At 43.3% G+C, this 64,591-nt stretch overlaps 1 protein-coding gene across 2 annotated transcripts; it reads left to right on the plus strand.

The window, feature by feature from the left end:
- The first annotated feature begins 625 nt into the window (after positions 1 to 625).
- On the plus strand, positions 626 to 26,220 carry RPF2 (ribosome production factor 2 homolog). Of its 2 annotated transcripts, XM_006261608.4 has the most exons (10): positions 626 to 749; positions 3,774 to 3,906; positions 7,464 to 7,501; positions 8,033 to 8,072; positions 18,899 to 18,980; positions 19,475 to 19,551; positions 20,767 to 20,866; positions 23,889 to 23,991; positions 25,056 to 25,200; positions 25,566 to 26,220. In XM_006261608.4, exons 1-10 carry the CDS (start codon positions 727 to 729, stop codon positions 25,746 to 25,748), a joined length of 924 nt encoding a protein of 307 aa, XP_006261670.1. In that variant the 5' UTR covers positions 626 to 726; the 3' UTR covers positions 25,749 to 26,220. The 2 variants fall into 2 exon arrangements, with proteins under 2 accessions (XP_006261670.1, XP_006261671.1); XM_006261609.4 differs by lacking the exons at positions 7,464 to 7,501; positions 8,033 to 8,072.
- The last annotated feature ends 38,371 nt before the right edge of the window (positions 26,221 to 64,591 follow it).

The following is a 64,591-nucleotide window of genomic DNA, read 5'->3' on the forward strand; positions in this document are numbered from 1 at the left end:
TGTGCTTAGGGTTATTCGGGACAGTCCCCCAGTAGCAGCAACCTGCAGTCTGGGGTGTCCCAAAAAGTAGTTTCCCCCGTAATCCTATCCTAATTTGGTCTTAATTTAGGGCTCTGTATTTGATGTAGGATATTATTTTACATATTAATTAATAAATATACATAGCTGATGGAATTATCTCTCTTAGAATGTGTAATTCACGAATAACAAGTTTTTAGTGTGTATAGATTAGGTTTGAGAAAGGGACTGGGAATAAGGAACCAACTTCAACCTCATTTCCGCTGGTTAGTTTTGCGCTGTAAGTCCCACCGGCTTCTTCCACTCTACTTTTGGCAGGATAATAAAGGATGCAAAGGGTTTATTACATTGTCATTATTATCCTTACCATCATTTTTATTAGTTTAATAATACAACGTTAACAATAATAACGATAGTAGTAGCAGTAGTAATGACGATCATGTACTGAAAAGCAACCTATTCACTAACTAGGAGCAGACCCGGCGCTTCCCCCTCCCCACTTTATGCCCAGCTCAGGGCAGCGCCCTCATGCGTTGTCACTGAGCACGCGCTGGCGGGCAAGCTACTAAATAGCGGGAGGAGGGAGCAGTGGCGCCATCGCCTCCGGTAGGCGGATGTGACGTTACAGAGTGAAAAGGGAATGCGGACTTCCGGTTGTGTGCGGTGCGTCCACGTGGGGTTGAGCCGCGCGTGCAAGGGGCTACCGAGATGGAGCCGCTGGACCGCGTCTTGTGAGTGCGGGACTGGAGTTGCGGGGTCCGGAGGGACGTGGGTGTGGGTGTGCGCTTCCTGCCTCCGAGAGCCCTGTCCCGCCTTGCTGCCGGCTGAGCTGCTGCTTTCTGCGTCTTGCTCTGTACCCCTGCCCTCGTTGCTGCTCTCCTTTCTGCTCCCGGCTGCGCGCTCCCTGCCAAATCTGTTGCTCCGGCTTCTGCTCCTTGCCCGAGCTGCTGCTGTGCTGCCTGCCGGCTGCACAGGCTGCTCTTGCCACTCGTGCACTCATACTTGTGCCGCCCCTGACCTGTTGGGTTGCTCGTCTCTAAATGTAGGGCAAGCTCAGATTCCCTCTGGAGGACGGTACCAAGCCTGTGGGCTATAGGCTGAAATGAAACCGCAGAGAGTGTTTACTGCCTGTGAGCATTCAAAGTGACATCAGTGGTGGTGGCTCCTTCTCACTCCCAGGTGTCCTCCTCCATCTCTGTCTGCCTTATCTATGTAAAAGGGTCATGGTTGTTTTTTGTTCACCCTACTTCAAGACCAGGTCTGATGGGCAGTTTCTAATGAAAGTTTTTTTCTATTTTTTTTTAATGGGTCATGAAGAAGCAGGGAAGTGCCCAGTGTAACTGTTGAGCATGCATCAGTGGTGGCCTCACTGGCTTTCTGAGAATATTATCCAGTTCTCAGGAGCTGCTCTGTGGCTATAGAGTTAGGCAACAAAAGTACTTTTTGGTTAATTTCAGCAACTTTGAATGTTATTTGCTACTTTGAAGTCTGATGATGGAGTAATTGTATTTTTCTTTTTGCTTTTTCACACTTGGATGGGCTACAACCATTTTACAGTTCTGGAAAACCCATAGGCATTCCTCAAACTACTGTCAAGGCATCAAGACCAGGTTCTGTAAAGAAACTTGAAAGGTCTTGTAGTTTCCTTAAACAAGGAAATTAGGCAATAGTGTAGTCTCAGAAAGCTGTCCAGGGCACCACAGCTGCAGGCTCAACAGTTATGCTGGGCACTTCTCTGCTACTTCATGATGTATTAAAAAAATACAAGAAACCTTTCATTAGAAACTGTACATCATGTGTTGTCTTAAAATTAAACATATTACATGCAATCTATTATATGATCTTACTCATTTATAATAAAGTAACCAAGTGAAGTTACAGGAAGGCATATACTACCATGCAAAGAATAAACATTCCATATTTTGCCAATTTTAATAATTGTAATCATAATTTAAATGTAATGAGACAATATATATCTTTTGCTCTTCATCATACCGAAAAAATACAGTATGAACAAATTACCAATGTATATACTTTTACAAGTTAAATAAGTTTTGTACCGAGTTGTCATGCAGTCGGCTCCAACCAACCAAAAATGTTAAAAAGAAAAAATCAGCAGTTATTCTCCAACAGCTGAAAGCTAAACTTGGCTGAATGCTTCCAAATAAACAACAACAAAAAAGGCTAAGACAAATGTCCACTAAATGAGGGTAATGGGACCAGCATTAAACTTTGGAATGAAAGCTTTAGGAAAGTTTTGTTGTTTTATGTATTTGTATAGAGCATGTGTTTGTAAAATAACAAATGCTTTATATTAGAGATGCACTGATATATCCATCTGGTATCAGATCGGTACCAGTATAAACAAATTTTGGCTGTATCGGAAACTGGCCTGTTGGGGCCAGTAATTTGGCTGATAAATGCCTGTACGTGTGTACAGCCACAGCACAGCATTCAGGCAGCAAGGAGCACAGCCTTGCAGTGTGGATAGCTGCCCCAAGCTGGTAAGTCTCTGGTGGAAGGGGAGCGGGGAGGGAAGGGATGTGGGGGGTGCAGATCAACCCCCCTACCCCTCCACATGGTGAGGGAGGGGTCAGGGATAGGGGCAGGTGCTGCCCAGCTGTGGTGGAGGGGGGCACAGAACGTATCTGCGGCTTGTTTGGGGGGGGTGGCTCCTGCAGCTGTGTGCACCCTGGGAAAGCATGGGGGGAAGGGGGTGCCCCCAGATCTGTGAAGGGTGAGGCCAGGGCTGCACCGGGCTCTTCTCACCAGGGTCTGGGCTCAGGTTGAGGCTACAGAGGGAGCTGCAGTCACCCCAAATTTCACCGTAGCTCCCTCCCAGGATGGCTGTCACTGCATTCCTGGAACAGCCCCGGCTCAACACCCTGCCTCTACCCACGTGCCAGGAAGAGTTGGGAGTGCGCAGTGGCACTGGGAGGGAGCTACAGTGAAATTTGGGGTGGCTGGAGCCCCAACTGTAGCCCCCACCCTGAGCCCAGCCCCCAGCGAGAAGAGCCAAGGTGCAGCCCCGTCTTTAGCCTACAGCTGCAGCCCATCTACCCTGCCCCATGCAGATTCAGGGGCATGTGCTGCCTGCCCCATCCCCCTGGTCCTCCCAGGGTTCGCGCAGCTGTGGGAGGCTGTGGGTCCATCCCACACCTGCTTTGGCTGGCCAGTGCCTACCCCTTCCCTCACTGCCACCCCCCCCGGTGCGTCTTCCCTCCCCCTCCACCACAATGGACTTACCAGCTGGAGGCAGCTCTTCATGCTGTATCGACCAGTACCCATCTGATTTCTGATATGCCTCTTTAAAAATTGGATATCGATGTCGGCCCCAAAAATCTCTATCAGTGCACCCTTACTTTATACGTGTGGGTTGTTATCAAGACATATTCTAGGCATGATGTTGAATTTTTTCTTTTAACAGCTTATAAGAACATTTAATATGATACATGTCTGTTGCATAAGGAGAAGCCATATGCACTTTTGCAGAGATGAGAAAAGAATGCTGTCCCATAAACTAATTGACACAAGTTAAGAAAAGTGTGGACAAGACTTTACCATGTGGATTTTTTTTTTTTTAAATAAAGAAAACAGTTTTGTTTGGAATAGACTTTTGAGATTAGTTTAAAGAATCAGAATGTGATTACAGTATTCTCTCTCTCTTTCCTTTTTTACCATTTAATGACTGCAGGTGGTTGTCACCCATTTCATACATGGGCTAATATATTTTAATTATTATTTTCTCATCACAGAAAGCCTAAAACTAAAAGGGCAAAACGATTTCTTGAGAAGAGAGAGCCAAAGCTTACTGAAAATACGAAAAATGCCATGCTCATAAAAGGCGGAAATGCAAACTTAACTGTGACTGGAGTGCTTAAAGACATTGTAAGTATGTCTGTTGGATGTATGTTTACAGTGTATAGCTAGAATTTATTCCAGGGCACCAAGAATATTTTTCTGTGCTTTTATTTATTTTTTAACAGTAACTCGTGTGTTACCTGTTGCACGATTGGTGTGGTTGAATGTAAAACTTTTTAAATCATGGGTCAAAACCCAAATAACTAGAGCTTTTTTTTTCCTTTTTATTTTTTTGGTCTGTCTTCTCATTCTTTCATATTCCCATTCCACCTCCTTCTTTAGCATGACAGTTAGTATTGTCAGGCTGCCCAGATCAGAGGAATAAGGTATCTTTGGCCACTACTGCAGAATTTATATTGCATTGCAAAGATTTTTATATAAAAGCTATTTGGTATGGAGCTTTCAGCTTCAAATGGACTAATATTATGCTTTTCAAGCCCATATCTACCTGTACTCCAGCCTGTCAGTTATGCATCCCCCAGTTCTCCCATTGATTCTCCTTTCCCATTTTTTGGAAGGTGGGTCATGCTTCCAGAGCATCCACCTCCCTTTCCTGTTTCCCTTTGCTTGGCATTGCAGGGCTGGAGAGAAGGAAGGAGCAGAGAGGAAGCAACCCATTTCAAACAGGGTGGAAAGGTAGAAGCGGGATTATCCTGACAGTCACTGGGCTCTTTTTGCCCCTTGCATCCTGCTTGTGAGAGTTATGTTGGCTACACCTTTTCCCCAGTGGGAAAACTTCTTGCAGCTCCAGAAGAGAAAAGAGATCCCTTTCTGCAGCACCTCCTGTGCAAGAGTAGGCAAATGGAGGGAGTTTGTTCCTAGAGTCCCTCAGTCTCCACCACCACAAAAGGGAGCAGGATTGGTATTTATGTAAGGTCTGGTACTTATTAGAGTGCTGGTTGCCACAGGGGCCAAGATCACATTGCTTGTCAACTGCAGCCATGTATGTGGGTCCATGATGGAGGGAAAGTAGAATTGACCATTGCTGTGGAAAATAGCATGTCATGAGAATGAATGGTTAACTTGCAAGTGTTTTGCAGTAGTTAGACAATGCCTTGTAATCTTCTTCTAAAAGCCAGCAACCAAACAGGTTAAAATATATATAATTGGTCTTAATTAATGCGTGTCACAGATATGCGTTTTTAAATGAAACCTTTTAAATAATTATTTTTTTGATAAAGTCTGCCTTGGTGATAACACATTTAATCTGCCAGAGTTAATACTATCAAACACCAAAAGTACTGTAAATACATATAAGGACTAGAGTAGGCTTGCAACCCTCCAGTAATATAAAGAAGTATTGGCCTCTTACTTTAGAATCATTTGGGCTTACAATAAATATTTTATGTATTTGCTTTTGTCTACGTGTTTACTGTTATTTTGGAGTTTTAATAATACTCTCCATTTCCATGATGCCTTTCATTTTGGGGCCTCCCAAGTTCTTTTATTTTCCTACCTATTTGTAGGAATAGTGGGCTCAGGTTTTATTTTGCTTTAACAGACAGAAAACAGGTGTAGAGAGAGATGATACCGTTTGTCAGAGTTTACTGTCATTGTTCATATTGCAGTGGGATTTAGGAGTCAGTTTACTGATCAGGGTTCCATTGTGTTTGCAGCTGTTTTGTATAGTTCGAATCCAGTTTAATCCCACACTCTAACTCCCAAGAAAGATTTCCATCCCCTGTCCCTACCTCCCATTAAGAGCCTGGTGCAGTTAGCCTTAAAATTTAAAGTGGTGAATCTCTTAATGCTGGAATGAGAAGTAGCGGTGTTCTGTTTCTTGGTTCTGGTGTTTCACTTATTTATGTCTATACATAGATTCCTAGAAGTTGGGGCCGGAAGGGACCTCAATAGATCATCGAGTCCGACCCCCTGCATAGACAGGAAAGAGTGCTGGGTTCAAATGACCCCAGCCAGATGCCTATCTAACCTCCTCTTAAAGACCCCCAGGGTAGGTGAGAGCACTACCTCCTTTGGGAGCCCATTCCAGATTTTGGCCACTTTAACTGAAAAAGTTCTTCCTAATGTCCAGTCTAAATCTGTTCTCTGTTAGCTTATGGCCATTATTTCTTGTGACCCCCAGGGGCGCCTTGGTGAGTAGAGCCTCACCAATTCCCTTCTGTGCCCCCATGATGAATTTATAGGCAGCCCCAAGGTCGCCTCTCAACCTTCCCTTGCAGAGTCTTAAGAGGTCCAGGTGCCCTAGTCTCTCCGTGTAGGGCTTGGCCGCAAGCCCTTAACCACACGAGTGGCCCTTCTCTGGACCCTCCAGGTTATCCACATCCCTCTTGAAGTGTGGCGCCCAAAGCTGCACGCAGTATTCCAACTGTGGTCTGACCAGTGCCCGATAGAGGTGAAGTATCACCTCTTTGGCTCTGTTTGTCATGCATCTGCTGATGCATGATAAAGTGTAGTTTGCTTTGCTGATGACTTCATCACACTGATGACTCATGTTCATCTTGGAGTCCACTAGGACTCAGATCCCTTTCTACTTCCATGCTACCGAGCAGGTCATTTCCTAGGCAGTAGGTATGCTGGACATCTTTCCTCCCTAGGTGCAGCACTTTGCATTTCTCCTTGTTAAATTGCATTCTATTGTTTTCTGCCCTTTTGTCCAACCTGTCCAGGTCTGCCTGTAGTTGTTCCCTGCCCTCTGGTGTGTCCACTTCTCCCCACAGTTTTGTATCATCTGCAGACTTGGACAGAGTACACTTCACTCCCTCGTCCAAGTCAATGATGAAGACGTTGAAGAGTATCGGTCCAAGGACCGAGTCCTCCGGGACCCCACTACCCATGCCCTTCCAGATCGATACCGACCCGTCCACCACCACTCTCTGGGTACAACCCTCTAGCAAATTTGCCACCCACCGGACTGTGTAATCATCCAAGTCACAGCCTCTTAGTTTGTTTACCAGTATGGGGTGGGATACTGTATTGAAAAGGCCTTCCTGAAGTGTAAGTAAACGGTGTCTGCCCCTACTCCTGTGTCCAGGTGTTTTGTAACCTGGTCATAAAAAGAGACTAGATTAGTCAGGCATGATCTACCTGCTGTGAACCTATGCTGGTTTCCCCTCAGCATAATTTTTCCTGCTGGGCTGTCACATATATGAGCCTTAATAATCTTTTCAAAGACTTTGCCAAGGCTGGAGGTGAGACTGACTGGCCTATAGTTGCCTGGATCCTCCTTCCTCCCCTTCTTGAAAATAGGGACCACATTGGCCCTTTTCCAGTCCTCCAGGACCTAGCCCATGTGCCACAAGTGCTCAAATATTCTTGCCAGTGGCTGTGCAATGACATCAGCCAGTTCCTTCAGTACCCTCAGATGGAGCTTATCTCTACCTCCCTTAGAGACACCAATCTTGGTTTCCAGTATCTTGTCTTTTTGTGGGCCTCACTACTCATCTGATTTCTTTCTGGGCTACGTTCTTTGTGAGCACTGTTGTGTTTCATTTGGAAGCTATTCGCTTCTCTTTTGATGCCATTTTCTTGTAGAATTTAAGGGAAAAAATGGTTATTATATTCCTGCATTAAAAGGATGTCTTGTAAAGTTCTGTCTTGCAAATTTTTTGTTTTTAATTTTACAGTATGCCCTGAAAAAGCCCTTTGCTGTCCTATATAAAAAGTAAGTAATGTTTTTAAATTGCTTGATACATTTCCACAAAATAGTGCAGAATTCAACTTGATGCAGATCCGTAACAAATTGAAAATTCAACATTATTAAAGATAAGTTGCAAAACATCTTGGTAGGAAATACAGTTTATAATAAAAAGTATATATAATTAAATATAATTTGAAAAAATGTTGTAACTGTTTACACAAGATAAGGAGCTTGGTGCAACAGCTCATGAAAATTTAAGTATATTGAACATAGCATGGCTGAAAAAGCAAAGGCATATCTTTCTGGAGAACTGCCTACATGGTGGTTTGAGATTCAGGTGCTGAGATCAAGAGGAAATGACAAAGAACTTTTGACTTGGGAAAAACTAAAGAAAAACTAACAGAATGGCTGGTTTTGCATCTAAAATGGAACTGTACTTCTAAAGCTAAAGTCATCCCAGCAGAGAACAGGAACCCAGGTATTATCATGGTGGCTAGTGTGAAATCACAAGGGAGGAAGAAAACCTTTTTTTCTTCTCCCCCTTCTTTTTTTCAGAAAAAATATTACCAGACCTTTTGAGGATCAAACGTCATTGGTGAGTATAAATCATTTTATTCAGCTCGCTCTGGAACAAGGCAGGTTACACACAGAATATCATAATTCACAAGACTACTATCCCTTACAGCTCTTCCAGGTTCAATGAAGATGTACCCCAGATACTAGGTTTTAGAGGAATTATTGTGTAATTTTGAAAATGTTCAGTATCTAATTCTATGTCCTAATATACTGCTGTAGGGGTTTTATTAACAGGATACCATTTTCTAGTAACAAGCTTGTTGGCTTAAAGGGAGAACTTTTTCGTTTTTTTGAGGTAGTAAAAATTTAGGGTGCTCTTAAAGTCAGTGCATTCATATACATGTTATGAAACTAACAAAACACTTGGAATTATTTAGTGTTTTATAAGTGATGGAGAATGGTGTGAAGGTGTGGACAACGCTTTTACATGATTCTCTTGTAAATCTAACCTGGTAGTCATTATTTGTTTGTACAAATACAAATTTTTGCAACATGGAATTAACTGGAAATATACCTGGGTTGCTTTACTATGAGCAGAGGAAAAAAAGTTAGGTAGAGTACCTAAGCCTAATGCACTGCTAAAAAATGTAAATCAAAGATTCAGAATCATGAGTTCTGTTCCAGAATTCAGAAATTTCCACTAAAGTGAACTATTTCATAAAAAAAAAAAAAGAAAAACCACACTTGTGACTAGAAGCATGGTTATCCAGAGGTCTTCTTAAATCCATTTAGCATTATGTACCATTGACAGGATAAGTTTGTTTATGGACAGGAAAGCAAAAATAGAGTCTAATCCCAGGATTACATCTTGTATTTAAGTGCTAGAACATATCTGTCTCTATCAGGAAACAACATAGGGGTTTATTGCAAAGGCATCTGGTCACAGCTAGCCCTGCACAAGAGAAAGGAAGCTGTAATATACAATCATGTTTTAAGAACTGAGATGAGTTAACCACTGACCTAAAAAGTAATTGGCTATTGTCTAAGTACCAACCGCACAATATGTTTCCCTTTATTTTGTGCAAATAGAATAGTTGTCAACCAGTTAGCTGTATAGTTGGCAATTTTTTAAAACAGACTGTTTCTCTAAGCATAAAACAACTGTTGGCAGAACTGAGGGAAACAAGTGAAGGTTCAAAAACATCTGCTGGGCACCCAAAAAGTTACAAACAGAGAAAAAAATTATGGTAGGCAAAAAGTCCATCTTGATTTAAGAGATGAGAAAATGATGATGAAATGTTTCGGAGAAAATCACCATGTTGAGAATAGAAATAATGGGACCTTAATAGCAGTATATATTTTTCAGCTTGTAATTTACATTCAGACAAGAAACATAAAAAGAATCAATGAAATAACAATGGCCTGAAAAGACAATACAATAAGATCCTTTCCCTAGCATGTTAAAAATTATGTGTCGTGCCTGGAACACCATCACCGGTGCTACCGCCACAAGATTCTTAGCATAAAGTAGAAAGATTATTGCACAAATACCAGTGTCCTCACCCACGCTAATGCCACCGGAGCGGAAGCATTGATTGTACAACACCACGGGGCCAAGTGGTAGCTGCCCCATGGCACAGGTGCAGTGCAGCTTGGCAGGGCACTGTGTGCTGTCTGGGAGCTGGAGCCGTGTGCTGCTGGGCTTTGGATGACTGCTGGAGCTGCCCCAGCTCCCAAGCAAATCAAATAGGGAGCTGGGGAATCGAGTCGGGGCTGAATATCCCCTCAGTTCCAGGTTTGATTCCCCAGGTCCCCGATCTTTCCCCCAGTTTTCTGATCACTTCCCCAGCTCTTCTCTGGGGGTGCAGGCCTCCAGATGATGCAGGGTGACAGCAGGCTGCTGCTGCTGCCGGGTGGTGGTGGTTCTGGGCTGTTTCCCCAGCCGGCAGCAGCAGCCTGCTGAAACCCCATGCACAGATCCAAGCTACCCCCCCTGAAGAGCTGGGGGAATGATTGGAGCTGGGGAATCAAACCGGGAGCTCCGGCTGACGGGTGGAGCCGCCTAGCTCCCAGACAGCACACGGCACCCGGCCAAGCTGCGCTGCACCCATACATCATGGGGCAGCTGCTGTGCAGGTGGCGGGGAGTGATTCCTGCTGCCCCCCCCCCCCCCCAACTGCCCTGCACTGTGTGTGGGAGACTCTGCTATGAGTGCCCAGAGGCCCCAATCGTCACTCCAGCAGCTGGTGAGTGCAGGGCTTTTTTTTTTTTTTTTAGTGCTGGGCGGGGGATGGGGCTGGGCAGTGCAGCCGTGGGGGGTCTTCTCCGGTAGCTCCTCTGGCTGTGCCTGCCTCTGCCCTGGCAGGAGGAACTGTGGGGGCTCTCCCCTGCAACCACTTGCCCAGCCAGTGCGGGCAGGGGGGAGGAGGGGTGCAATGCAGGCACGGCTCACTCTGGGCGGCAACAGGGCATAGCCCCCACTTCTCAGTGCTGCCTTGCCCACATCCCATGCCCTGCTCCCTGAGTAATGGACACCCCCCTCACCCCGCCCCCCTCAGCTGGGCAGTTTAGCCCAGCCCCAATCCCTCCCTCCCCCACGCCTCTTACCTCTCCCAATCCCAACAGATTTACCAGCTGGAGGCAGCTGTCAGCTGCCTGTTTAGTATATGGCCGAATCTCTGAATTCACCAAATCTTTTTCCAAATCTTTTTCTGAATCAATTCGGATGCTTCAAATCAATTTGGAGCTTTTAGTTGGCCTCCTGATTCATTTCGGATCTGGACATTTAGTCCCTGAATGGGGCCGAATCTCCTCTGAATCGAATCAGCTATTGAAGCTTCGTGCAGCCCTATCAGATAGATATGAGCTGCCCTGGCTTAAGAAGTAAGGAGTAAGAATGGGCACAGAAACAGTAATTGCAGAGCAGCTGATGCAAGCAAAGCTGTCCCCACTGAACTTCAGGCATGTAAATAGTTCCTCCTCTTTTCATAAAGACCTACCCTCACCCCCTTCTACTCCTGGTTAATTTTCTTTGTAACCCTGTCCCAGGCTAGTTTTTCCCAATTTGTGGTGTCAATGCCACAGTTCTTAATGTTTACTTTAAGAGTATCCTTGAAGTGTTTCCTCTTGCCCGGTAAGGTGCTTTGTCCTTGGCTGAATTGAGAGTACAGCAGTTGTTTTGGTATACATACTTCAGACATGCACACACAAGGCCCTGTCTACCGCAAATGATGTTGTATAATCAATGCTCCCACTCCGGCGATGTTAGCGTGGGTGAGGACACTGGTATTTGTGCAATAATCTTTCCACTTTATACCAAGAATCTTCTAGAGGTAGCACCAGTGATGGCATTCCAGGTCGTTTGGAAGCTGGTCACCGTATGCTTGTGCAAAGATTCAAGGAGACGCATATTAATTTCTGAAGAGCTGCATATGGCTCCGGAGCCGCAGGTTGGCCACCCCTGCCCTAGAGTAATTACAGCCACAGAGGTCATGTCCAGATGACCACGGCCATACGGTATGTAGCGCTGCGGTCTCATCTGTGTTGCTACTTACCATGCAGGCAGGTGCTCCCTGCACTGCTACCGGGGGGGGGCAGGTGTTGATCCTGGGGCATCCCAGGGTCAAAAAACCCATGCAGAAAAGCACAGCATGCACCACCCAAAACCAGATCCTGGCCGGCCAGAGCCACACTCCAGCTGCTGGCCAGGCTCCTCGCTATGAAAGTGCTGTGGCTGCAGCTTCTCTGCCCCTCAGAACCCCAGGTAAAGCTGCTGGGGCCAGCACATTTGCTAGTCCCAGCTTCCTCTACGCCACCTGGGGTAACCTGCCGTGTGCCAGAGTGCATGTGGCACAAGAATTTCCTAGGTGCAAGTAGCAGCGGCACAAGATGTGCTGCTGCTGCTTGTTCCTGGGGAAACAAATGGCTGTGCTCACCTGGATGTAGTCAGAGGTCATTACTGTGGAGTAACTAAAGCTCAGTAAAGCTCCTGCCCTGCCTATGTGGGACACAAGATGGGGAATTGGGGACTTCCTGAGTTTCAATCACGCTTATAACTTTTATAACCCCTAACTGCAGGGAACTGCTGTTTTAGAGCCTGAGACGGGCTCGCTGAAATATAAATATTTGTACAAGGAACGGGAGTTCAGCATATTGTTGTACTCTAAGGGTGTGGATGCATGACATAATTACTAGGGCTGTGTGAAGCTTCGATTCCTGATTCGATTTGGCCCAATTCGGTGGCCGAATCTCTGAATCCAAATCGAATCAGGAGACCCTTTAATCTCTCCGAATCTAATTGAAACCCTCTGAATCAGTTCAGAGAGATTTGGAAAGATTTGGCAATTTGGACATAGACACAGCTTTAAATGTTTTTTCTACATACCTCTAGGTAGCAGGTGGCTTGTGAATTCTGTGATGGCTGGGGTGGATGGAGTGTCCCACAGAAGCACGGGGGGCTCCCCAGCATGCTCGGCACCAGACCCAGAAGTGAACCAGAAGCACTTCTGATCCACTTCCAAGTCTGCTGGAGAGCATGAGGGGGAGGCCGCCCTGTACTCCCTTGGCTCAGTGACTGGTGCCTCCTGGGTCTGGGGGGCACCCGGAGTCCCCCTCGTGGCTGATTGCCAAGCCAGGAGAACACAGGGGGACCTCCTGCGCACTCCCCAGCGGACTTGGAAGTGGACTGGAAGTACTTTTGGTCCACTTCTGGGTTTGCCACTGAGCATGTGGGGGGGGGCCCCCCCCGCACTGCTTTGGGACTCTGTATCCACCTCAGCATTGCAGCGTCCGCAAGCCATGCTGGTACCTCAAAGCATGTAGAAAAAACATTTAAAGATGTGTCCATGTCCGAATCAGTATCAAATCTTCAGATTTGGATTCGGCTGAATTGAATCGGGCACAGTGATCTGAATCAACTAATTAAATCACTGTCCCTAATTCAGGCCAAATCCAAATCGAATAGGGCCCATTTTGCACACCCCTAATAATTACTACACAAGTAACTACCCCAGTTTTCACTCTGTAGCAAGAGCAGACTTATGATGACCATCTCTAGCAAGATGACTGCCTGCAGTAGGTGCTGGTTCAGTGTCTGGGCACTGGGGCACAGAGTAGCCTAGTGTCAAGCAAGTATCTTAGGATAAGATTTGGTTAGGACAGTGACATGAATAGTTACTGCTCACCTTCTGAAGGGTAACTGTGTTGGAGTGGAGTAACTTGCACTTCCTTACACAGGTGTGTTATGTGTACACTCTGCTTTTATTACAGAGCAAGGTTACTTTATTATGAAACAGTTGTGTTCATACCTTTGGTGTCATTGTTATTCTTATCGCTGGGAAGGGCTTAATACGGTTATGAAACAACTTGTTTTTTAGCAAGGTAGGACTAGAAAGGAATTTCTAGGTCATGGCATGCTGCCCCTGCAATCGTAGGCCACCACATTGTAAAATCCCTTTTTATATTTACCAGGCTCTCTTAAAACCAGTGTTTTTGCTTCTACTGCTCCTATTGGGAAGTTGTTCCAGAGCCTCTCTTCTGATGGCCTAAACTGATTTGTGCTGAGTCTGTACTGGGATGGGCAAAGTCCACCCCCTGGGCCAGATTGGGCCCATGGTGGACTTCACTTCCCAGCAGCCCCTGTCCACGCTGCTTTGGCTGGTCTCCATGGAGACCCCAGGAGCAGCAGGGCTGTGATGGCCCTGTGCTCCCACGGTCTGTATGGAGACCTGTGGTGAGCATGGGTCCCATGGGCAGCGGCATGCAGGCAGTATACCAGCTCAAGGTCCTGGCCCTGGAGCAGCTTCCCGCCCCACTGCACACCCTGCTGGTATGGGCTGGGGCTGCTGGGAAATGGAGTCTGACCACCAACTGGACCTGTCATTTTACCCACCCCTGGTCTTGTACCTATTTGGGTTTATGTCAACAGTGAACTTTAGACTTGAATAGCTCTCCTCTATGTCTCTATCTCCCTGGTGTTTATCTGTTACTGATAACATTTATAAAGCTGTCATTATTCCCTGTGAGCCCTTGTTCCTTTGCACTTAGCAGACTAAGCTTATTTAGTCTCCTGATCCCTCCATTCCCCAGATCATCCTAACAATCCTTTTCTGCACCAGTTCTAACTTGAATTCATCTTTTCTGAACCTGAATGCATGTTTCTGATCCCAGTAGTCCAATGATGTTGCGCCAGTGGCATGTATAATGTATTGCTTTCCATCTGTATTGGAATTGCATCTCCTGATATGGCATAGGGTCACAGGTGTCTCTCTTTTCATGGCTGTCAGATATGGCTTGTCTGATTTGATAGTCATTCTGTAATTGATTTTGTACATCTAAGTGTTTCCCTCCCTGTTTCCAACTATGAGCCTTAGCTTATAGCAAAAACTTGTGATCATGCCTGTCGTGTTACATTTCATGCTATTTCTGTTTCTCTAATCTCCAAAGACATCCAGGTCATCACTGGTGCCTTAAACCAGGGGTGTCAGACGTATGGGCTGGATTTAGTCTATAGAGATGACATCTGGACTGTGGGGCTCCTAGAATTTTAGGGTAGGTCAAGTAGGGCATGGAGCCTTGTTGGGGGCATGTGTCAGTGGTAGGGAACAAGGAATGGCTGCATTGGCCCCCAAAGCTGCCGATACTTGATTCACTGCTGCCAGTGTGTCTGGATCCCACTTGCAGGGAGCCCTGTGATCTGGATCTGTCACGTGGGGGAAGGGGTCAGTTCATCACCCCACCTTTAAGCTAGTGTCATTAGTAAATTTCACTAACCCTCCCCTACTTCTTACCTAGAAGTCATTAATGAAAGTTATTTAATAAAATCAGTCCCAAGACACCAACTGCAGAGACTTCCTTAGCCTGACAAAGGGTTTTTAAACCTGAAAGCTTGCAAAAAAATTTTTCCAACTATTTAAGTTGGTGTAATAAAAGATATCAGATTTACCTAAAGAACCTTGTCTGCTTGTGTCCTTGGACCAACACAGCTACAACCTACACCCCAGTCCCAAGACTGTTATTTGAGGAACTCCATTAGTAGCCTCCCTCCAGCCTGATACTTCACCTTTCAGAGGCTATGAACAGATGTGCTGTATGAAGCACTCCAAAGTGCCTTTGCAATACTCTAAGCAGTGAGAGAATAGTAGATCAAAGAAGGTGGGACTGAAGGCGACTTCTGGAGATCATCTAGTGCAGCGGTTTTCAAACTTCCAAAAGTCACAGAACTCTTCCATATCACTTCTGCTGCAAAACTTCTACTTCTGTCCTGAAGATTGACGTGGAGCCAAGTGACCTGACTTGGTGCTTGGGTTGTGCACTGCCATTACCCCTGTTGTCTTTGTGGAACCCCTGATGACCTGTCATGGAACCCCAGTGCTCCATGGGACACAGTTTGAAAACTGCCCATCTAGTGCATCTTGTTATCAATCTCCAAACCATCCCATACAAGCCCTTATCTAACCTATTCCTAAAACTACACAATTAACCCTGCAGCACAACTGTTTACTTCTATATGTTGGCTAACATACAACTGAATTAATTGCAGCACATCTCAGTTATTTTTCTGTCTTGAAGGGTAAAGTAGGGGATACAGAGGAAAGATGGTGAGCTCTAAGACTTTGCTGTTTAACAGGAGTTCTGGGAAAACAAACTGACCTCCCCACCCTACCCCGCCACCATGAAATGTGCCTAGCCATTCCTTAGCAGTGGTGATCAAAAACATTCAGCGAAAAATTTGCAATCCTGGCCCACCTGCATCCCCCCTTCCCTGTACATTTGAGGTGTGCGGGCCACGCCCCGATCCCACCTTTGTCGCCATGTGCGGCAGCGATTCCGATCTCATTCCCGTTGCCATGTGCGAGCCGGGGGCGATAGAACCGAGTTCAAGAAGAGTGGTTGCTCCTCAAGGGAGTGATCCTCAATGCACAAACTAAGTCTATTCCATCTCGGAGGAAAGGCAGCAAGAGGGCACAGCAGCCCCCCTGGCTCTCCAGGGACCTAGCAGACCTCCTGAGGCTAAAAAGAAAGGCCTACAAAGGATGGAGGATGGGAGTCACCTCCAAGGAGGATTATTCTGCACTGGTCCGGTCCTGTAGGGAGATTACTAGGAAAGCCAAGGCTGCAATGGAACTCCAGCTAGCTTTGAGCATCAAGGACGATAAAAAGTCCTTTTTCAGATATGTGGGGAGCCGGAGGAAAAGCAGGGGCAACGTTGGACCCCTGCTGAACCAGATGGGGCAACTGACAACTGACGCCCAGGAAAAAGCCAACCTATTAAATAGGTACTTTGCGTCGGTCTTTCATCAGCCCCATGGGACGCCCATGCCCGCTACTGGGCCGGGAAGTCCGGGTGAGGGTGATCCCCTGCCCTCCATTAATGCTGACTTCGTGAAGGAACATCTTGAGAAGCTGGATACCTTCAAGTCAGCCGGCCCTGACGATCTTCACCCCAGGGTACTCAAGGAGCTGGCAAGCATCATAGCCCAGCCTCTAGCGCGGATCTTTGAAAACTCTTGGCGCTCTGGTGTAGTGCCCGAAGACTGGAAGAAGGCCAACGTGGTGCCTATCTTCAAGAAAGGGAGGAAAGTGGATCCGGCTAACTATAGGCCCATCAGCCTGACTTCTATCCCGGGGAAGATCTTAGAAAAGTTTATTAAGGAGGCCATCCTTAATGGACTGGCTGACGCCAACATCTTAAGGGATAGCCAGCACGGGTTTGTTGTGGGTAGGTCTTGCTTGACCAATCTCATTTCCTTCTACGACCAGGTGACCTATCACCTGGGCAAGGGAGATGAGATTGATGTCATATATCTTGACTTCAAAAAAGCCTTCGATCTGGTGTCCCATGATCGCCTCTTGGAGAAACTGGCCAATTGTCGCCTTGGGTCCTCCACGATCCACTGGCTGGAAAATTGGCTCCGGGGTCGGACCCAGAGGGTAGTAATTGATGGAAGTCACTCATCGTGGTGTCCTGTGACCAGTGGGGTCACCCAAGGCTCTGTCCTTGGACCCATACTGTTCAACATCTTCATTAATGATGTGGACACTGGAGTCAGAAGCAGACTGGCCAAGTTCGCAGATGACACCAAACTTTGGGGCAAAGCATCCACACCAGAAGACAGGCGGATGATCCAGGCTGACCTGGACAGGCTCAGCAAGTGGGCGGACGAGAATCTGATGGTGTTCAACGCCGATAAATGCAATGTTCTCCACCTTGGGGGAAAAAAACCCGCAGCATCCTTATAGGCTCGGCAGTGCTATGTTAGCTAGCACTATGGAAGAAAGAGACTTGGGGGTCATCAGTGACCACAAGATGAACATGAGCCTGCAATGCGATGCTGCGGCTAGTAAAGCGACCAAAACGCTGGCTTGCATCCATAGATGCTTCTCAAGCAAATCCCGGGACGTCATTCTCCCCCTGTACTCGGCCTTAGTGAGGCCGCAGCTGGAGTACTGCGTCCAGTTTTGGGCTCCACAATTCAAAAAGGATGTGGAGAAGCTTGAGAGAGTCCAGAGAAGAGCCACGCGCATGATCAGAGGTCAGGGAAGCAGACCCTACGATGACAGGCTGAGAGCCCTGGGGCTCTTTAGCCTGGAAAAGCACAGGCTCAGGGGTGATCTGATGGCCACCTACAAGTTTATCAGGGGTGACCACCAGTATCTGGGGGAACGTTTGTTCACCAGAGCGCCCCAAGGGATGACGACTAGGTCGAACGGTCACAAACTACTACAAGATCATTTCAGGCTGGACATAAGGAAGAATTTCTTTACTGTCCGAGCCCCCAAGGTCTGGAACAGCCTGCCACTGGAGGTTGTTCAAGCGCCTTCATTGAACACCTTCAAGATGAAACTGGATGCTTATCTTGCTGGGATCCTATGACCCCAGCTGACTTCCTGCCCTTTGGGCGGGGGGCTGGACTCGATGATCTTCCGAGGTCCCTTCCAGCCCTAATGTCTATGGAAAAAAAAAAAAATGCACCCTGCAAAGAAGCTGTAATCTGGCGGGAAATCCCCGTTGCACCAGAGTTCTCTCTTGCAGCAGAGAACTCTACCGTGCAAAGAAAGCGACAAATAGCAGGAAAATAATTTAGCGGTGCCGAGGCGCGCACACAAACAAAAAATCACACCTTTGGGTTGTGACATGAGGCAGTTTAAAAAATCAGGACATTTCAAGGATATATGTTGTAGGAGCCTTGGGTGGGGAGGATGTTAATTTGCCATCTACTACTGGAATCTTCTGGTGTTGTACATTCACACACCTCTCAGCAACCACAAGGGCTAGAAAGGCCTCATTAGAACTTTGAGATTCTCTAGGAATATTTTTTACAACTTAAAAGTTTAAGCAACACCATATATGCCAAATTGTGAGGGTTTGTAATGGCAAAGTTACTGAATTTTGGTCAGATTCAGGATTTGTACTGGCAAAGGAATGTAATGCAGAGTAACACAGGTGCAATAAAAGTCATATTAGAGGAAGTACAGAGAAGAGATAATGATGGTGGCTGGCTGCTGCCCACCCAAAGGTTAAAAACTCACAGCTTGGCCAGGAATAGAAGTAATGATTCAAGGTATCTACCAGAATCTAACATTCAGGAGTGTGGAAGCTACTGAGGGTAGTTGAAAGACAAACAGCTAGGATTAATGGGATCAATTAAGGAACAGGGTGTCCAAGCAAAATGTCAGGAATGTTGCTTGGTGTGGAGATCCATAAAACTTCTAAGGGACTAGGTGAATGTTAGGGGAAAAGTAGACGATACACAGTCTTTTCATGGCTGGAAACACTTAAAATTCTTTTAAATACAGGCACTTTTTTATAAGCTGTAGCTCTTAAATGGACATGCTTGTGGCACTAACATTCACTAGATCATTGATGTACTTACTAACTGAATTTTATGGGTTTTTGTTTTATAGGAATTTTTTTCCAAGAAGTCAGATTGTTCTTTGTTTATGTTTGGTTCGCATAACAAGAAGAGGCCTAACAACTTAATAATAGGTATGAAAAAAATTGTCATTCCTTCCCTCTCCACTTTCCCTAAACAGAATGAAAGAAACAGGGCTTGAAAATAAATGGCTAAAGCAGTGGTACTCAACCTCTGATCTGCAGGCCAGATCTGGCTTGCTGGGCTTCCCCAATCCAGAAGTTTGGCAACAAGGGAGCAGTGACAGCTGCTCCCCTGTTGATTAAATGTCCAGACCCATGGACTGGATGATATGGCCCTACAGGCTAGATTGCATTGATATGCAGTCAGTCTGCAGCTGCATCCAGTGCACAGGATTGGGCTAGCATTTAGCTGGATCTGGAGCATAGATTCAGGCTGATGCAGTAGATCACGTATAGACTGCCTCCCCCGCCCCCCCCCCCTCCCCCAACTGAATCTGGCATGTGGATTGACCCCATGCCACCGCTCTGGTCTCTTATCTGGCCCATGGGCCCAAATAAGTTAAGCACCACTGGGCTAAAGCAACTTCTTTTTTTCTTTTTCACAGGTTGCATGTTTGATTATCACGTCCTAGATATGATTGAGCTAGGCATTGAGAAGTTTGTCTCTTTAAAAGAGATTAAGGTAAGATGTTTACTGCAGGTACTCTAGTGACATCTGTTGGTGAGCTTTTTTGTTGCATCTCACACATGTATACAAAAGATCATTTTAACATACTGACTCGGACTGCCAGGATTAATGTGTGCAGGTTCATCTTGGTATCTTATTTTTGTCCTCTGTATGTGTATATGATTACCATTTGGTTCCTTTGAAAAATTTTTGCTATAGGTTTGGGTTGCTTCCAACATTTAGGTGAAAATAAGATCTTTGTAAAAATGTATTTAAATCAGATTATCTCAATCAAATTCTACCAGTGGACAGTCCTTAAAGTTATTAGGGACACTAGTAAGGCTGGAACTTATCTCTTCACAGCCAGTGATTTTTATAATATATGTGCAATACTTCAAAGGCTTTTCTGGACCTTCAGTTATGCACAAACCCTGATTTTCACAGAGCACGGGTAATTGACTGCTTTACTCCTTACTTCATACATGCATTAGAACAACATTAATCTCTAGCTAAAAGAATTGTAGCACCTCTTCTTGAAGCTCATAGACTTGCATATGGAGCGCAGACACTCCACCTGCATCAAAACTGGTTTGAAAATATCCATTCTGTATTTGCATGCATATAATTCGGAAACTACAGAAATTGGCAGCTGCTTATTTACAGCTTCAGAACAGGTGATAATGGAATAGTCCTTTTAGGTAGCAAAAAACATTTTAAAGGTGAACTCTCTCCCTTGCAGTGTGATTAATTTTTTTTTTAAATATATTTTCATAATTATTTATGCAGCAGGGAAGTTGTAGTCCACTAGCAGTGAGTCGGTATCAAGCCCATTATTTGGTAATGGGTTGAATGCTCTGTTAAGTCTCTTCCACATCTTTCTCAGTGCAAGAAATGCAGTGTGCTTGCTTGTGCTTTGTGTACTAGTAATCCCAAGCCAACAAGCTTCCTCCAGCACTTCCAATACAGTGTTTCTTTCACTATCTAACTCATCTTACAATCAGGGACTTTTGCCTTATTTGGCCTTAGACACTACTCACCTATTCAAAGGACCCACAAAATTCCATATACAAGTACTGCGTATAAATTTGAAATGATACTTATCCCTATACGTGTTTATCAGAAGCCAAAACAGCATAGAATGGAATGTGCTCTGGTCACTTAAGCAAATAACGTGCTGTATAACCTTGTTTGAATATTTGTTTATTTTTGTATAAACAATATGTCCAATAGAACAGCAAGTGTCCTGAAGGAACAAAACCCATGTTAATATTTGCTGGTGATATGTTTGACTTAAGTGAGGAGTACAGAAGATTAAAAAGCCTTCTCATTGGTGAGTATTTTAAATAATAGGGTTTCAGCAGTTGTACTGCATTAAGCAGTGACAACGTTATGTAATAACTGGTATTTTGCTAGTATTGCTCAACATGTACAAAAAAGCACAGAAATATCTAGCGTTAATTGTACCTGTTCACTTTAAATGGTATACATATGTGTAAACAGGTACACATAGATTTTTCTCCAAGGCTAGAAAGCATTGGAAAAGTTAATTCTGATGAGTATCCCTTTAAGTGTATTTGCCTGGTGTTGGTGTTTGTATACAGATGGATGCAAGAGGCAGACAGAAGTCTAAACTGTAAGGTATTGCGTCTCATGCTGTAGACAGGTGCCAGGTAAATGTACAGTTGGTCTTTTGCATTATATTGTTACCCATCTGGATAACTTCAGTTTTCCCATTTAATTTGTCTTGTCTGGAGCCACATGTACTTTAAGAATATAAGAGATGCAATACTGGGTCAGACCCCAGGTCCATTTAGCCCAGTACTTTGCATCTCTCAGTGGCACAGATCAGGCGCTAATGGGGAAAGCATTTAGGCAGGGCCTGTCCTCCCTGATCTGTCCCCTGCCCCATGTCCCTTACAGCTTCCAGCATTTAGAGGCCTTGAGAGCCTTCATTTGAAGGTTGCAGCCTTACTGATATAGCACTTTAAATATACATCCAATTTTTTTTTCTGCTGAATGTATGCCAAGTACACACCAGATGTCTTGGTGTTCTGTTGAATTCCACGAGGCATCTAGAGGCCAAACAATAGGTGGAGGAAAGGTTCAGCCACATAACAGTACACTGATAACATCGGATAATTTACATTTTATAATTTGGCCTCCCCCAAAACTCCTATGATGTGATAGGGAGTAGCTCTTTCTTTCTGTTCCTGAGAAATAAAATGTTTTCAATCCCTGACTGTTGCCACAAAACCTAGAAAGATGTCACTGCTGTTTAAAGACCCTGTTGTTACAGTGCTGCTGAGATCCCCAAGGGAAAACGAGTTATCTGATGATCCCTTGTTAACAAAGCTGTGTGACATTACTGACGTTCATGGTAAACAACCCAGTTTTTGTTGGTTTGTTCCTTGAAAAGGATTTGTGCATTTTTGGGCTGTCATGTGAAGGTGGTCTTGTGTTATACAAGTCATAAGCAGAGGGAATTAATGTGCATGTTTTGTGTAACTGACCCTTTGAAATCCACTTAACAGTTTGGGGACACTTTATTTGGGTGTATATAAATGGCAACTGTACTTTTCCCTTCTAAACAACCCCTACAGGGAAAAAAATACCTTTTTATTTTATTTTCCCTCCTGTTCCCATAAAAAGTATCTTAATATTGTTTGTGTCATTGGGCTTTCACTGGCCAGTTTTATGATGGTATTAGGAGCCCAGTGATTTTTTCCTTCCTCCCTGCCCTCTACTTCCACCACCGCACATCCCTCTTGAGATGCAGCCACTGAATCCCCTGTTCTAATAGCTTCCTGAGCACATGGCTTAAAATGTTTTCCTGCTCATTGAAACATCTGTCGGCTCACTTGTTCCTTAATATCCCCTATTTACATATTAAAAATTGCCCAATTATTGAGTCCAGACACATTTTAAGAAATTGGGATTTCATGGCAGCCTGGCTGCCAAGAAATCTGAACATCTCTGAGGTAGAACTTTGTATTTCTTCTCCATCCTACCATTTCTGTGCATGTTATCAGTGCTGATACTCCTGAAAATGATAATTGAGGAAGTGACTGAAAAGGAAATCTTTAGAAAGTAACCTGAACAGGAAACTTGAAGGGAAGTGAGCCCCGTGTTTTGCAGTCTGTTAGCATTTCCCCTGTTTTGAGTATTGATCATCCATGTTTTTTATTAACACACCTTGTTCTCTAGGGACAGGGTCACATTCTTCTTCCACCCTCCACAGATGATGGGCACATTTGATGTTCTTGTTGTATGTTAACTTCCCTCACACTGTTTTTCACAGTCCTGCTATGAAAACTGTGCTAGAGGCCACTAACCCTTGGTTAACTAGTATCTAAAGTTCCTGCTTGAAAACTAAGCTGCTTTTTCATGTAACTGATCATACTTAATTTGTCTGTTTGAATAGTGTACATTTAGTGAAAAATACTTGATGCAGTAATGGCAGGTTTCTTTCACTTAATAGTGCTGTATTCAACAGGGTAATGAAATAGAAAGTTGTATAATAAGTAAGTCTTGTATAATAGTACAATAAGTACAGTAAGAATATTATAAACGGGGTCAGTAAAAATCAATCAGTAACACTAAAAGGTATTCCTTCTTTGTTTTCTGTATTTTTACCTCATATTGATCTCTGCCATTTTCCTAACTGCTGGCTTTGGTGCCAGAGTTTTTTGAATCGGTCAATTTGTCTGACAAACTCTTAACCTATCCAGATATTCTTTTCTGTACTACAGAATGCATACATAACCACGAGCTTGTTTGAACAGTTATGAGATGCATTTCATTTTTCTGAGTTTGTAGTTGAAACTTTAAAAGAGTGGGTTATTTCAGACAACTAAAGATGCTACTTCAAAAGACATACCCGTTTGCTATTGAAACAGTGTCCATATATTTATCTCCTTTTGGTTGTTAAAAAAAAAAAAGAAAACAATTAACTAGGTTCAGGAGTTTTCATTGCTAGCAGAGTACTGTCTGGGAAGCTGATACTTGTTTTTCTGTACTCTGCTCATTCCCAATGTTACACCTCTGAGCAGTAGCAGTGAGCTTTTCAGATGCGGGATATGCTCAACTTGACATGTATTTTGGCTTCAAGTAAAAACTCATGGATGTGGATGATAGAGACACTTGTTACATTCAGTGATTCTAAAAAAAAACAAATCTGCATAGAGTTTTGCTTTGGAATATTTAGAAAACACTTACCAGTCAGTCTGAGTTCCATCTGCTATAATGGAGATCTCTTATCAAATTAGCATCCTCTTATTGTGGTCCTATGGTTTTGGTCTTGTTTGTCTCAAGAAGAAACCTGGCGCATTCAGTATGTTTAAATATTCTTTCAGACTTCTTCAAGGGTCCTACTGTGCCCTATGTTCGCCTGGCTGGATTAGAACATGTTCTGCATTTCACAGCAATGGATGGGAAAATTTACATGCGAAGCTATAAGTAAGCTTCCTTTTGCTTTTGTACACTTAGATTGTCTAACGTGAACCTTGATTTCATTCTACACTACAGTGACCTTGTGCTGTTTAGGCTCAGATTTTAGCTTGTGTTGTAGACACACCTCATCAGATACTGACTCTGTATACACATCTAGCTTGTTAAATTTTCTCTCATAAAATGATTTATTAAAATCATACTTCATATCAGCGTTCCCTCTAAGCTGCATGGTGTGCGTGGCCATGGCCACGCACACCATGCAGCTTAGAGGGAGTGTTGTTTCATAGCTTCTCATTCTCAAAAGTTTTCAATTTCACAGGTTATGCCTGAGGCGCTTTTCTGTAATTTGTCAGAAAAAATATCTAATCCAATATCACAGACCTAATCTAAATTTAAATTTAGATTAATGCATATGAGGTCAAATTACTTTTGAAACAAACTGAATTTGCAGTATTGATGCCTGGGTAGTTGTTTGGAACAGGCTCAGGCTGAATAGATGTTGAATGCTCTCATGTTATGATCAAACAGATTTGAAAAGTCATGTTTAACTACACTTAGTCTTCTGACAGACATGAAAAGAACAAAACAAAACAACAACCGTGCTTTAAACTAGAAGAGTTAGCGCATTAGATCAACCAGGCTCTGCAGCTTCTGTATAGATTGAGCGCTTCAGCAAGGCTTTTTTGGCGCTTTTATCTAATAGCTGATTGAATTCAATTTGGCTTCTTATGATTCAATCAGCTATTAGATAAAAGCGCCAAAAAGCCCCGCTGAAGTACCAGACATTGGGCAAGCTGGGTCAAACTAATGCAGCGCCTCTCCTGGACACACATTGGGCTCAGTGCAGGGGCATGCAGAGTTCAAAGTAAAGCACTTTTTTGTTTGTTTGTTTGTTTTTCTGCATTTGTAAGCAGCCATAGTGCCATGTATTTTTCTGAGCAAAGAATCGAGCAGTAGCACCTGTTCATAAAGGCTGAATTCTCTTCTGCAGGTCAGAAAATAGTTGGAAATTATTACAAACTAAATGAGGGGACAATATTCATATTTTTATTCTTTTTTCTCTTCTCTAGAGTATTACTGAAGAAATCAGGCTGTAAAATACCAAGGATTGAATTAGAAGACATGGGACCTTCATTAGATTTGGTGATGAGGAGGACACATTTGGCTTCAGATGACCTTTATAAGTTATCTTTAAAACAGCCTAAGGCACTCAAGGTACTTAAAACTGGTCTTGTATACAAAAGACATTATACTTCAACTTGCACAATCTTTAAGCCAGAACAAATTTTAAAGTTAGCCATAAAAAAGATGCAGGGCTGAAAGCATTACCGCATTATACATTCTCTGCAGAATCATAGCTTTTTTGGATCAACACCCCAAAGCCCATTCCATGACATTGATGGGAGGGAGTGGGATAAAGATGTAGTGGGGTAAGAGTCAGAAATCCTTAATTTAATTTGTACATTTTCACTTCAGGTGCCTTTGCCTTGAATGCTTGGGAATTCTGTGATAGTGATGTCATCTGTCTGTAATCATTTGGTGACTAAATGGTCTTTATTAACATTCATTTTCTCTTACAGCCAAAGAAGAAGAAAAATATCTCCCGTGATGTCTTTGGTACAACCTATGGTCGAATCCATATGAAGAAACAGGATCTTGGTAAATTACAGACCAGGAAAATGAAAGGGTTAAGGAAGAGGCCAGCAGAACGGATGACTGGAGATGGTGAAAGGATTAGTCCAAAGAAAACAAAATCAGTTTGATAGAATGGAATAATTCTGGGGACTTTTGCGACCATCAGTTCTCACTGTATTTCTCACAAAGTATATGGCAGAGACGGACCTTTCTGCTGCTATTTTTTTTAAAAGCCATGTAAATATTTTTTTAATGCAACTTCATATACAAATGGATGTGTGGTCTCAGGCTTTAATATAAGACCAGCGTATTAAAAAGGAAGTAATCTGACATGATTTATCAGGTTTCAGAAAACTGAATAAATGTATCTGGTGACATCATCAGAAGAGAGAATTCAGTTATCTAGTAACAGGCAGCATTGTGGGGTTCTTATCCCTGGGACACAGGTTGAATTAGGCTCATCACATAAACTCTATTCTGGAATTAAGCGTAAATAATTTTCTCATTGACTTACACTTTCATCTTATGTTGTTTATTTAGACTCCCAGATAACTTGGAGTACCTCTCTCTCTCTAACTTAATAAACAAAGTTGTCTTCAATGTGTGTTTCATAAAAGAGAAACAATGTCAGTATTAATATCTACTTGTGAGCTGTCTCCTTGTTCTCTCCTCAAATGCCACTTATTTGAGGTGTTTATGCTACATTCATCACCATAGTATCGAAACACATGATGCTCACCTTGAGTATAAATGAGACCTTCGGGATTTTAGTTTCTGGTACGCAGTCCTTTGTTTCATTTCCACAAAGCCTGGAAGTGTCAAAACCAACTTAATTTCTGGTTTTTAATCTTAGTATTTATACCATTTTCCTTACCATACTTAATTGCCAGAATGAGATTACTAATGCAGCAAAAGTTTGACTTCTTTTTTTCCCTTGTTCTTCTCATGGCTTTGAGAGCCTTGTTCTATTAATACTCTTACAAAACAAAATCAAAGTTGTTTTCCACTTAAGCTGGCACCAAAGCCTTATGCAGCAAGCTAGTGAAAAATGCTCAAGGCTCAATGAGGTAGAAGTTAGAATATAGCAAGTGAAAATTCTTGTTAAGTATAGCCAGAATTATATATTGTTTCATAAAGTAGCTTGTGTCTTCCTATATTTTGGTGTGTGAAAAATAACAACTAGCTATCTTTTTCGTTCTCTTAACCTCTGTTATTTGGGAGAATAGGGGCAAGACCATTACTACACGTTTGCATAATTATAATGAAAACGTGCATTATAGGCACTAATATACTTAGTCTTATTAGTGTGAGCATTCCTGTTTTGAACCCAGTGGAAAGCTGTGTTTGCATCCATTTACATTATTTGGTGTTCACACTATTGCTGAGCTAACTAGCACATAGTTCAATCTGAATACCATATCAGAAGGCTTTTACCACAATCTGCAAATCGCATGCACTTTGTTGTCTTGTGTGCATCTCACTAGAAAAATTAGACCCAATTTTCCAATGGCTTGTTTTTCTAGTAGTTATAGTGCAGGCCAGATACAGAGGCTGTCTAATCTTGGGCTAGAAGATGGATAAAAATGTCTGCATCCTTGCTGCCCAGAAATATTTACTCTTTCCTCCTTAAGTGGAAGAATGTCCCTAGTTGTCCTAGCATAGTTTCTTCTGCTGTCCTGTCTTAAGTCTTGAGTAATTCTGTAACATTGAGTAAAAGATCTGAAGTATCTTAAGACTGTAGTGAAGGCAAACATGATTATATTGTACATATAGCCTTAAAGGTCGTAACTTTAATTTGTGTTGTTTTGTTTACTTTGAGCCACTCTAGTCTCTGGATAGTTATCTGTAATCTACATACATGTGCTTGAAAAATTACTAATAGTCTGAGTTACTGCTCTATTTCATTTTCTTCCCCTCAAATTAAAATACTGCTTATTCCTACCCTCTCAACTCGAGGCTGTGTCAGGTGCTATCTTGAAGGGAATTACAAAACAGGACATATTGTGTTTTCTTGCATGCCACACTTCCCTAAAAACATGGTTGTTTGTAGGAAGGCAAAATGAAGAAAAACGTTTTCAGCGTTATGGCTGCATAGAACATGGACATAGCCTAATCTTCATCTTACACTGCCTTTCCTGCTCAAGGCAAAAGCTAAAGTTTTTAACCTTTTCAGAGCTGAATTGTCAGTTGGTCTTAGCTGTTCAACCAAAACCTGAAGCTGCTGCTGCTGAATATTGGACTGCATAGACAGATCTAGGATTTTGCGGGGCTGTGAAATAGCAGAGACACCTGGAGGAGCTAACAGCAAATTTCAGAAGAAAGAACAGCTTGATTAGTGGAACATCAAGACCATTAAAAGACAAGGGTTATTAACATCCATGGAGTGTAGAGAGATTTTCAAGAATTACATAAGTTATAAGGCAGCATGAAATAATTGATTCTACAGAACTGCCTGAATAGAAATGTCACTGCTGCTGTGGGGCAGTTGATTTTAAACTTGGATGGAGCAGGAATCAACGGGAAGGTGTAACCACACCATTGCACCCTAGCCCCTGCCTTCCCCTCCCCCTTCCTCCATGCACCAGCTGGAAGAAAGAGAAGGAAAAGCAGCAGCAAAGATCTTATAGCATGTCCATGCTTCTATTCTGGGCAGAAAATCCATGTCAGACATTTCCCAGTTTTGGAAAGCTAATTGTTGGGAGAAAGATGTATGTAGTGTGCAGGTAACTATGATACTTTCTCTTATAATGCTGCTAAACCCTAAATAATCTTGAGCTTTTTCTAAAAACAAATTTGTATTGAAATAACTGAATATATTTAACAATTTTTGTTTTAATACAACTGGATTAACGAAGATGGGAATCCAAACATGTTATTATTTTGGTGCAAGCCCCAAGACAATACCAGCAGTTGCCAGGGGGGAGGGATCCTGAGCAGATCAAAAGTGACTACAGGGTTTGTTTTGTATTTACAGATCTTTCCCTTGAAAGCAGCAGAGCCTCCCTAGCTTTGTTTTCCTGGTAGCTGATATGAACCACCTTGGTTTCCCTTTAGGAAAATAAAACAGTATTAATAATTGAGCTGTAACTTTTTCCACCCTTCCTTGGAGGTTAAAACCACTCATGCTTAGCACTGATTTAAATGCAATGTTGATAGATATTGATTTCAAATGCATAGCATGTACCTCTGACAGTGAGCTACTGCACTTGCAGCTTCTGACTTTCCATGAGGTACATGGGGATAACTAGGCGAAATATTAAGCATTCCAGCTATATGCCTTTATCTTCAGCAGTTCCTTAAGGTGTGGGGAAATGTGGTGAATACTGCAGCTCCGGTCTCTTGTGTAAGGAACAGAACGTACTGTTCTTAAAACAGGGCTGTGAAAATTGGGCACTGTCTTGCCTTAGCTGCCTCTGCTCCCAAAACTAATCTTGCATCTTAGAACACGTAAAATGTGACTGCTGGGTCAGTGCCACATGGAGGGAGCCGATAACTAGCTTCGTCTCCCTGTGCTCTTAATTGGAAAAAGCAACTAGGTACAAGGTAGCTTGTATGTTCATTTCTCTCCTCTCGTCTCTTAATCTTATCTCTTCACGGCACACTGTGGTACTTACAGGTTGTGAAGGCAGAAGAGTTGTGTCTTGGGAAGAGAATTCGTGCTGGAACAGCATATTCTGAGAGAGGAGCAAGATGCATCTAAATAACAAAACAAAGTGCAAAGGAAGGTGTAGTTGGGTGCACATGCTAGTTTTAATCTAACTAGCAGGGATAACAGTTGCAGTGAGGATGTGGATTAACAACAGGACCATAAACCTTTGGGGACCCTGAGTAGGTGTCCTGGTCGCTTGATTATATTGCCACATCTTTATTGTTACTGTTACCTATGATAACCAGATAAAATCCAGCTTGGGTATGTGCACTCCTGATACCATCTTACACTATCTTTACTTTGTTAACACCCAGAATGGCATGATGAGGCAGATGTTAAGTGACCTGACCATGCATTCTGGTTTTCTATGCTTCTCTCAGTTTTGGGGGCCAGTGCTGGGCAATATTACTGATTACAGGATTCCCAGTTTTAGTTCTACTCTAGTATGAGCGTCAAACTCTTCAGGTTCTCTGTGTGTGACTTTGGACATGGTTTACGCAACAATAGCCAATCTGTAATATACATATTTGCAAGGGTCAAATAGTTTTCCATCAGGTAAGATTTAGCTCCTGGATCTCGGTTAATGCTGATGTATCCCTGAATCCCAAAGACATTTTTGAAGGTGGCATGCCTGTATCAAAGGCCAGTTCTATTAAGAATAGTAAGAAAGGAGGGCAGTCCAGTCCCCAGATACAGGAGCCACAGCTGTGTCAATATAGACACTGCAGAGTTCCTTTGTGCAGACAGCATGGAAAAAGTAGATGAGGTGAGAGCCTGAGGAAGCCAAGGCTGGGTTGTATCAGGAAAAGCAGCATGTGGATCTTTGTGGTGCCCTGCAGGGAGGAGCCTGGAAGAAGCCTGGGGTGTTTGTGGGGCATCATGCAGGTTTTCTTATGTTTGTTTTACTGATATGGCATATGCAGCATCTTGCAAAGTCAGTGTCATTTATATCACTTTTATCTCTGTATGAATGATGCTCTGGCTGTATAAATATTTGTGATTTTGGACATGGTTTAGTCAAAGGAACTGAGGGGATGCATGTTTAAGGAAAAGGGAGTGGACTAACCTGCTAAGTATCTCTTGCCATTGTCTTACTAGGGCAAGAACAATTGCCACTCCCAAACACAGGCAGAAATGGCTATTCTTGGGAAGAGCACCTTAGGTATTATTCGCTTGTAGTGGGGAAAAAAAATCCCACAAGGGCTACAGAATCTCAGAGCAATGGATCATTAGGTAGAGCATTGATTCTCAACCTTTTTGATACTCGGCCCTATTTGCAAAGATTGATGGCTTGTCCTGACCTACACCCCCCCCCCCCCCCGAACCCCACAGCAGTCTCAGCACCTGGCTGCCTTCTGCCAGTGCCGGCAGGCACCTGCCTCCCTCCCTACCACCCCACACACCCCCATTCCCCCCACCCTGATGGTCCCAAAGCCCTGGCCCTCCAACCCCCACTCCCCATGCACTTGCCTTCATCCGGCTGCTGGGGTTGCTCCCACAACCTTGCCTAGCTGTATGTGTGGGTATGCAGTGGTGGGCTAGGTGGTAGCCAGATGAAAGGGTAAGAGTAGTTACTTGTCTTTTGTATAATTCTCTTCTATACAATAAATCCTTTTGCTGTGTTGTCTCCTTACCGATTGCCTGTGGTAGAGCATGATCTCAGGGTGAATGATATTCCAACCTCACCCATTCTATGAAAGGAGGACCTAAAATAGTTTCCCTTGTGTTTTGAAAGTATCTGGAGCTGGCAGACATTCCCCAATTGTAGCTGTGAATTCTGGTATAAGGGCAGTGGAACTGAGGCTTATGCAGGGTGATAAGTTATCCCAGGGCAAGCCTTGGTGTGTTCCTTGGGACAAGCAGCAGGACAGTGTGGAGAAATGGGGAGCTCCAGGGGCACCCAGCAAATGGGTTTTTGACTATGTTGCTTCCCTTTTCCACTTGGCCAATGATTTCAGCCTTTTTGTGTTTCCTTTTGTGCTTCCCTTTGTTCATCAGTCAGTGACATTAGTTCCTTCTTTCAGACTGTTGATCAAGTTTCAATTTTGCCAGACCACCTAAAAAGAACTGGACTGTGTAAAGTAGCTAAACTGGGGACACTATGGAACTACAAAACAAAAGATCAGATTTAAAACGTATTGCTATCTCCCTCTCCTCTGCCCTTCAAATGCTCTTTGACTTCTTAGGTTGTAAACTCCTCGGGTCAGGGACCATGTATAATGCTATACAACACGTACGTGTGTGTGTGTGTGTAGTAGTACAGAATTATACATGGTCTATTTTATACTGTTGAATTCTGTAACACTGTACTTGTACACCATGTAGTAGAGTGGGCCTATGATTGTGATTGGATCTTCTGTGTTGTATAGTAATGTTATTTCAGGTGCTGAGTGTTTTATTAAGGCATTATTTCTCTTACCTGTCTTGAAAACTACCACCTGAAGTAAATCATAGTTTACTGCTTCAGGACTTTTATTTATTTTTTTTTATAGCAGAGAGTTATCCAGGGTGCTTCATGCTAACTGGTTATTGCTGCATCGATGACTCTTAGCCATAGATGGGCAAGTTATAACTAGTTAAAAGACTTGATTCTTTTCCTATATCTGACTGAAGGAGAGGAACTTGCTTCTATTCTTGTTGCGTGGAGCAGGTCTGCTTTCAAAAGCTGATAGGTAAGATTTTCTCCTCTAAATGTGAGATGCTAATAGCTTTCACTAAACTGAAGCTCTTTCAATCATTTTCTTTCAATTCTGTGGAAAGATGGGGAATGCAGCAGTGAGACAAAAGAGAGCATTAGGATGTAAGCAAATATAGTTATACTGCAATCAAATGATACTAGTATAAACTGTTCTGATATAACTTGTCTGCATGTCCATCAGAGCCCCACTGCTAGTCCCAGATTTAGCTGGGAGCCTGGGGTGAGTTTGACATCCATACTCTAGAAAGTTAATTTACAGCAATTTAGTTCATTTATACCATTGTAGGAGCATGTAGACATGACTGTTAGGGTGGTGCGAAACAGGCCTTATTCAATTCAGATTCTGATTCAGCCTGAATTGGGGACAGTGATTCGATCCGTTGATTCAGATCTCCCTGATTCAATTCAGACAAATCCGAATCAAAAGATTCGATGCTGATTTGATGAATCGGTGCCAATTCGGACACAGGCACAGCTTTAAAAGCTTTTTTTCTACGTAGTTTGAGGTAGCAGGCACAGCTCATGATCGCTGTGGTGCTGGGGCACATAGAGTGTCCCACAGGAGCACAGGGGACTCTCCAGCGTGCTTGGCAGTGAACCCAGAAGTGGAACGGAGCTACTTCCGGTCCACTTCCCAGTCCACTGGGGAGCGCACTGTGGGGGCTCCCTGGGCCCTCTGGCTTGGCAGTCAGCCGTGGGGAGACTCTGGGTGCCCCGCCCAGATCCAGCAGACACCAGCCACTGAGCTGGGGTGGTGCGGGGGAGGGGGCCCTGTGTGCTCCCCAGTGGATCAAAAGCACTTCTGGGTCTGCTGCCAAGTGTGCTGGGGAGCACCCTGCGCTTCTGTGGGATGCTGCATCTGCCCCAGCACTCCAGCATTCAGAGCCCCTGCTACCTAGAAGTATGTAGAAAAAACATTTAAAGCTGTATCTACCTCCGAATTGATTTGGAGGGTCCTGAATCGATTTGGAGAGATTAAAGGGTCCTCTGATTCAATTCGGATTCAAAGATTCGGCCACCGACTTGGGCTGAATCTCCACCGAATCAAATCAGGAACCGAAGCTTTGCACAGCCCTAATGACTGTTATGTCAGAACCCCTGCTATGGATTCCTGAGCCAGGTGAACCAGTCGTCCTCAGGTACAGTGTTGAAGTGGATCGTGGCTCTGCCCCGACTCTGGACCACACTGTCACCACCGCAGAATCCTGCCTCCCGCCCAGCCGTGCACCCTGCCAGTGCTGATGGGGCTGGTCTCCATGGAAACCCTGGCCCTGTGCTGTCACGGCCCCACCGCTCTTGGGGTCTCCATTGAAACCGGCCATAGTGAGGCAGGCATGGGGCTGCTGCTGGGAAATGGAGTCTGGCCCCCAGCTGGATCCACCATTTTGTCCAACCCTGGTCTAAGCTACATACCAAGTAGAACAACATATGTTGGGTTATCTGTGATGATGCACTTCACCATGTGCACCCCCATTTTCAAAATCCTAGATCCACCCATGGAGATCTATGTCTGAGGGCCAAAGTAGATTCTTAGGTCTGTTCTCATGAAAAGTTATGTACAAATAGCCTTTAAAATTAACATTATTCCCATTTTACAGATGAGATGGGGAAGACAAAGATAAAGTAATTTGCCCAAACTGTAGAGGGAGCAGAGCATCAGCGCTAAAAGTAATGTGCAGGCAGTATTGTAAATAGAAGTGTGCTCTTGAGGCACCATTTCAAGTGCCAGTTTAGAGGGGGCACCAGAATGGCAGCTCCCCAGGGAGCCCTGGCAGTAACAGCTGGGTATAGGGACACCACACCACTGTATGTAGCAGCTGCCAGAGGGCAGGCAGACAGTGATGAGGCAGCAGCAGCTAGGGTCTTTGAGTGCCTGGGGCAGGTAAGACTGAACCAGCCTGACTGCCTCTGCTGTCTGGCAGAGCTTTGCCCAGGGCACAAAACTTGTTAGTTATGCCTCTGTATGCAGGAGTTCTTGTCCCCAAATCTGTGTGAGATCTAACTAAACTAAAGAGACTTTAATTCTATCAAACTGTACCTCCTTGTGGCCAGAGTATATACAGTACAGGGGAGCTGGGTCAGCTGATAGCACGTGGCATAGAGAGCATTTGCAGTAACACAGCTGCCCACAGTAGTGATTTCCTATGTAATAGTGTACATAGATGCTCAAACGGCAACTCTACTTGGTAAGATCAACCTATTGGGAATAATTAACTTGTGTGATATTTAGGAAGACTCAGTGAGAATGTTTGTGCGCCAGTGATCAGTTTTGAGTTGGCTTAGCAGCAAGCTTTGAAAGCTGAAGTCCTGTAAGGGAGGGAGAGAGGGATTATTTGAGTTTGGAGACCTAGAAATACAGAGTGAACCCATGGTCAGAAATGTAACTGACCCTAAAGGTCAGCTTCCTTTCCCTCTCTTTTTTACATTGAAGTTTTACTGTTTTAAAAAAATGGCTTCCTTAGAGCATTCTAGCAATATTCATACATTTCACCCTTTGAAATGTTTTAAATTTGCCTGGGTACCATAGAAATGCTTGAGTTTTAGATACATAGGGATCAAGCTATTTGGTATTGGTACAGCTTTTATAATTATTTCAGCTTCCAGTTGGTGCAACTCTAAGTGATACTATTTTTGCCTTTTATATTTTAGTTGGATCAATCTTCACTATTAAGCTTTTTTTAATAGACTTTTTTTCTGCTGTCATAGAGCTACAAAAGGGAACGCATACCAAAATTATGAATAAGGCTTTATGAGCTGAATTGAATGTTCTTGTTTAATTAACTTGAAAAAAATATTAAGCTGTACTTGTTATAGACTATGATCAGAAATACAGACGGCAGTTAGAATTTGGGTAGTGGTATATTATGTTTGGAAAGTTTATATAGCATAGCTTCAAATGATTCTCAGATCTTCTGAAGAAGGATTGAAACGTTTCATTCAGTATGAATATTTTTTTATTTTATTTTAGAAATGTATTTTTTCATGGAGGTAATGGCTGGTAATGGTCACTGCTTCTTCCCTATTTTCTTCTTTCTTGTGAAAAGAAAGCTTTTATATGGCTTAAATGATACTACAGTTGAGTTGTAAGTTCATATAAACAAGCCTACAACACGAAAGGTCAAGTAGTATTAAATAAATGGTAGGGAAAAGTGAAAAGTGATATGTTCTCTTCACATATGGGCTGCATATGCAATAGAAACATTATATTATGATGACTGTTGCTGCTAAAGATGACCTCATGGCTAAAAGAAATACAGCTCTGCTAAAAAGGAATATTGATAGGTTGGGGTGGGGATGGGGGAGGGGGGTTGTAAGGCTTAGGGAAGTAGCGTGATTACATGCTGGTAAAGAAGGAGAATAGCTTTTGGCAAAAAATTGTTCCAGAATTTGGTTACAACCATGTGCACCAGTCTTCTAATGGTTCTAATTACAGAAAAGTGGTGGTGTTCTATGAAAAAGCCGAACAGTGTGAACTTTTCAAACTCATTGATTAAAAACTTGTTTCCGTAAGTCTAATTCTATCAGCAAAACCGTCAGTGTGCTGAAAAAGGACATGCAAACTGTAAAGATCTGACTTAGGGAGGGTGTTTTCTAGTGGTTAGCGTCAGGCACTGATATTGAGAAGATCCAGGTTTCATTTTGGACTCTGCCATTGTGAACTGGAACACACCTGGCTTTGCTGACACCTTTTTTTTCCATCCGCAAAATGTAGATGATCTCTGAGGTTTTAAGGAATAAAGATGATATATAGGTAAGTGAAAGGTGCCAACTACTTGGTTCTATCTAATCTGGGGGTGTCCAAAATATGGCCTGTGGGACACATGCAGCCTGCAGAGCCATTTTATCCAGCCCATGGGGCTCCTAAAGGGGCTGCAAATTTGGGAGCTATGGAGCCTGCTGGGGAAGCACGTGGCAGCAGCAAGGGGGTGAGAGATGGCTGCATTGACCCCCCCCCCCCCCCCCCGCGCTTTGCTTACCCTACCACTAAGTCTGGATCCAGCCCATAAGGCTCCTTGCAGTCTGGATCCAATCTGCAAGGAACCCTGCAGGAAGCCAATATGCCACTGTCATCAGTGTGTATGCCTTGACACCGCTGATGAAACCAAGGAGGAATTCTACGCCAACCTTAACCAAGTTCTTTCTGACATTCTGGAGGGAGACAGACTTATTCTTCTCAGTGATTTCAGTGCCAGAGTCGGAAGGGACTTGAACATCTGGAATGAAACCATCAGCAAGGAGGGAGTAGGAATGGCCAACTCTAGTGGCATCCTCCCCTTGACCAAATGTGTGGGGTGCCCTCCAGGCCGCCATCATCAGTGCCTATAAAGAAACACTTGGATTCTCTACCAGGAAACATCAAGACTGGTTTGATAAGAATGATCAACTCTTGAATCTCCCAGTCAATTACAAGCTTCAAGGCCTTTTGCGCTTGGCAAAACGACACCAACTTCAAGCAAAAGACATTGAATCTCCAACAAGCCAAGGCAAAAGTCCAGAGGCTAATGCGTAGTATTAAGAACAAATGGTGGGAAGACAAGGCTAAGGAGATTCAATATCTGGCTGACATCCATGATTTGCGTAGCTTCAGTGCCACCAAAGCCATTTACAGTCCAAACACTCGGGGACCAATGCCCTTAAGACCTAAGGTTGGAGGAGACCTGATCAAAGAAAGGGGAGTCATCAATACCATTGGAAGGAGCATTTTGAAAACCTTCTCAATCAAGACTGTTGTTGATGAATGTTCTCAGCTCCATCCTGCAACACCCAGTCAGAGATGATCTCGGAACCCCTCCAACCATTGACAAGGTGAAGAAAGCCATCAAGCAGATGAAGAACAACAAGGCATCTGGAGTGGATGGAATCCCCACTGAAATCTTAAAACAGGAAGGAGAGGAGCTTGCATCACAGCTTCATGCCCTTACCTTAAGGATCTGGAATGATGAAGAAATCCCAGATGATCTCGGGGATTGTGACAGTCTTCAAGAAAGAAGACAAATCCAGCTGTGGAAACTACAGAGGGATTGCCTTGCTGTAAACCACAGGAAAGATCATTGTGAGAATCCTTCTGAATTCTCTCCTTCTGCTCGCTAAAGTGCTTCTCCCTGAATCTGTGTGGGTTTAGGGCATCAAGAGACACAACTGTCATGATCTTCACAGCTCACCAGCTACAGGAGAAATGCCAGGAACAACATAAGCCTCTCTACATGGCCTTCTTTGACCTCACAAAAGCTTTTGACTCTGTCCACTGAGAAGCATTTTGCAGAATTTTTCTGAAGTACAGATGCCCACTGAAACTTGTCACCATTCTCTACCTGCTCCATGATGGTATATGAGCAGTGGTTCTCAGTAATGGATCTATCACCGATCCCTTTGAGGTTAAAACAGGAGTTAAGCAAGGCTGCATCATCACTCCCTCCTTGCCACAATGTTACATCTGACCACCAACAAGCTACCAGCTGTAGTGGAGCTAAACTACTGAATGCTGTTTAACCTTAGCTGACTCTACACCAAAACCATGACCACCCTGACCACCATCAATCACCTCCAGTACGATGATGATTCTGTAGTGTGCACTCACTTGGAAGCAGACCTTCAGGCAATCGTCAACTTCTTTACTGAGACATACAAGAAAATGGGATAATGCTTAACATTCAGAAGACTAAGGCCCTCCACCAACAAACTCCTAATGAACAGTCCCCAGCTCTGGTAATTCAGATCCATGATGAGACTCTGGAGCATGTTGAGTATTTCCTGTACCTCAGAACCCATCTCTCGCAGAAGGCTGACTGACGAAGAAATCCCACATTGCCTTAAATGTGCAAGTGCAGCCTTTGGACGCCTGAAGAAATGGGTATTTGAAGATTGTGACATCAGATCTGAAACCAAACTCACGGTTTATCAAGCAGTTATGATCCCTACTTTGCTGTACGGAGCTGAGTCATGGACAATGAACAAGAGATATCTAAAGTTGTTGGCGAGGTACCATCAATGCTGCTTGAGGAAGATCCTCTGAAGCCAGTGAGAAGAGAGAGATGCCAACGTAAACGTCCTCCTGCGAGCAAACACCATGAATATTGAGGCAATGATCATCTGGCATCAACTTCATTGGGCTGGCCATATCATCCAGATGTCTGACTCCAGACTCCTAAAGCAAATTTTATTCTTCTGGCTCAGCCAAGATATATGCTCAAGAGGAGGGCAGAGAAAGCACTTCAGGGACGTCCTCAAGGCCAACTAAAAAAAATATAGCATTGATGTCAACTTGTGGGAGACTATCACCCAGGACTGCCCCACATGAAGGAAGAGTCTGGTGCAGGGATCTCAGTACTTTGAAACCTCATGACAACAACAGGAGAAGGAAAAGCGGAAGTGGCAGAAAGCATGTCACAGACCATATGAAAAATCCAGTACCACCCACCCCGCATGGAAACACATGTCCGAACTGCAGTAGAGTCTGTCAATCCTGGATAGGTCTCATCAGCCATCTTCAGACACACAGATGAGGCGATCATGGAAAACAATCATCCTCGACTGTGAGAGATTGCCGAAGAAGGATTCCATCTGTAAGGTTCTTTAATGGGCTGGGGCACCTAAATGTGAACCTATTCCACCATGCTTAAGCCCCTGACAAATAGTTAACATAAAAGTTTGGGTGGGGGCCTCCTTGCTACTCTTTGTGACTCAGTCTTAAGACTAAGGTGATGGCATGTTACACAAGCAGGCTTGTTCATGTTTTATCAGGACTTGGGCAAGGTGGTATAGGGTCACATTTAGGCACCTAATAGGTGGAATAGGATCTACTATCTCTATGGTTTCCATCCCATGATCATCATCTCTATCTTAGCACACTAATTCAAATTGCTGGCTAAGCTTCCAAAGGAAAACAAAAGAATTCTTACTATTATTTGTAGTGTCACAGCATCTAGGATTCCCTCATGGACCATAACCCCACCAAGGCAGGCCTTGTATAAACACAGAACAAAAAGAAAGTCCCTGTCTGGATACTGCAGGAGAACTTGTGCTGTGGGTCTCTCAGGTCTGAGACTGAAGAAGCACCTCATGTTCAAGATTCATATCCCAAATGCACCTTCCTACAGCACAAGCTGTCTTGTACTCTTAGCTTCCACAAGCTCCAGTTTACTTGCCCTAGCAGATCGCAAAAGAACATTTTTGCACAGTTTTGGAACACAGCCTGTTCTTGGGGAATGGCTTTTCATTGTGCTGATTCAAATCCCAAGGAAGCTTTTAATGAGAGCAAGTACTCCTGTTCCTTTGTTTAGGAAATTATTGCTCCTATTTACTTAACATAGTTTGAGTCTCTTTTGAGATGTGCTCCAGTGCCGAAGTGGCTGGTTGGTACAGGGTTATGATTTGTATCCGCATTGTAAGAAATCCTGGGTCCAGATCCCACAGACCAGAAAATCCCTCTAAGCTCTCAGTCTCAATAGGCTTACTATTGAGGCAGAGAGCTTATAGGACTCAAAAAGGATTAGACATTTATATGAATAATACCTACAGTTGAATTAGTAGGATAAACATTCACAAGTGATATAAACCCTCTTTTTTAGCACATAAGCTGAGGCAGGCAGCATTTGGCAGTTGGTTTATGATGAAAAGTAGAGCTAGTAAGAAACTAGAAGTCTATTTTATGGAAAATTCCAACATTTAAAAACAAACTTGGTTTTGAAGGGGAAGGAAAAGCCAAAATTTCCCTTGAAATAGCTGTTCTGAAATATCTTGATCTGGGATTATAGAAGCATTTTGATGAGGTCAAAGTATAAAATTGGTATAATTTGAAACAAAAAGACCCCATACTATAAAGGCAAAACTAAATATTTTTACCTTGGCTTTTTTTCCTATTGAATTTAATCAAATAGGAATCCTGGAAAATATTTAGTTTTCAATTAATCTGGATTTTCAGATCAAAACTCTTCCACTGGAAATGTTTTCAGTCCACTGTAGATGAAACTCTGGCCAGTCTGATTCACTACCATGACAAAAACAGCCCTGTAACCAACTGTGATCCATTGGCTTCTACTTAAGAATAATTTGTTTACGACTATGCTCTTGTTGTAAAGGCTAGATCTAATGTCACAAGAGCCCTCCAAGGTCCAAAATTATCTTTGCCTTTAATGTTACTAAAGTATTGCTTTAGTTTCCTTACACATGAAGACAGTTGTAGTGATTTGTTGGTCTATGGAATTTGCATACCTTAAAACATCTTATTACTTTAGTCTTGTGTCTAAGACATGTATTTTGGAAAATATATATACATTGCATTTCTGCTTACAAGTTTGCATTTAGATATAAACTTACAGAAGTGTAGGATTTGATGAAGTGCAATCTTCTAGAGTAGATGTTATAAACCAGGGGTTGGCAACATTCTTGGCTGGAGTGCCAAAAACACCCCAACCTTGACCCACTTGGCATGCCAGGGGCAAACAACAGGGGAGCCACAAGGGGCCTAATCCTTGTTACTGGTGGCAGGTGGATGCGTGCCTCTGGGCAGATTGAGGGGGAAGGGCTGGGGTTGTGCTGCTCAGGCCCCTTCCCTGCTGTTTGTGCAGCTGCCATCACCACAGAGTCAGTGCCAGGGCTCCAGACCCCAGTGCCGCTGTTTGCTGCCTCCTGGCTGCTTGCCACAGCCAGCCAGGGCTCTGGACAGCTGCTGCCTGCCATGGAGCCCAGGCTGCTCGCAGCAAGGCTTGCAGCTTCCCAGCTGCCTGCTGCAAACAGCCTGGGCTCTGTGGCTGGTGGCAGATGCCCAGAGCCCTGGCCAGCTGTGGGATGCTGAGGAAAATGACCTCACATGCCATGCTCTGGCACATGTACTGGGGGTTGCCAACCCTTGTTATAGCCTGCTTTTGATGAGAAGGATATTTCTCATTTACAGTGACTTTGAGGGCTCCTTTTTTTAAGCAAAGAAATTCCTTTGATTAGTCCCTACCTTTTGCTCTTAGTACTTTATTATACATAGATGCTTGTGGTTACCATCTTGGTTTGAATTATCTTTTGAGCGCTTCTTCAGGGCCTTTATTTTTAATTGAAGAGCTTAAAAATATGCTATTTGCTCATTCCTGTCTGTCTTCTCTATTTTCTTTACTATGAAAATGTTTGAATGCTCCATTACATGTATGGAGGAGGACCTACAAAGGGGCTGTAACAGCTTCTTTCAAGCATACCAGTGCCTGGGACTGACCTTTAACATGGTACAAACAAAGGTGCTTTACCAACCTGCTTCAAGCCAATCAACCCCCCGCCCCCCCCTCCCTCCAGCAAAGATCCTCACTGACTGTCAGGAGCTGGAGAATGTTGAACGCTTGGCATACCTCGGCAGCCATTTCTCAAATCAAGCCAACATCAACAAGGGGATCCAGTATAGGATCTGGCGTGCCAGCTCTGCCTTCAGAAGACGGAATCATTATGTGTTCAATGATCACAATATCAGGACTTGAACAAAGCTCCCACCACGTAAGGCTGTGGTAATCCCAACTCTTCTCTACAGCTGTAAAACTTGGGTGACCTACAGGGACTACCTGAAAAGCCTGGAATGCCATCATCAGCACTACCTCCAGAAGATCCTTGGCATAAAGTGGGAGGATTGTCACACAAATGCCAATGTCCTCACTGAAACTAATACCAGCAATATGGAAGAATTGATTATTCAACATGTCTGGTGTACATTTACCAAAATAACTGCTATACTCCCAACTCAGCCAAGGACAAAGGACATGCAGGGGCCAGAGGAAATGCTTCAAGGACACCCTCAAGGCAAACATTAAGAAGTGTGGCATTGACACCACAGATTAGGAAAAACTAGCCCGGGACAGGGTTACATGGCATCGATGTCTTGTGAGAGAAGGTGCATCTTACTTTGAGGAAAATCATCTCTTCCTGGAGGCAGAAAAATGACAGAGATGAAAGGAAAGGAAACAAGACCAAGAAATCCATGTTTCCCTTTAACCACCACCACCTGTGGTGTTTGACAGAGAGTCTAAAGCTCTACGCAGTCTGATGGCTTTCTTAGCCATCAGTAGACTCATTTACAACCCTTTACTTGATCCATTGGAGTAATCATCTTTGACCATGAGGGATTGATGCTGCTGAGTGTTAATATCTACAATAATAACAAAAGAAGAGAGAGAGGTGGAGAAGGAGGAAGGGAAGCCCTAAACTTTGCTGGATTCCTTAGGAGAAGAGATAAATACTTTCTATGATTCTGATCTGTTCTGATGTTTGAGCTTCTTAGTTCTCTTACCTGAAACTACTGAGTATATCACTACCTTAACTTCCACCTGGTCTTATTAAAGCTCAATAAATTGAATAACCTACTCTTACTGTAGTTTGGTGACCAAGCATTACACAGTTAAAATATTTCCTTAAGTTCCAAATGCCCAGTAAAGCATGCTTGCATTGCATCTATTACAGAGGTGCTGATGGAAACTCCACAACTGAGGTGTTGTGATATTTATACTTGAATGGCTGACTATAGTCTCCAAATTTAACACAGTACATTTTCAGAGGATGAGTGCATGTACTATCTAGTTTGTAAAGTAGAATACTTGTTAACTGTTGTAAGGGGAAAAGAAGCATTAAAATGATCCATTAAAAAAATCTATTTCTTTGAGATTTCTCAAATAATTAGCCTTGGTCGCTACTCTTTCCTGACTCACATTGTGAGAATCTCTTCAATGCAGGCTCTTGCTGAACTTTTAAATTTAAGCACATACCAAATTATTTCCCTTTGTCAGAGTAACCTAGCTGAGTTTTGCCAAGTCCAGCTGATGTTCAAGTACTGGTCACTATGTTCAGACTGCAACGTTCCTCCATTATTTGTGGTATCCAGTGCTCATAGTCTGTCTAATTCTTTGTTAAACAGATATGGTGACACCTGAAGGATTCGGACAGGCCAAACATGGGTACTGGGAAGCCCAGAGGGTTAAGGAGAGAAAGATCTGGAGGATGTGGAAAAAAGATAAGGGGTGGAAAGAGAGAGAAAGGAGTACAGGGAATGAGAGAAATCATAGAATGTGGGTCAGTTAAGCAACTGGACAAAACAACTTACATGAGTTACAAAACTCTGGCCTATGTGAGCCATCAGAACACGTGCATGTATAGGCAGAAAACAAGGCCAGAGTTCCAGGGTGTCTTTTGGTGGTTCAAGTTGAAATGAAGCTATATGGACTTCAAGGGGCAGATGGAATGTGGCTGTGGTTGAGAGGTTGTTGTTGTTTAGTAATATTAAATAATTAAACTCATCGTTTCCTTGACTTTTACAGTGTATGGAGCCAGGCTATATAGTTTAACAATATTAAATTAGGTTTTGTCCTATGTATTTGAATTTATGCATGCACACCCAAAGGAATTAACATATTTTAAATTTGTCCATTTTGTAGACAGTACCACTAGTATCTCTGCTGCTGCTAAGATGATGAAATATCTAAAAGTTCTGCCATCACATTGATCTTAAGACTATAGCAACAAAAGTAACTGGCTTGTGATGACATTCATATAGTCCCATAAATGCGTGTGATGTTTTACAGACATAAGGCATGTTCTTTTCCTGAACAATTTATGATCCATGTATGCCAGGGGTGTCCAATTCATTTGGCCCCACGGGAGAGATCTGGGGTTTTTCATGGGCTGGATAATTCACCTTTGACAGTGCAGCTGCAAGAGCCACTGTGGTGGCATGGCTCCAGCAAATGGGGTGGATGCTGTAGCTCATCGCTCCTTTTTTCCTCTGCCACCAATTCTGAGCGCACAGCAGCAACTGAAATTTCTGAATTTGGCAGCAGGCAAGGGGTTGCAGGGCAAGCAGCAGAGGCAGCATTGAACCCTGAGTTTCAGACACATGCCAGTGCAGTGGCTTCAGCAGCTGTGCTAACAAACCCTGTGGGCCATATTTTAACCACTTGATGAGCAGGCCTCGTCTATACTATAACAACATGAGTAGCATAGACAGTTGTGGGTGAAAGGCAAGTTAGAACAAGTTTTAAAAACAATAAGATCATAGAGCTGAATTGGTATGCAGACATCTTGTAGGCTTCACATGATATTTTTACGCTGAAAGGAACAGTAACTGTGCCCTTGGATAAATCCCTCTTGCATACTGTGTTGTAACCTTTGCTTATCTTCCCAAGTTAAAGAAAGCATTTTGAGCGTTTGATAGTTGCTGCTATTTTTACTGGGGGTTTTTTTCCATAAACTTAACCTTAGTATCTTTCTAAATGTTTTCCGTTTTGAGATGCTGAAGATTGTACTGTTAGGAATAAATAGCAGCTTGAATATTGATACTGCAAGCTGAAGCCACTTTTTGAACCCTACTCCATACATTTAGGTTAGCCATTCCCCTACTAGGGGAAGCTAAGTGTTGGTTTAACCAAACACTGTTATGTTTAAACATGACTGGGAATACTCAAGTGACCTATGATGACAAAAATGATTTTATACAAGGCAGGGCACCTTATAGACTAATTCAGAGAAACATGAGCTTTTGTAGGCTACACCCTACTTTGTCAGATGCTTTCGTAATCAACATAGAGAAGAAAAAGCCATATTTAGCATTATGTCAGCTTATCAGGGTATTTGCAGTTCTGTAAATGCAATGTTTTGTAGCAATGAGTGCATCTGTGTATCATGCAATCATAACTCTTGGTAGAGACAATATCTTTTATTAGACCGACTAGACAGTTGCAAAAAATGTCTTTATTTGCAAGTTTTCAGGCACACGTGTACTTCCTCAGGCACAGGAGAGTGCAAAGATTGTACCATGGGTACCACATGTTCCTCTCGAGAATTGGGTACAAACATAATGTAGGTTGCAGGTAAGATTAGGTAATACTTGCCTTCAGCCTCTCTTTCAAAAGTACAAAAAAATAGTTTAATGTTCAGAAGAGCAATGTGCAATCATCTGACTCTGATTAACTTAGACATTAAAACAACTACAAACCGCGGTGAAGCCACAGGCCTTTGAAGCTTTTGCCCATCTCCAGAGGAAAAACTGGTAGTCCAGTTGCTAGTTCCACTGTTTTACCTCCATATTGTACCTGAGGTGAATAGACATTTTAGCCTTTTCAATAAAGAATTGTTTATCCACTGAGCCACATTCATTTTCTATATTCAGCCAGTAGAATTAGGTGGAAGAAACCAATGCAACATAGATTCAGAAACAGCTTGCAGATCTCCCAGTAGATGGCAGTTGTTCCTCTTCTTATCTGCTGTTATGAAAAAGAGAGCTGTGCAAACAGATTTCTAAGCCTGGGAGTTAGGTGTACAGTAGATGGAAATAATTTATGTTATACTAACTGTTAAGCCATGTCTGAGAATGGAATTCAGCTTCCTTATCATTCTGCTAATAAGTTAGATATGAGAATTTCTAAAATGAACATTAACATTCCTAAAATAAATATTTAAGTGACAATAGTAAAGCTAAAGGATGTGATTAAAACATTTTTTCAGTACCTAATTCAACTTGTTATGCTGGAATACTGTACAGCCTGCATGGTATATATGCTCTCAATTCATTCTGAAATATGTCAGACATTCTGCTTTGCTTCTGGTTTATCTCCAAAGTCTCCTGGAAGGATCCTGCTGGAGTCTCTCATAAAGAATTCTAGCAGGAAGGTAAAATAGAAGTTTCCAAATGTATGTGAGTATGTATTTTCCACTGGCTTCACTGATTTGAGAAGGGTGGGGGAAATGTAACTCTAGAAATAAAAAGACACCCAAGTAAAGCTGTATCATGCAAACAGTAGTAAACATAAGGAATAGATTACCAGAGAACAATGCTGATGCAATACAGAATGAATGTCAGACAAATTCCTAAGTGATTGAGGGATGTGGTAAAAAAAGAGTATATAGTTAATGGTTAGAATGAGGTTAGCGGGTAGGTATCTCGAGGCAACTATTTATTCTATTCCTTTCCTTTCATTCAGCCTAATCTTTTCTCCATGTTCATAATGAACTCACTCTTTAGGGCAGTGGTTCCCAACCTTTATATACTGCAGACCAGCAAACTCGATCAAAGAATTTTGGTGGACTGGGTATAGAAGCAATCTAATTTACATATTTGAATTTGTAAATATTTAAATATGTAACTTTGTAAATACTATTTTTGTGCCCAGGTATGGGTTGGGGCACCGCAGCCATGGGCACCTGGGGACCCTGCAGGGGAGGGGTCTGTGCAGGCGGTGGCCTGGGGGGACCCAGCTGGGGCTGCCTGGGAAGAAGGGGCTCCCTGCCTTCCCTAGGAGCAAGCAGCGGAGCTGCCTCCCCACCCTCTGCCCCAGGCATTTACAGGCCCACATCCCCCTGCTCCCAGCCGCAGGCAGAGCCATGACCTGGCAGCCTACCCTACGCGGCCTAATACCAGGCCGCAGCCCAGTGATTGGGAACCTCTGCTTTAGAGTGTGCAACAATATAGTGTTAAGAGAATGCTGTGAATGTCTATTCCAGGGGCGGGCAATTATTTCGGGCGGCGGGCCACTTACTGAGTTTTGGCAAGCCATCAAGGGCCGCATGACAGGCAGTCAGGGGTAGATAAATACTTATTTTCTAAATTTTTTAGGGGCCCCGCAGGCCAGATAGAATGGCCTGGAGGGCTGCATCTGGCCCGTGGGCCACATTTGGCCCACCCCTGGTCTATTAAGAACAAATGATATTACTCTTCGTACAGTTGTCTGAATATGCAAAACTGAATCCAATTCAATCTGATTTTTCATTTTACCATTTGATTTGTAACATGAAAAATACAAATTGTGAAAAATTACATATGCACCAAAATCATTTGAAAGTTCACTATTTACATATTTTAAAGTAGAATAAAAAATGTGTCTTGTCTCTGCACTGTGGACTTAAGACTCCAAAAGTTAATTATATTTTTAAAGCTGGGCTTAATAATGGTTAAGTGATAGCTCCTGATATGGTGAATGTACAAATCTGGGACTATAAATTAGTTCTTGGCCTCTCTATGTTTTTTGGAGCACAGTAGCAGAAATGTACACTAGGTGCAAAAAAGCTGCTGAAACGCTCTCGTGACCTTTCTCCTTAAGAGATGCACGAAATGGATATGAAGCAAGTTTCATTTTGCTTTACTTGGCTCAAAAATTAGTTGGCCCTGACATGAGACAGAGGGGTAGTAGAAGTAAAGAAGGAAAAATAGTGGGGTTAGGAACTTGGAGTTCTTTCAAGAAGACATGGATTTTTAGTTAAACACCAGTAGTCTCAGACTATCTAAAATATTATGTTTTGCCTCCTGTCACATAAGTATGAGCAGAGTGGAACAAAATGTGATGAAAAAACTAATTCTTAGCTTGGGAACATGAATAGAAATTTGTAATTTAAGGCCAATTTCTAAACTACCAACAAACTAGAGGTGATAGTTGGTGTTGCTGTTTGCTCACTCTGCGGGGTATTCTGCTTTAAATGACTTTGTTACGCAGCAAGATAAAACACCTCTGAGGTGTTTTAGTCTGCTACCTAACAAAGTGCAACAGTGCATGGGGCACTGGTAACCGACGTGCCCAGGGCTTGATGGGCCCCACATAGCTCAGGGGCTGTGGGACCCAGCAGCAGTCCATGCAGGCAGGCTCCACTGGGCCGGGTGCCAGTGGGCAGGTGCTACCTGGGGGGCCCCCCTGCACAGATCAGGGACCATTCAGCTCACCAACAGCTGACCCCACTCCCCCTCCCCCCCACTGCCAAAGAGGCAGGTAAGGATCAGGCCCCCACCCTTGTTTACACACCACGGGGGTTTAGTTTGGTTTAATTCTCCTAAAATTAAAGCGGTGTTTTTAAAAACCCACCATTTCAGTTTAGGGAGAACTAAACCAAATTAAACCCCTGTGGTGTGTACAAGCAACCTATTAGACCACCTCTGTTGGCTTTACCCAAAGAACCTTGTCTGCCTATGTCCTTAGACCAACACGGCTACAAACTACACCCTGAAACATATCCACACATAACTTGAGGTTTTATCCAGTGTCCAGTTACAAACTTAATTTTGATTTGTGAAAAACATTTATGATGATAATGTGTGGCACATGATAGTTTCTTTTCTGTAACATAGGCTTGACACCCAGCAGATAGACCCTATTTGAGTAGCTGTGACAGAGCAATCAAGTCTATTAACCATGAACAACTGTTTCCTGCTTAAAACAATGAGCTTTCTTTCATCAGATGTGTTGATTTAGTGTAACTGAGCAGTTCTGTGCCCTGGGTTGTGTGTGGACTCAGGGTTGCAAACCCAAGAAATTATTCTTTACTGACAATCTGCACATTTTTTACTAACAAAGTTTTTTATTGACATGTATTTTAACTTTCATTAAAAATAAATCTTGGGTTGGCATCCTTGTATGACTGCAGCAGTGGTTTTAAACTCTGCTTCCCCCACTGCAGGGGTGCTATGCTCACCGTGCACCCTGATGCCCTTGGCTACACCATGACCTAACCCTCCCCAGCACTGATCCCTGTCAGTCCTACTCCCCCTGTCATAGCACAGACCCTTCATCCACTGCCTCTCCATTTTCCATCCCACAGCTTTGTTCTGGCATCCCCCTCACCCTGTACCTTTGATGTGAGTGGCTGTTAGAGGCATTGGACAGATCTAGAGTCTCAGCAGCAGCACATTGCTAGAGAGAAGGGGTGGGGTATAGATCACTCCAGTGAGTGGAAAGCCCTGACAAGAGTTTTGTGCATGCAGGGTGCTGCACTCCCACTCAGACAGCAGGTGGCTCTGCTGTGCACTCTCTTTCTTTCAATGTTGTTCCAGCCTTTTTCCTCAAATGGAGCTTAAAGCTGCAGTGGCTCAGTGTTTTTATGGAAGTCAAAATGTTTTTACTGACTTTTACAGGGTGTTCTTTACATAAATTTACAGATAGATGGCAACTCTAGTGGTGATATACATGAGGCAGCAGCAGCAGCTGGACTACTGACAGCAACACAAATGGCCAGGCATGTGGTGGTGAAGGTTATTTTTGTGCCCACTTTAAATTTGCATGTGGGGCTTGTGCCTTAGCTCCTCTTCTCCCCCTTAGTTACACTACTGGTCTCTCTAAGCAGAAATCAGAGCCATGGGAGTAAGGAAAGCTGGGACCCAGTTCTCCCTATCTGCACAGGGAGAAACAGAGGACAGAAATTATTTTAAAAGAAGACTGCTTCTTTAAGCAAAGGAGGCCAGAAGCAAAATAGCCAGGCCAAGAAGGATGGAACGACTGCTTGGTATAAGGTTCTTGGAGTAAACCCAAGACTCACAGAGGTGATGAGATTAGACCAGGAGGATTTAGTTCAGGAGCTTGTTGTTTTGCTAAAAACTATAATTCTCTTGTGCGTTTGAAAGGTAAAGTGTTTGTGAATCAGAAATCCCTTTGCTAGATCTGTTTTCCCTTGAATTGCTTCCACATTGTTTCTAAAGGTGTAACGAGAAAACTAGGGCTCCCACAGTCAGATATAACATATAAAAGAACTAGCGGGGCTCAGGGGAGTTGTGGCACTGGTTCTGGACTCGGGCAATTGGATTGTAGGGTTCCACTGCCAAAGGAGGATATCAGGCACATCTGGGAATGCAGTCAAGTGAACTAGAGCTAGGAATACGTCCCCTCTGTTTTATATGAAATTGATGAAATAATGCGTTCAGAAAGAAGAACAAGGAGGGAAAAAGGTAAAAACTTGAATTTAAAAAATCCTCCATACATTGCTTATGAAATAGAAGGTCTACTTTGAAAAGTGACTGTGAAAACTATAGCCTGGGTTTCCATGTATGACGGGCTAGCTGGCAGTGACTTAGCCCAGGGGTTTTGAAAGGGCAAAAGATGATTCGAGGACTCGGGATTCCCTTTCCTCACTAATCTGGTAATAATTTGGCCCAGGGGTTTTGAAGGGGTAAAAGATGATTGGAGGACTTGGGATTCATCAATCAGGCCCCAGAGACTCACCTTCTGTGTCCCCTGATTGGCCCCTTGGGTCACCTGGAGGGGGATAAAAGAGGCAACGTGGCTGACTCGAGAGAGACCAGTGCGGGACCACGAGGAAGGAGCGTCAAAGAGCTGGCAAGCACTGGGTCAGCAGGGCGGGAGCAGTTGCCCCAGAAGAGCCTGAAGGAGTGGGACCTGCAGGCAGCAGTTGGACCCTCAGCAGCGCAGCGTGCAGCCGGCAGGAGAGGCTTCCTGCTGGGCTCCAGGATCCCCTATGAGAAGCTATGGCCAGCAGGAGAGGCTCCCCCGCTCCAGCAAGGATCTGAGCAGCAACTTGAGAGGTTTCCAGCTCTGCTTCCAGCTCCTCCAATAAGAGGCCAGGCAGTGTGACATGAGGCTGGGGCTCTGGGAAGGTGAAGACCCCTAGCAGCTTAGAGCAGTGTTAGTACTGGTATCTGTGTGGTGGTGTTTTTGCTGACTATGTGGGAAATCCAAGTTCAAATCCCAGCTGGGGTGACTTGGGGTGAGTGACCTAACAAGGTAAAAATCTTCTTGCAGTGGAAAGGGGCCATTGTGTTTTCCCCCATTCTCCCCCTCCAGGTACTTAGGCCTTATATTTCCTTGTCATTTGACATTTTGTATTATGTGCCTTTTATATTTCACCAACCAGTATTATTTGTTCTGCTGTTTGTGTTTTATATTTTGTTAACCCTGTCTTTTGTCAATGATCATAAGTGTCTAACCTTTGTTGAATCCTGCCCCCTTGGGGCATTGTAGTGTCCACTGTACCCGCTGGTTTATACCTGTTATGCTCCCAGTACTGTTCTTTCATCACAAGGTATGTGGTTAAGGCCCATTGGTGGTCTGGCTCTGCTCTATAGGGGGGAGGAGAGTACCTACATTTCCCACAGTTCTTCTGCACCTGATTTGATCCCTTCAATTGGAGAGGAGGTACCTCTTGGAGTACCGCCCGGGTTACATTTTATATTTGTATGATCAGTTAGTCCTATCAAATCACAATTGAAAAAATGTTTTTTCAACTGTTTTTTTCAACTGTTTTTCAAATCAAAAGATATTAGTTTTGACTGATGCATTACCAACAAGAAAGATCCTACAACTGCAGCCTAACCCACAATTTTGTTAATGGGTGTGTACAGAAGTTCAGGCAGCATGTTGGGGAGGTGCTCTAACTGGCACTTTACACAAAGCACCATGAGTTAGAGTGCCATTGAACCCAACAGGCAATTTCCTGCTGGGGAGGTGGGTGGTGAGGGAGGCTTGGATCCTGCCTGCACTGGCCCTGGCTAGCAGGTGGGGATACCCCAGCAGCCTTCCAGAAGGTTGCCAGACGTCCCCTCTTTCCAACTCCACCCTTCTGCCAGCTGCCAACCATCAGCAGTGGCTGGGGAGGGAGGATGAAGAGATAGAGGCCCGCCCCCTTCGTACCCCCCGACAATTTCCCCTGCCGGGGTCTTGGGGAGATCTGGGATGGGCCTGCATGGCAGGAAGGGCTCTTTTCCCCCACCCTCCATGCAAGCATCTTGACAGCGGCAGAGGCTGGCATGGCAGCCACAAGGCTATAATTTTCAAGAGCCTCAGGCAGGGGAAGGAACGGAGCCCCTCTGCTGCACGGGCCCGGCTTGGCTACCCCTGCTGGGGTCTTGTGGGGAGCCAGGATGGGTCTGCGAGGTGGGGAGGCTCTGTTTCCCCACCACTCCAGCTCCAGGCACAGCATCCTCTGCCACTGTCAAGACACTTGCACAGGGAGTGGGAGGAAGGGAGCCCTCTTGCCTTGTGGGTCCAGCCCAGTTCCCGCAGCATCCCATCAGGGGTAGTTGGAGGAGGTAGGTATAACAAAGGGAGCTCCCTTCACTTACCCCTGCTCACTGTGCAGGGAGGAGACAGGGTTTCTGTCTCCTCTATGAGACAGTCCCTGGGGCAGGCTAGACTGGTGCTCACCTGTGTGAGCACCAGCCTAACCCTACAAAGCCGCATGGGATACGGGTAGAATCGCACAAAATTAACCCTCACAGGGAACCTGTACACAAGTTCCCTAAGGTGCTCTGCCTTAGACCACCCCTGTCTGATGTTACATCAGGTGAGGGGTAAAGAGTTCTGGGGTCAGATGACCCCAGCCAGATGCCTATCCAGCCTTCTCTCTTTCTCTTAAAGACCCCCAAGGTAGGGGAGAACACCACCTCCCTTGGAAGCCCATTCCAGATTTTGGCCACCCCTACTGTGAAGAAGTTTTTCCTGATATCTAGCTTAAATCTAGAACAATGGTCACAAACTGACAGAGAGCAGATTTAGGCTAGATATCAGGAAAAACTTCTTCACAGTAAGGGTGGCCAAAATTTGGAATGGGCTTCCAAGGGAGGTAGTGCTCTCCCCTACCTTGGGGGTCTTTAAGAGAAGGCTTGATAGGCATCTAGCTGGGGTCATCAGACCCTAGCACTTTTTTTCCTGCCTAGGCACGGTGTCAGACTCAATGATCTGTTGAGGTCTCTTCCAATCCTAGCATCTATGAATCTATTAAATTTTTGCGCAATCAGTCATTTTAAAGCACTCTGCAGTTGTACAACAAAAGTTCACTATGGCTACAGAGCACCTTTACAGGCCTCATCACCAGGGATCCTGGTTTTCTCTGATAAAAAATTGCAAATTCTCTGATAAAACCCCCCAAAATCCATTATTAAAGGCTCCCCTATAACCTCCCTGGCCCTAGTGGTGCCTCTCACTCCCATCCACAGCTTGCTGAACCCTGCTGGTGCCCCCACTGAGCTGTAACAGGGCTATAAGGCCAGGGACCCGGGTCCGCAGCCACCTGCCCCTGGCAGGATGTAGCAGCTGCTGCAGTAGAGTAGAGCCCGGCTCTCCACTGCTGCCTGCCTGCTGCGGGCTCAGGTGGGGGGGGGGGCAGCTCTCTGCCAGGGCATGCACTCCCTAGCAGGCAGTGAGGATCCACCCCCCCCCACATCCGTGTGTGGGGCAGGGGTGGGGGTGGGCTCAGGCTCCTGCCCTGCTGCTTTTCCCTGGGGCCTCTACAGCCCAGCAGGCATGACCTAGGATGGCAGGGAACAGCAGAACCACGCGGAGAAGCTGCCTGCCACTGCGAGCTCCACATTGCCCTGGTAACATGCCTCCTGTGTGTGTGGCTGCAGTGGGGGCAGCAGCACGGTGTTGTGCCCCTCAAATCTGCTGTGCACACACGGGGTGCATTGCCAGGGGAGCATGGAGCTCACAGCAGCAGGCAGCTTCTCTCCGTGGCCTTGCTGTTCCCTGCCACACCGGGCCATGCCCACTGGGTTGTGGAGGCCCTGGGGAAGGGAAGAAGGTCGGGGAGCCTGAGCCCGCAGCAAACAGCCTGCCCCCACTCCTGCTTCATGCACAGATCTGGGGGGGCATGGGTCCCCCCTGGCCTCCAGGAGTGCATGTAGTGGTGGGAAACCAGCCCCACCCCCCAGACAAGCCACCCATGGCCCCTCCCACACCCTGCTGGGACTCTGCAGCCATGCGTTGCGGCCCTGGGCCCATAACCCCACTCACCTCTTGGCTGGGCAGCAGCCCCTGTCCCAGCCCCAACCCTGCCCAACTCCCCCCCCCCCCCATTATTATGGGGGCTCAAATCCCTCTCTCCCCCTACTTACCTGCAGGAGCTGGGCCATGTGCATGTACATATACATGGCGCCCCCTGCCTGACTGCCCTCCTCTCGTTTCCTCCCAGCCCCCTGCAGGCTGGAACTCTGGCTTGTCCCAAAACTGAAAAATCTATGGACTTTTCCAGTACAATTAGAAATCTGTGTTTGCCTCCAGGAAAAGGTAACATACATGGTTTACTCCATCTTTCTGTGGAAAACAGAAAACCTGGATCCCAGCTTATCACATGAAAAATGAAACTTCTGTACACACCCAATGATATGTCAATCAAAATGAATCAGCAATGCTAACATGAGAAAAGGGTGATTTTTAAATAAAATAGGCTGATGGAGGACTGAATGCATTCAGGGGAGCAGGTTTCTTGAGTAACAGAGTGCTATTTTTATTTCGGTCATAGCTATACCAGAGGAACTTGGAACAATGTATAAAATGACAATGACAATAAGCTAATACAAAGCCCAACTTTTATCTGTTGCAAGATTCAAAGACATTTACATTGGTGCAATTTAATCCAGTAAATCACTGCAGAATAAACCCTGCTTTTACAGCAGTGCAATGCTTCTACATTAGGGATTTGCATCAGTGCAAATATGTCAAATAGACAAAGTGAATTTCTTACCTACACATGAAATTTCCTAGGAAACAAAGGATATGAATTTAAAGAGAAGTAGCTGTTTCAGAATGAGTCATGTATGGGTAGTTATCTTTCAGAATAAGAGTGCCTTTTTCTGATTCAGCTGGATTAATTTCCACAGTAGGTTGAGTTAATTTGGAGAAATTATGTCCATGCATAATAATTCAACATGTAGACAAGCCCTTATCTATTTAGTTGACACCCTCTACAAGCTGGTGGCTGTAGCTCAGGAATATCTCTGTGGTATAGTTTATAAAGAGCCTTGAGATTAAAAATACAGTAAAATTATTATGTCCTGAGAGAGTTCTAGTTAGAAGGCAGGGTAAATATGCACCTTTTTAGATGAACTAAATGAGAGAGAGCTAGAGAATGAGTTTTGGTGAATCCAAATTCACTTCATCAGATGCGGTGAAAAGACAAGATAGAGCAGAGTGTAAATCAGAGTGTGAGATTAGGACATAATAGGTAGGAAAGCAGGAGGGAGGTAGAGGGAAGTGCTGTGAGAGCCTTACAATCAAAGAATCTGTAAGAACAATGAGTTCACAAAAGTTAATCCAGGTAATGAGATAAGAATATGTAGTCTCTGTTTAAACCATACTTAAAATAGTGGCTTGTGGATGCTTTCTTGTTCCTCAATTTCCAGTTCAAACTGTTTTTTAAAAACACTTTCTGCCTGAGAACAGCAATCATGAGGTCAGCGATGGAGTATCCAGGGAGATTGATGTGTTTTACCACAGGCATTTGTGTCTTTCTGCAACTGATGTCAGACCGAAATTCATTTGGTTTTACAGGTAGAGATCATCCTGGGTGCATCTACATGTTCATGAATGCGCTGTAATTACAGTGCATTAAGTTAATACCTGTTATTAAAAAAAAAACCATGCGCGAGTACTACTACTCAGTAGCGCCAATTACGGCGCATTGTTTAGTATCTGTAAAAACAGATACTAAGTTTAGTATCTGCAATAACAGGAACTAAATGTGCCATAATCGCTGCTATTGGGTAGTAGTGCCAGTGCATGGCTTTTTTGTGACTTTAATGCTCAGTAGACTAAGTAGTCTACTGTGCTTCTAGCATCTTGTGTAGACGTGCCGCCTGTCTGCCTGAGATTAGCTCTGCCATTGTAAATAATGAACCAAGTGCATTACTGGTATCAAAATGTGTGTGTTACTTGATTTCAAGTTCCATCTTCTTTCTCTTAAAAACTATCATAGACTGCATAGTCTGTTTGCCAGCTACCATTAGATTAACAGCTGCTGGTAATGTAAAATGGCAGTACTGTGTAGTAATAAGCCAGAGAAAACCATGGTAAAATGGTTTTTAAAACCTATGTAACCTTTGCTTATTCAGGATGATAAGCCTTAAACTTGGTTTAAGGATTACTCAAGAAGCTTAAATCACTTATTTAATCTTATCTTGTTTTCTTTGGCCTAGCTTGATCATACCTGCCTTTCACTGAAGGATGATACTCTATGGGGTAGGATTATTGGGCTACTCGTAAGAGTTTAGAGACACTATTTTGAGAGTTTAGAAAATGGTTGAAACAATTTATATTTTCCTCTGTATTAAAAGTTATGTTTAAATTTAACTTTTTAATTTGACTTTAAAAACTGCCATACCATGGTGAATTAATATGGATTCTCTGAAATTACTTTTATTCAATGTTAACCTGGCAAGGAGTTTACATTCCAGCATAAGATGCAGAGAGCCACTGACTTGCCTGTTAATATCTACCTTGAATTATATTTTGAGAACTATGGGGTACTGACTCTACTGTGATGCATTTACCATGATCCCATGTTTCTGTAAGCATAATTTTTCACACTGCTTGCTTTTAATAACTGGATCATGACAATAAAACAGATTGTTGACCAGTTCTTTCCTTCATAAGCAATCTGATTTAAGTTTCCCAGAAGAAATATAAGAGGAGGAACTGGAGTTTCTTGGAAGCAATCCTACTTTCTTTGCCCCTACACTTAAGCTCTTCTTGAATAAGCATAAGCCCTATTTTTTGAGGGGTCACTGGTGAACTACTGAATGTAGAGAAGTTAAATGTTAGTTTCAGCTACACATGACTCATTGTTTCATAATCCTCGCTAGCGAGAAAAGTCTGAAAAAAGCATTGTTTCCCCTAACTGCTTACCCAGGAAAATAGATAATGTAGTTAAATTGATCATTTCTTCTGGTGGTTGGCTAGTTTAAACATAGCACTTAACCTTTTCTTTACTAATTTATTTTATTATAGTTTAATCAAAGACACATATTTGCCATTTAGGTCCCAATTTGGTTTATGCAGCTCCTTAATTTTCAATGAATGGGACTAAACTATTTTGAAAAATGAGTTTTGTGTATGAGTATTCTTCATATGTGATTTGTAGAAAAACAATTACTTTTCTGTCAGGTGTCAAAGACTTTTTGAAAAATCAAGTGCCATTACAATTAACCTATTTGTAAGAGCCCTTATTTTGTAGCTACAAAAAGAATGAAGCATCTCTGTTGTTCTTTGCTAATAAACATAAACTATATCCAAGTTAGCTGAGGTGAAATGGCTTGGTGGTAAAATAATCTACCAATTGTGGGAACATGGTTGGATAGAGGATTTTAGATTTCTTGCAAAATAAAAATAGTGGAAACTTGGTGCATCTTCACATGTATTAATGCACTTGAGTTAATGCACATTAAATCTAGTACCTCTGGATGTTTATACATCTGCTCTGGGGATGGGGGCAGGTGCTTTATTTAGAACAGCTTCAAGAACACACAGCATCTTGGGTATCAGTATCCCTACACTTCAGTGGCAGTGGGGCACTTGAACTAAAGCTTGTTGAGTGAGCTTTTTGAAATGTGAGGACACTGTTACATGAGATGCGGAAGCTGGCTGGAGCACACTAATTACAATGCCCCAGAAGACTTGTTTAATCAAGTGTGCCCCAATGTGCTGTAATTACAGCATGTTGGAGCAGCCTCCAAGAATGTGTATAGGCACCTTTCATTGTGAGGTACTAGGAAAATGTACATTAGCCTGTCTTAATGTGCATTAACTAAAAAGCACTATACGTGAGTGTGGAGGCTACTCTGATGCTCTGGAATTCCAACACATCAGAGCAGATTCAATTAATCGAATCTGCTGGACTGTGGCAATTATCGTGCTCCAGTAGCCTCCTGTGTCTCATGTATCAGCGTCCTTGCACTTAAAAATGGTGGTGGGGGTGCTTGAATTAAACCTCATTGAACAAGCGTTAGTTCAAGTGCCCCCACCACCATTTTTAAGTGTAAGGGTGCTGACACACGAGACGTAACAGTGCTTTAATTACAATGGCTCTCAAAGGGACAGAGTTGCTCTAATTAAAGCACCGCCCCCTCCGGAAGCGCATGTAAAAGTGCTCACAGTTTTTAGGTGAGATTGTGCATTAGCCTGTTTTAATGTGCACTAGGTAAATAGCACATTTTTTAGTGATGCTTTAATGCGTATTAAAATAGGCTAATGCACATTAAAGTGCATGTGTAGATGCATGCACTAAGGGTGAACCACATTGGGTCACATAATTTTCAGCTTCATTCCTTTGTTAAATAACTTAGTTCAAATTTTGGTCACAACAACATCTAATTTAAAAATCAATCATTCAGTTTTATAGTTAAGAAATGGAAGCAGAGCTAGATTTATTACAATTACAGGCCAGTATAGCCTTTCTTTTATTCTTTTTGTTAGATTAATGATATTAAACTGATTTGTTTCATTCCAGCAGAAAAACTAAATATTAAACAGAAAAGTTTGTAACATATATAATGTATGTTTAGACTATATAGAAGTATTTTAAAGCACAACTTTTAAAATGTACATATGTGCAATGTTGAGGTATTGGTTGACACATTTAACATAAGATATTCTTAAAACAAATTTATTTAAAAATATATTTCTTTAAGAAAATATCTGGCTGGTTTGCAGAAGCTAGCACATTTTCCACATGGGAGAGTCTATTAGAAGTTTCAGTATACCATAATATTTGGATTATTTCATTCAGATACAGTCATGCTTGTCTAGTAAGCAACAGTGATGACTGTGCTGTAAATTATGTACTGAAATGAAGTAATATTTGCAAATCTCTGGATTTAAACTTAAACAAGAATCTTTCAAAGTGAGAAAGTAGAAACTAGAAAGCAATGAAATAAAGTTGGTTTAACTTTTGGTTAGACGTGACATGTTCTGAAAAATAAGGAAATAAAATACTTCTAACAATTTTTCTTGTGGCAGGTTTGTTATTTATGTAGAATCAGCAGTGTTGGTAGGTCTCTGTTGTTTGGACTTACTGAAGTGTGAAAGGTCAGATAAGTGACTGCTGCATAACAGATCAAAATGCATGGGCCTAGCAAGGGCCTGACTGGATTTGCTTGATAAAATTGCCATTTTCTCTAGCACTCCAAGATTTCCTGTAAAGCTAACTTCAGTTTCTAGTACTTATGTTTGCAAAGTTAATCTTCAGAACATGAAACTGAAGCAGTAATCTTGAGGTGCAGAAGTATGATGGTGATGAAAGTGTCATAGTTTCTTTGGAAGATGAGTGATAGCTAAACAAGCCTACAGACAGCTACAAACCATAGCTCTGACTATCTCCCATTTATCTAAATGGGATGTTAATTCTGAAGCCTATGAATAATATTGCCAACACTTTCAGCCATTTCAATACAAAGCAATACTGCTTATCTTGCTTTATGAAACTAAACTCTATTTTAAAGGTATTTAATTCTGATAGAGTCTTTTAGACAATTACCGTAATTTTTTCCTAATTTGCCCTGGAGGTTATGTCTATGCTAACTTTAGACTGCATTAAGGAGTAGTACAGTGAAACATGGCATACTTGATCTGTGCATATGAAATCTCAAAGTGGATGTAATGTAGCTACTTTACAGTGGTGTGGAGCATATGCTGATAAGCCCCGTCTCCAGGATGCTTGTTGGCACATGCCCAGTGCTACTATCAGTAGCTAAGGAGCAACAAACGTACTATATGCCGCTGCAATGCTTACTATCACAATGTGGAGGAAACAAAGACATATCTGATACATTAAATTGCCCTAGATTTTGGAGTGCAAGAAGAATTAATCCTCCCTACAGCCAGAAATTTGAACAAAAATAGATCAAGATTTTTCTCAGCTTGATTTTTAAATATATACAACCAAAAAAGTGGATTTGGGCAACCAGCCATTTCCAGGGTCAAGAAAGTTTTTACAGCAAGTGACCATCCTTCTTCCTGCCATTAATCCTGGCTTTTCATGTTAGCTGTTTCCGGGCAAACAGCCCCTCAACCCACACTCCAGCTACAATGTTTAAGTTTATGGCAGAGCTGGGACCTTAACTCATAACATTGTGGTGTACTTGTAATTGGGGCTAAACATGGAAATTCTTAGGAGCAGGATGGGATAGCAAAGAGGAAGATATAGCAAAAGGAGGTTCATTCTTGTTATCTATCCCCACCCTCACTGGATGGAGCAGCTTCCCTCTTTTCTGAAAACATAAAATAGTTTGGGTGTTTGTATTGTGGAAGAGATGCAGGGCCTGGTGGGCAGCCTATATAGGTTTGGCTAAGCATCTACCCTTTAAAAGATGCTTATCAGAAGAGATCTAAACTCTAAGTCTAAACATAGAGCCTCCTTCCTCTCCGTCACACAGAACGGAAGTGAAAATGTTACCTTACAGCTCTTCAAACCTGAGATGTTTACTTGAGTAATGAAATGCACTTCCTGAACCTCAAACTACTTCCCAGCAGGATCCCAGTCTGAAGTATCAGCAAAACATCCTCTCTCACTGAGAGATGCATAAATACCATTCATTGAATGAGAACTAATCTAATGTGGATCTCCACACAGTTGGTGCCACCATATGTTTTTGCACTTTAAATGCTATCCTGTGTATCTCATCTGTCCAAAGTAAAGCCAAATCCTGTGGCTGAGTAGGTGGATTATTAATATCAGCTAAAAACAAACTAGGAAAAATTATCAGCTTAAAAATTAATGAAGAGGATGTACTATTCTCTCAAAGCAACCACACAATTTTTGTTGCCTTTTCCCTTCCTTTCAGTTTCCAGCTTTTTTTCTTTTTCTTGCCTATGTTAAAATAACATGCCCTCAGTGGGTGCATCCAGACAAGTGTGTATGTGCCTCTTGCCCCGTCTTAAACCCCTTTGAGACGGGGCAAGAGGCACATGTGGGAATGAAAAAATGTTCCCAGCGCTGCAAACTTTCAGCACAGGGAGAAAATTACACCCTTGGATATCCAGGGGTCAAAAAAAAATGCTCCACAGAAAAGCGGAGCAAGGCATGGTCCCAGACCGGCAGGACCTGGCTGAGCTTGGTGCGCGGTCCCCCCACTGCTGCTGCAAAAGGTCAGTTATGAGTCCTGGGCAGGGGGGCTGTGGCCCTCCAGGGGGGAGCTGGGACCCTGGGTGGGGGGGCAGTGGCCCTCCATGGGGCAGCTGGGGCCCTGTGGGGGGCGGGGGGTATCTATGTACTGTGGGGGGGCTACAACCTGTGGGGTCCAGGGGACCCACTCCTCCTGAGCAGCCCCCCCACAAGGTCCCCCCCACACACGGTCCCCCCCACACACAGTCCCCCCAGCAATCGCCCCACACCTACCCACACACCAACCCACATCCCTCCACACACACACACACACACACACACACACACACACACACACACACACACACACCTGCCTTCCCCCACACCCTTTCCCACCCCCTTCCTGCAAACACCACATATCCCCATCACACACCCATCATGTGTGAAAAAAAACAAAAGCACACATCAATACATATAGGTATTTAGAATTTATTTTATCATGATGATACAGACATTGGTAGGCTTCCAAATTGCTTTAACATTGTAAATATACCAATAAAGCATGGCCCAACTGAGCACTGTCTCTCTGCCTCTCTCTCTCTCTATAGATGTGTGTGTGTGTGTGTGTGTGTAGTGGTTTTTTGTTTTAATTGTGGAAGAACATGGATTTTGGGTATTTTTAAAAATGGATTTGGGATGCTGCTTCAGCAGTCCAGCTGACACAAGGGGTAGTGTCCCCAGGTACCAAGTGGCTGGGCCCCAGAAGCTCCTGAGAGTGAGTAACCCTGAGCTACTTGCCAGGGCAGCTTTTTGTATAGTTGGGGCCAGGACAGGGCAGCTTTTGATACTGCTGGGGACAGCACAAGTGCTGGCCCTGGGATCTAGCTCCCCCCAGGCTGCAGATCCGGGAGGAGCCAGGCAGGGTTATTTTGCCCCAAGTGGCACAATTTGCTCCACAACAAAGTGCATGTCCAAGCACGTGCGCTGAGGCAAAAAGCCTCAGTTCATGTTTGCGCTGCTTTTATTTGAGCTGCTGCAAGCGCACATGCTTGCATGTGTGGACGCGCCCAGTAAGTGCAATGTAAGTTTAGGTTGTAACATTTTTGGCAGTGGCTAAGCGTTTGGTAAAGTGCCTAACGTGATTCTAGATTTCGTAAAACATGATTTTACATACACATGCCACTGCCTGTAGGAGTTCCATAAGTAAATTAGAAGGTAGAATTTACTTGCTTTTAATGTGTACTCTTCAGAATTAGGAAACAGTGGGCACATCTATACAAGATGCTTAATGTGCAGTAGCATGCTGGGCAAAAAACTGTGCTAATATGCTACTGCATAATAGTATTAGGCTACTGTGCAGTAAGCGTCACAAAAAAACCCATATGCCAGCGCTACTGTGCAGTAATTGTAGTTACTGCGCATTTAGTTACTACTTCATTAAGGAAGTACTAAACTAACCACTGTGCATTAATGAACATGTAGACATGTGCAGTATATGGTACATTTGTAAAGTACTGATATGTGTTAGCCAGTCACCAAAGCTTTCCTAATACTGATAGAGACCCTGCATGTGAAAGCTGTAAAATACTGGTCTGCTTTCAAATAGCTCATGGGAAAGTGTGTGAACATTTAATAGTGGCTTGGCTGGAATTTCAGATGTGTTTGGAGAAGTGCAGTTCACTAGAGTCTTGATGTCCTTATCACAATATATTAAAAAAACAGAACCCACATTTTCCTTTTTATAGAAGAAGGAAGGCAAAGCTATTGTGAAAGTATACTTTATCCTCTTGGTGGATTGAAAGATACAGTATTTTTTAATCAAAGCAGTCTAACCAAAGTATTATTAAGATCTTGTCTTTAATGTTTAATAAAATGTACATGCTAGAAACTATTTGGTTTACTACTGATATGTTGAAGCAAAGGAGACGGAGATTACACAGGTTACACTATTAAGCCCAGAAGAGAGATAGAATAAACAGGCATTGCTTCAGAGATATGAGGAATATCTGACTGAAACCCATGTTTATTATTTGAGTTTTGCTTGTGTGATATACTCTAATAATTGCCATTGTCTACCTGTACTTTTAATTCTACAGGTTTGTGGTCTCTTAGTCTACAGATTCCCTTTCGAAAATATCTTTACATTTGTCCAGCTTTCCATGACCATTTGATTGTGTCTTCTCTCTCTCTCTCCCTCTCTCTTTTGTGTTTAGGAGAAAACTGTACTGATTTCATAGAACAGATATATAAATGATATACAATGTATACTTTCTCTCTTAAAACTGATTTTGCTAAATAATTACAGTTGTCTTTCGTAGACAAGTTGGTTGCCTCTGTTCCTACTATTGTAGGCAGTTCTTTGATGTTTATCTGCTTTCCTTCAGCTTTAAAGTCGTCCTCCTTCCTGCTGGATTAGCCATACAGTTAATGGGGCTTTGTCTCCAGATCTCCAACAGGGCTGCCCTTTCTCCATTTCTGACCTCTCAGTTACAAAATAATTTCACTCATTTTAACTTTGTAAAATCTTTTTCTTTTTTTTGTGGCAGCAGCAGCAAGAAAATGCATGCAGACTCCAGTGTTTTGGAGCTTTTGGGTTTGCAAAAAGCTTTAAAGTCAAACTAAAGTAATACTTGCCACAACTCAGCCTGAAAAGTAAATTTGAAATAGACTGAGAATAGCCTACTGCTGCAATGCTAAAGAAAGGACTGCTGTTCAGCTCCTGAAAATTACTACAGAAACAGCTGAGATCCCAAATCTTGGAGGGAGGGACATTAGTTATTCGATAGTAGCAGAATTTTCCTAAGAGCAACTGGTATACAACTGACACATATATCACATTGCTAACTGTAGAATCCGATTTTTAAGGAAATGTCTGTATATTCTAATTTATGACAATATAAAATATACAATATTTTTAATAAGATAAATGGCAGTAGGCCAAAAGATAGATAGAAGATTGTAGGAGAAACAAAATCAATAATTAAAAAATGTATTTTTAGAAATCTGTTGAGTATTCATTTAATCTCTAGTCTTCTAAAAATACAGATATTGTTCTGGTGCCTGCCAAACTTGGCAATTCTATAGTTAACCATGAATCTGGCTTTTGGAAAATCATATTTGCTGGCCACCACATTATGGTGAGAAAGGGAAAACAAGTTATTTGATCCTTATCAGAGGAGCAACAATATAACCAGTTAGAAAATTTTAACTATTAAAACTCCATACAAAGATGTTTTTGGATAGCCTGGAAAAAGTAGTTGTCAAGATCTTTTTTTTTAAAAGACAAGTGTGAGAGCAACTAATGACAATGTTACTAGGGAATGGAAAAATACTAAAATATAACCAGAACAAGTGCATCGGATAGTCTTGTGAAGGAAAGTTGAAACACTAATTACTTTATTTGAGCACCATCCAAAAATAGAAGAATATATGGTCCTTGACTCAATCTAAATTGAACACAGATTGTATGGTACCCAGCACCAGTTAACAAAACACTTGAGTACATGAGTAATCTGATTAACCATGTACTTAAAGATAGGGATATGTTTAAGTGCTTGAAACTTACAAAACACTTCCTAGAGATGAGCCTATGAATTCCACTTCATCAACCTCCTGGATACTAAAAATCATGGACTAAATATAGACATTGGATTTATGACACATTATAACCTGCCTGCCATCTGACTCCCCAGGTATCTCTCCACTTTCATCCCCCGCCCCCCACCTGTCTCTCACCCATTGACTCCTCAGTCTACATGTTCACTGACTACCTGTCTTGTATGCATACCAGCCCAGCCGTGGGCTTCTTTACTTTTCATTCCATCCAGGAAAAGCACACACCAACTGCTGAAACTTCCTTAGCCTGATGAAGGGTTTTTGAACCCAAAAGCTTGCTTAATAATTATTTTCCAACTATTTGGGTTGGTCTAATAAAAAATATCAGATTCACCCAAGGAACCTTGTCTGCCTATGTCCTTAGACCAACACGGCTACAGCCTACACACCTGTAAAATATATGATCCTTAAGGGACAGTTGGATAGCCTACCCTCACATGCTCTTGTGCAACCCAAAACTGAATTCAAGT

This window comes from Alligator mississippiensis, chromosome 1 (assembly GCF_030867095.1).
Source record: "Alligator mississippiensis isolate rAllMis1 chromosome 1, rAllMis1, whole genome shotgun sequence".
Taxonomy (NCBI): Eukaryota; Metazoa; Chordata; order Crocodylia; family Alligatoridae; genus Alligator; species Alligator mississippiensis.

Coding starts and splice junctions, on each gene's coding strand:
- RPF2 (XM_006261608.4), top strand. CDS start 727: ATGGAGCCGCTGGACCGCGTCTT. Junction 750..3,773: donor GAGCCGCTGGACCGCGTCTT/GTGAGTGCGGGA, acceptor TTCTCATCACAG/AAAGCCTAAAACTAAAAGGG. Junction 23,992..25,055: donor ATTTACATGCGAAGCTATAA/GTAAGCTTCCTT, acceptor TCTCTTCTCTAG/AGTATTACTGAAGAAATCAG.